Below are 72089 nucleotides of genomic sequence, written 5' to 3'. Positions count from 1 at the left end.
AATAGTTCCTGCTGGTGGTTGGAGGAGGTCAGTGGTCCTTAGCAGGGAAGAGAGAACAACATTATTTTTGGAAGAAGAGGAGCCAAGCTGTTTAGCAGCTCTCTTCCAGACTCCTCTTTGTATTCCTTGTGCAGCGTGTTTTTTTTTTCCTGAGGGTGGGGGAGGGGGAGCTGTAATGAAGTTTTTCACCCCCAAACACAGCTCCGATCATGTCTCCTACTGCTCAAGAACCTCCAAAAACAGTTTCCCATGACCTCAATCAGTGGTCTTCAAGCTTCTCTAAATATGTAACCCTAATGGTGAAAAAGACTTGCCTGTGCACCTCAGCAGATTGATGGTATGTGTGTGTTCCTGCATGTAAAACCATGCCAATAGGTTATGTACTTTATAATAACAAATTAAAACTAGCAAGTATAACAGAAGAGATGAACATGCAGTAAAGACTATTTTTAAACACGTGCTATTCTTAATGACATCTTACTATCTTTTCTACTATCTCAAGACATAATCCACACTTTAGACAGGACTCATCATTAATAATAGGGAATGTAAATCCATACTTGAAGCATTCGTCCTGAAAATTTGAACTTTTTTTTAGTTTACTCTTTGCTATTTATGATGAGGTCATCATTAGTTTTATCCTCCCCAAAATGTGGCTAAAGGAAAGCTAGGATAAGAGAAAAGCCAGCTCTGCCATTTTCTTGTCATTTGTTTGTGTTTGTTAAAAGTATTGTGCTCAGTCCACAAGTTCTTTACAGAAATCTTTTAAAATTGCTTGTCTATTTTGTGGCTTTTTATTCAGTTACATCTAGATAAAAATCTGCAAACCCATGAAATTAGATTATTGAGAATGGTGGTGTGGGTATCTCGCGGACCCTCTAGGGCATAAAATTTCCACCCATCCCTTAGAAGAGCCTTATTTGGACATATGGTAAGAAACTACGTGACATAGGGATCTAACGAGGATCCCATAGTCAATCTGTGTATGAAATAATAGTCATTTTAAACTTTTCCCTTTTAAAAATAAAAGTAAATATAAATGAAAATTCATTATGATTTGCACGCCCTCCTGGGGGTACACACTGCTCTTTGGAACCCTTTGATCTATGAAGGTTGGATTTCTTAGGCTTCCAATATCAGTGACCTACTTCTTTAGCCATACCGCCAACCATCACCAACCCTGCCCCATTCCATGGTGACCCACACACTCGACTGTACAAACACATAGGGCTAGTCATCTTCTCTGGAAACTTTCTTACCCAAAGACTTGGCTCAGGCAGTTCCCTCTGCTTGAAACACCTTTGCTTTCCTTTGCTGCTTTTAGAAATGTTACTGAAAACAATATCATCTAACATCTATTGACTTCTTACTACATGTTGGAAACTGTTGGCAGTTTTAGGAGATAGGTGTTATCATGAGAAAGCTAAGAGGTAGAGAACAGTCCAAAGCTAATCAGCTGGGAAACGAGGAATCCAGAAAACAAGCCCATGAGAGCTGCAAATGCTCATGCTCTATCACTGTAGGTGTGTTTTAATTTAATTTTAATCTCTGAATAGATGAAGTCCTCACTAAACCCTTCCCCTCTTTCTACTATGAGAGAGATGGAATTAGTTGCTTCCCTCTTAACTTTTTACATCAACTTGTTGGTAAATATCATAGCATTGATTTCACTCTGCCATATACTGGTGTTATTTGTCCAAATGTCTCATGTCCAAAACTATACTGTGAGCTCTTTAGATGAGAAATCACACTAGATCCTTCATGGTACATGGCAGAGACTTAGTAAAGTAAATACGGTCATTGAATGAATTAATTAATGGATAGATGAAATAATAAATGGAACAAAAGTCATAGGTTGGGTATAATGTAACTTGAAATTTCCTTGTGGTCCAAGAAGCACATTACATACCAGTATGGGCCTATAATCGATTACAGATATTTCAAAATTCAATAGGAGACAAGATTTCATTTCTCAAAACTTATGAAAGCACTTGAGAGTTATCTTACTCTTTAATGTGTAATGGCTAATTGATAAAATCTTAAACTTGTATCTATGTAATCTAACATTGCAAAACACTGAGTGTATTAAAGAGCTGTTACTCTATTTTGAACTTACATTTGAAACCTTGAATGACTTGAGAAGGATTTTTGGATATGCCATTTTAATGTTGATGATAATTAAAGTCCTTTACAGTAGAAATTTTAGCTCATTTGATATTGAAAATAACAAACACACACACTACAGTTTAGGAATTTCTCTTCCTTAATTTTACTGATTTGGAAACTGAGACTTACAGAGGTGAAGTGACTCGGCCAATAATCACGTCATCAGGAAGTGACAGAGCTCATACCCAGCCCCAGCCTTTGAGACTTAAGTCCCATGCTATTTCCCCATTCTGCTCCTCAAACACAAAATGAGTGCTAGACTGTCAGACATTTGAACTATTAGAAACTCTACTATGGGCATGGAGTGAATAGCCCCATTTTTGGTATTTTTGAAATCCTGTTCTGTATAAATCTGCAACCTTGAGCATTCTTCATAGCAGGGGAGGGACTAGCAGGATTTAAGCCCTAGATGACTAAACAGAAGCCCAGTCCATCTGTGATAAATATTCCTTCCAAGGGCCACAGGTGTGCACGACAGAGTGAGCGTCCTCCTTTTCCGCCTCAGTGCTGAAACCATCATAAAATCATTTCATCCTCTGCTTGGTCAGTTAATTCTTCCTTCCTTTAAATCTACGAATATTTGACTGTGTTCTTATGCAGAGATACAATAAAAAGTGCTCTGATGATAAGCTGCACAGTAAAACAGGCTGGCTGGCAGGTAGCTACTAGTCAGGGATATGAGGATATACAGAAAGGGTCTTATTTCTAGTTCTCTAGGGCTGGAAGAAAGGCAAAACCCAAAGCCTCTATGCCCCTTCTCTCACCTTCCCTAGACATGGCATCCATACCTGGCCAGATGACAACCATACACTTTCTTGAAAGACGCTCAGTGGCCCATGCCTGTAATCCTAGCACTTTGGGAGGCCAAGGCAGGCAGATCACGAGGTCAAGAGATCGAGACAATTCTGAGCCACATGGTGAAATCCTGTCTCTACTAAAAATACAAAAATTAGCTGGGCGTGGTGGCACATGCCTGTAGCCCCAGCTACTTGGGAGGCTGAGGCAGGAGAATCACTTGAACCCAGTAGGCAGAGGTTGCAGTGAGCCAAGATCACGCCACTGCACTCCAGCCTGGTGACAGAGCGAGACTCTGTCTAAAAACAAAACAAAACAAACAAAAAAAAATGGGATTATTAAAGCTACCTTCACTTCCCATCCTATAAAAATGGTGGAAGTGAGAGTGGAACCTAGAGCACAGAGCTAGAGAAGAGGGGTGCAAACTGAAAGCTACGTATTTCCCGTTGATTACGGGCAGAGCTTCCTGACAGATGTATAACAGAGAAAGGGGCTGCCTTCTGGAATAGTGAGCTTGCTGTCAATGGAAGCACTTCATCTGGACCATCCCTCCTTGAGAGTGGTAATAGGGAGGATATTAAGAGAGTAGATGGTTTGGCTGCATCACTGCTAAAACACCCCTTCCAGCAATAGCATTTTGTGTTTCTCCAAATATTCCACACTTGAATGCCTTGGGAGATGGGTTTAGACAAAGCTCATCTGTTCTGTAAAAATTGGCCACAGTACAACGCCTGCTGCCTGGTCACAAAGCATTTTATAGACAGCTGTTTCCACCCCTATTTCAGAAGTGTGGTGAAAAGGGAATTCAGCGACAGGTGAGGGGCCTTCCATTAAGTGAGCTGGTGGGAAGACGCCCCCACCGTCCAGAGCTGCTGAGCCCACACACTTCTCAATTGGATCTTAGCTCAGTGACTTCTAGCCATATAAAATGATCCTATTCCCCTGGGAAGCCCACTACTCCTGGGAATGCCTTAGAAAAATTTTTTCTAGATTATAAAGTCACACAATCGCAGTGTTTGAACAGTCTTAGAGGTCATGGAGTCACACTCTCTGGAATCCACAGGAAAGCAATGTTTCCCACTGACTCCAGCTGAGAACTCATAAATGGAATGAGCCCAGTGGAATCCTAAGGAATTCTGAGCTGTGGAATAAATAGGGCAAAAGCCACAGCCAAGTCTTCTGCAAACTTATTCCAGTGAAACACAGAGCCAGTCTTTATGGAAAGGGCTGAGTTCCAGGAGTGGGGAAAACATAATATAATGTGTTGAGGTTGCAAGTGTTTGGAGCAACAAGGAACAAAAATGACACAACGATCAGGTGCAGTGGCTCATGCCTGTAATCCCAGCACTCTGGGAGGCCGAGGCAGGTGGATCACTTAAGCCCAGGAGTTCAAGATAAGCCTGGGCAACACGGTGAAACCCTGTCTCTACAAAAAGTACAAAAATTAGCCAGGCATGGTGACATGCCTGTAGTCCCAGCTACTTTGGAGGCTAAAGTGGGAAGATCGCTTGAGCCCAGGGAGATTGTGGCTGCAGTGAGCTGAGATTGCACCACTGCACTCTAGCCTGGGTGACAAAGCGAGACTCTGTTTAAAAAAAAAAAAAGGAAGATGTAACTGGGAGACATCTGTCTCTTGAATGATCTGCATTTCACAGATGAACAGTTAGCAGAATCTAGGGGAAAGCAATGAACTGGGAATTAAGAAACTTAGGCTACCACTGACTTGCTGTGTGACTGTTGGGAGGACTTTTAACCTCTCTGAGTCATAGTTTCCTCACAAGGATGATAATGTGTGACCAGGTTGATTTGGGGATCAGATGAGATAACAAACATGAAGCACTTTTAAATGGTAATATTAGACAAATGGGAAATGCCAATATGCCTTATGGGCTTTTTCAGTGTCCCCAGGCAAAAGAAGTGAGTTGATATTATTATTTCCTATTTTCAGATGCAGAAACCAAGGCACCAAGATGTGAGCATATATGAGTCCTGTTCCATAGTACCTGGAGCAAGAGAAGAGGTCTCCCTATGTTGAGAAAACACCAATGCCTCCCCATAGCATAGTACTTTCTCTCCTTCTGAGAATGACACCGTTACATAACGGTTTTAGGCGGTGCCCCAGACCACGGAGATTTCTTTCTGCCCAGCTGCATGATGCACACATATCCTGGGATGGTTTTAGGAAGAGAGACACTTTCACATCAACTCACGTGCTCTGGCACTGGCCTCTTTTCTCCCTACCCCACCCAACTTCCTACCCACTACTATTGGGATGATCTTTGTGCTTAGATAAGGAATGCATACACAAATGCTACATCAGATCAGGAAGGTAACATCTGACCTCTCAATTCTTTGCCCTTAAAGAATCTCACAGTCAAATTGGATAAAGAGTCGAGACCCATCAGTGTGCTGTATTCAGGAGACCCACCTCATGTGCAAAGACATACCTAGGCTCAACATAAAGGGATGTAGGAATATTTACCAAACAAATAGAAAGCAGAAAAAAAAAAAAGCAGGGGTTGCAATCCTAGTCTCTGATAAAACAGACTTTAAACCAACAAAGATCAAAAAAGATAGAGAAGGGCATTACATAATGGTAACGGGATCAAGATCAATGCAACAAGAAGAGCTAACTATCCTAAATATATATGCACTCAGTACAGGAACACCCAGATTCATAAAGCAAGTTCTTAGAGACCTGCAAAGAGACTTAGACTCCCACACATTAATAGTGGGAGACTTTAACACTCCACTGTCAATATTAGACAGATCAACGAGACAGAAAATCAACAAGGATATTCAAGACTTGAACTCAGTTCTGGACCAAGTGGACCTAATAGACATCTACAAAACTCTCAACCCCAAATCCACAGAATATACAGTCTTCTCAGCACCACATTGCATTTATTCTAAAATTGACCACATAATTGGAAGTAAAACACTCCTCAGTAAAAGCAAAAAAATAGAAATCGTAACAAACAGTGTCTCAGACCACAGTGTAATCAAATTAGAACCCAGGATTAAGAAACTCACTCAAAACTACACAACTACATGGAGACTGAACAATCTGCTCCTGATTGACTCCTGGGTAAATAGCAAAATTAAGACAGAAATAAATAAGTTCTTTGAAATCAATGAGAACAAAGACACAATGTACCAGAATCTCTGGGAAACAGCTAACGCAGTGTTTAGAGGGAAATTTATAATATTAAATGCCCACAAGATGAAATGGGAAACATCTAAAATTCACACCCTAACATCACAATTAAAAGAACTAGAGAAGTAAGAGCAAACAAATTCGAAAGCTAGCAGAAGACAAGAAATAACTAAGATCAGAGCAGAACTGACAGAGAGTACTGACAAACTACCATCAGAGAATACTATAAACAACTCTACACAAATAAACTAGAACATCTAGAAGAAATGGATAAATTCCTGAACACATACACCCTCGCAAGACTAAGCCAGGAAGAAGTTGAATCCCTGAATAGACCAATAACAAGTTCTGAAATTGAGGCAGTAATTAATAGCCTACCAGCCAAAAAAAGCCCAGGACCAGATGGATTCACAGCTGAATTCTACCAGAGGTACAAAGACGAGCTGGTACCATTCCTTCTGAAACTATTCCAAACAATAGAAAAAGAAGGAGTCCTTTTAACTCATTTTATGAGGTCAGCATCATCCTGATACCAAAACCTGGCAGAGACACAGCAAAAAAAGAAAATTTCAGGCCGGTAACCCTGATGAACATCAATGCAAAAATCCTCAAAAAATACTGGCAAACCAAATCCAGCAGCACATCAAAAAGTTTATCCACCACGATCAAGTCGGCTTCATCCCTGGGATGCAAGACTGGTTCAACATATGCAAATCAATAAACCGTCCATCACATAAACAGAACCAATGACAAAAAACACATGATTATCTCAATAGATGCAGAAAAGGCCTTGGATAAAATTCAACACCCCTTCATGCTAAAAGCTCTCAATAAACTGTGTATTGATGGAATGCATCTCCAAATAATAAGAGCAATTCGATTTATGACAAACCCACAGCCAATATCACACTGAATGGCTAAAAGCTGAAAGCATTCCCTTTGAAAATTGGCACAAGACAAGGATACCCTCTCACCACTCCTATTCAACATAGGACTGGAAGTTCTGGCCAGGGCATCAGGCAAGAGAAAGAAATAAAAGGTATTCAAATAGGAAGAGAGGAAGTCAAATAGTTTCTGTTTGCAGATGACATGATTCTATATTTAGAAAACTCCATCATCTCAGCCCAAAATCTCAAGATGATAAGCAGTCTCAGGATACAAAAAAGTCTCAGGATACAAAATTCAATGTGCAAAAATTACAACCATTCTTATATGCCAATAATAGACAAACAGAGAGCCAAATCATGAGTGAACTTCCATTCACAATTGCTACAAAGAGAATAAAATACCTAGGAATACAACTTACAGGAGATGTGAAAGATCTCTTCAAGGAGAACTACAAACCATTGCTCAAGGAAATAAGAGAGGACACCAACAAATGGAAAAACATTCCATGCTCATGGATAGGAAGAATCAATATCCTGAAAATGGTCATACTGCCTAAAGTAATTTGTAGATTCAATGCTATCCCCATCAAGCTACCATTGACGCTCTTCACTGAATTAGAAAAAACTACTTTAAATTTCATATGGAACCAAAGAAAAGCTCATATAGCCAAGGCAATCCTAAGCAAGAAGAACAAAGCTGAAGGTATCATGTTACCTGACTTCAAACTATACTATAAGGCTACAGTAACCAAAATGGCATGATACTGGTAAAATAGACATATAGATGAATGGAACAGAACAGAGGCCTCAGAAATAATGCCACACATCTACAACCATCTGATCTTTGACAAACCTGACAAAAACAAGCAATGGGGAAAGGGTTCTCTATTAAATAAATGATGTTGGTAAAACTGGCTAGCCATATGCAGAAAACAGAAACTGGATCCCTTCCTTACACCTTGTACAAAAATTAACTCAAGATGGTTTAAAGACTTAAATGTAAGACCTAAAACCATAAAAACTTTAGAAGAAAACCTAGGCAATACCACTCAGGACATAGGCACAGGCAAAAACTTAATGACTAAAACACCAAAAGCAATGGCAACAAAAATCAAAATTGACAAATCGGATCTGATTAAAATAAAGAGCCTCTGCACAGCAAAAGAAACTATCATCAGAGTGAACAGGCAACCTACAGAATGGGAGAAAATTTTTGCAATCTATCCATCTGACAAAGGACTAATATCCAGAATCTACATAGAACTTAAACAAATTTACAAGAAAGAAAAAACAACTCCATCAAAAAGTGGATGAAGGATATAAACCAACATTTCTCAAAAGGAGACATTTATGTGACCAACAGACATATGAAAAAAAGCTCATCATCACTGGTCATTAGAGAAATGCAAATCTAAACCACAATGAGATATCATCTCATGCCAGTTAGAAGGACGATCATTAAAAAGTCAGGAGACAACAGATGCTGGAGAGGATGTGGAGAAATAGGAACACTTATACACTGCTTGTGGGAGTGCAAATTAGTTCAACCATTGTGGAAGACAGTGTGGCAATTCCTCCTCAAAAATCTAGAACCAGAAATACCGTTTGACTCAGCAATCCCAGTACTGGGTATATACCCAAAGGATTATAAATCATTCTACTCTAAAGACACATGCACACATATGTTTACTGCAGCACTATTCACAATAGCAAAGACTTGGAACCAACCCAAATGCCCATCAATGATAGACTGAATAAAGAAAATGTGGCAACATATACCATAGAATACTATGCAGCCATCAAAAAGGATGAGTTCATGTCCTTTGCAGGGACATGGATGAAGCTGGAAACCATCATTATCTGCAAACTAACACAGGAACAGAAAGCCAAACACTGCATGTTTTCGCTCAAAAGTAGGAGCTGAACAATGAGAACACATGGACATGGTGGGGGAACATCACACACCAGGGCCTATCAGGAGATGGGGAGATAGGGGAGGCATAGCATTAGGAGAAATACCTAACGCAGATGACGAGTTGATGGGTGCAGCAAACCATCATGGCATGTGTAGACCTATGCCCTATGCAACAAACCTGCATGATCTGTACATGCATCCCAGAACTTAAAGTATAATTAAAAAAAAAAAAAAATCTCGCAGCCATCATCTATTCTACACAACAGACCTCAAATTATTCTCCCTCTGCTTCTCCAACAGTGTGACCTCTTCTATGAAGCTCTCTACCCACGGTTTCCCCAACATCCCATCCCCCATCTCTCAGGTTTCTCCTCCCCATCGTCTTCACTTTAGAAAGAGAAATGAAAAAGAAATTCAAGTGACTCATCGGTCCACACAGGCAGGAGTGGGAGAGGCGGAGAGAGTAAATTTGTGGGTCCAGATGAATATTTCCGCAGGCCTCTTGACTGCTTCACACGATCTGCTGCGCTTCATGAAAAAGGATATAAAAATCTGAGTGGTGCCATATTGTCTCCAAAAGCAGCCAGAGTGAAAATGAAGTGTGACTGCCGCCTCCCCAAAACGCCGGGCAGCTCCTGCCTCACATCCACAAATGTGGTTCAGTGGGCTGCCTTGCCCTGGCTAAGGAGGGCTACATGGTGGGCCCTGCGGAGCCCCAGACACCCTCCTCACACAGGGCTATCCGAGGCCTCAGTGCCAAGCCCCCTGGATACACAACAGAGTCTGCTGGGGGCACTGAACAGGAGGCTAATGCAGGGGTGCTTTCTCGGAGGCTCATCCCACCAGCAGTGCTAGGTTTGATAAGACCCACGTATCTATGCTTTTTGGCTGCCTTGAGACTTTTCCAACGAGGGATTCTTACTGAGCAGAGTGTGCATGGCAAGGAAGAGTCAGATTGGGTGGGGCCTTGCCCCTCCCCCAGCCAGATGGACTCTACTTTAACGTACCTTACATACTGGGCAACTGCCTAAGATTTCACTGGAAAAAATCGGAGCCCACTGCAATTACAAACAAAAACGGAAACAACCTGTAAAGCCCCCGTGGGTCTAGCCCCGTGGTTCTCAAACCTCGGTGTGCCTTAGAATCTTCTGGAGGGCTGGATGAAACACAGATGGCTGGGCCTCTCCCCAGACTTGCTGATTCAGTAATGCTGATATTTTGTGGGTTTTTTTTTTTTTTTGAGATAGAGTCTCACTCTGTTGCTCAGGATGGAGTATAGTGACCCAACGGCTGCTCAGCGTTGACCTGGGCTCAAGCAATCCTCCCACCTCAGCCTCCCAAGAGGCTGCAACTACAGGACGTGCCATCACACCTGGCTAATTTTTCCATCTTGTGGAGACAGGGTCTTGCTATGTTGCCTATGTCTCTAACCGAAACTCAAGCCCACCTCGGCCTCCTAAAGTGCTGGGATTATAAGCATGAGCTACCACACCCAGCCTGATATTCTATATTTTTAACAGGATTACGACGTTGCTTTCTGGGGACCAACATTAAGAACCACTACTCTGGCCCCGTTTCCCTTTTAGATGCCAGGACAGGTGACTCTTCCAAGGTGCCTCAGCGACTCAGAGGCAAACTAGAATAGAGTTCCACTCCCTGACAGCCCCTCCCCCATGCCCACTTTGCTTTCTATCCTATGCCCACTTTGTCCGGGGCTTTTCTATCACACGTCGTACCTGCTCCAGCACAGCAGGACCCTGGATAGAGAAAGCTGCTCCAGCCTGGGCTGTCAGTGGCTTCGTGTCATGACAAAAGGTGCACTCCTAAAGCAGAGCCCTTGCTCAGCCAGCCTGTGTCCCCCATTTTGGGAAGTGGCACCCTACCCCCAGGTTTTCAGGATGCCCCCTCAAACTTGCCTTACCTATGCCTTCATTCCTCATTGAGTCTTCTATGATTTCCTTCCTTTATTCTTTCACGGAACACATCCTCACTGAGACCTTCTAGGTGCTGGGGCTGTCCTGGATCCTGAGAAAGATACAGAGACCTCTGAGAGACAGGTTCCTCCCTACCTTCAATAACTTCACGGTTGGGTAGGAAAATAAGCCGAATCAAGTTAGTACACTGTAGAGGGGAAAGAAGGGAGTGTCTCCAAAGGTGTGTGAAGGATGAGGAATGGGGAGGGGTTCATTAGGCTGGCAGGGAGTGTTAACAGAGGAGAGGCATGGGCATCTTACACTAAGAGGACATAGTGTAAGAAATGAATGATTAAATAATGAGAAATATTTATCAAGTATTGAGTGTTCACCAATTGCTTTACATCTTTTATCTTCACCACCATCCCTATAGGGGGTGCCATTATTAAATTCTTGTTTCCAGATGAGGAAACTGAAGCTCAGAGAAAGTTACGCAACTTGCCCAAAGCCACACAGCTACTCCAACTCAGGTTTTCTGGTCCCAGAACCTGATCTCTGAACTCCTGCTATACCATCTATGACTACTATACCATCTCTTACTCCTGTACTATCTTATTGCTCTCGACAGGGGATAGACAGCTAGCACCTATTTGGAGGGCAGTGAAGAGCAGGTTTCCTGAAGCACTCGACAAGTGTCAGGGGATAGTTGGAATACAGTGAGAAAGATAAGTTGGGGCTTTATTTATGGAGAGGCTTGACTGCCAGGATGAGTGATTTGTACCTAACTCAGGAGCTTTTGGGAAGCCGCTGAAGGATTTTGAACAGGAAAAGGGCATGTGACACAGCTGTGCTTCAGGAAAATTCCTCTAACAGCAGTAGGCAGATTGGGTTGGAGTGAGAAGATACTGGTGACCAGGAGACCACACTGGAGGTTACTTCAGTATTTCAGGAGTGACAAAGCAAAGGTCTGGCTTAGGGCAGGGTGGTCGAAATAGAGCAAGACCCAAGGACAGATGCTCTCCTCACCACTGTTACTGTAAATATTTCTCACCACTGACCACAGGCTTGACCTATCTTAACTCATGCCATTCTCACAGTAGCTGCTACATCAGATTGCTTTCCCTTCGACATTTCTTGCCCTTTCTTCATCTCTACTGATGGCTCCCCATGCCTGACAGTTTTCTTGTCTGCGGATCAGGGTCTCAGACTTTTTCTTTGAATATATAGAATCACGGGCTAAGAAAACTCAGGATCAAGAAATCATGGTCACTCTTAGAACTATTAATTCTCTTCTTTCTGAAGCTGATGAAATGGAGGCCTGGAGAGGATGAGTAGCTTGTATCTAGGAAGTGATGGTGCTTGGAGCAGAGGTGGGAAGGCTTTCCTCCACTTGTTGACACCATGCTCCCGTTCTCCTGCTTCCTGGGTCAGTCTGGAGGCCCTGCAGCTGTGGGGGTGCCAGATGGCATCTCAGTCACCAGGCTGAAGGGTGCCTGAGGACCCTGCGGTCAGCCCCAGCTGGCAGCACCACCTCCCAACTGGCACTGTGGGCACCAGGGTTCAGATGGGCTGAGTGAAGACAGCATGTGCAGCAGAGGGGCAAGAATGCTGGTGACTCATGCCCTTTAGAGTGTGGCCTACAGCTGTCCAGGGGGCATCCCAACCTAAGTGAGGCAGTTGCCATCTTGACCCAGGCAATAAGTGATGTCAAGAGCAGGAGACAGAGTTTGGTTGTAAAATGGGCAAACTGCAGAAGAACCAGTGCCCAGCTATGAGTGAGGAAAGCTCGGCTCCACTCCCAGCTTTGCTCTTGCTCTTTACAACTGTGTGACCCTGTGTGGGATGTCGCTTGACCTGAATGAACCTCACTCTTCTCATCTGTTCATGGGTACAAGAATCTTGGCCCCCACTGTCTTGGAGATGTGAAGAGTGATCTGTGGGCTAGCGCATGAAGGAAAAAAAAAGCCTCTGCAAACCTAGAGAGTTCTAAACGTATCATTACTATTATCATTATTAATGCAAATACTAATATCATTAAACATTCATTCCAAAAAAATGTGATGATAAAATGTTAACATATCTCCATGAAGGGTACATTTGAACTCTACATTTTTGCAACTGTTCTGTAAGTTTGAAACTACTTCAAAATATTTTTTTAAGTCACTTTCTTTTTAATTACCTTCTCTTCCATGCAACCAGGTTCACTAGGCAGCAGCCATACCTCAGTCAACAAGAGAGGACAATCTGCCCTTGCTGAAGTCACATCCTGGCAAACAGGGGCAAATATTAGTTGACACAATAAATACAAAAAGCGTCTGCTGTTTTCGGAAGTGCTAAGTCCTATGGGGAACAAAAGTAGAGCAGCATGGAGGGGTCGGGTGCAGAAGCCCCAGATTTGGAGTGGGGAGCAGGGACTGACTTGCAGGCTGCTATGTCAATAGCGTGATCAAAGTGGGCCAGAGAAAGAAGGTGAGATTTGAGCAGGCTTGAAGAAGAGGAGGCTGTGAACCGAGCAGCTGTCTGTGGGAAGAGTGTGCCAGGGGAGGGCAAGGGACAAAAAAAGGGGCACATCGTAGGAACAACAAGGAGACCAGTGTGGCTGGAGCAGTGCGGTCAGCTATTGGGGTACCTGGGAGAGTGATGGGAGATAAGGTCAGAGAGGCAATACAGGGTCAGTCTTGTAGAACCTGGTAGGCTATTTTGAGGACTTGGGTTTTTTTCCCAAGAGCAATGGGGTACCAAGGCAGGGATTTGAGCAGAGATGTGACATAATTCAACGCACATCTGAAGAGGATTATTTTTACTACGGTGCTGAGAATATACTAAGGGGCACAGGGTTGAAGCAGAGAGAAGCAAGGGTTGAAGCAGGTAGTAGGCGATCGCAATATTCCAGGGGGAAATGCTGGAAGTTTGGATCAGAAGGATAGCTGCAGGTGAGGAAAAGTGATTGGATTCTGGATTCTGTAAAAGTAGAGCTGGCCGGCTGTGGTGGCTCACGCCTGTAATCCTAGCATTTTCGGAGGCTGAGGCATCACCTGAGGTCAGGAGTTTGAGACCAGCTTGGCTAGCATGGTGAAATCCTGTCTCTACTAAATACAAAAAATTAGCCAGGAGTGGTGGTGCACACCTGTAATCCCAGCTATTTGGGAGGCTGAGTCAGGAGAATTGCTTTAACCTGGAAGGTGGAGGTTGCAGTGAGCCTAGATCATGCCACTGCACTCCAGCCTGGGCAAGACTCTGTCTCAAAAAAAAGAGCCAACATAAGTTTTTTTGTTTTTTTTTTTTTAACCTAAAATCCATCTCCACGGCCCTTTCTAGCCCTAAAATTATTTGACTGCACTAGAATATCATCATCAGCTCCTCAAACCCCTCTGCCCAAGTGCGAAGAGAGTGACAGACATTGTGCGCCTTTTATATTTACAGATTCCAATTCTCTCAAGTGGCCTGAGGTTTCTGGGATGATGTTTGCTCAGTCCTATTTTGTGCCTGAGTGTAAATACAGTGTGCAAGTAAAGGTTGTCTTTCCCTCAATCAGAGGAACTCACAAGTGTAAGTCCAACCCACAGAAACTATGGAGAGGCCAGACAAGTCAAAAAAGCGAAGTTTGAACAAGAAATTGTATTCCCTAATGAAATACCTGGCCACTGAGAACAAAGTCCTTCCTGTCACTGTTCTTGATTGACAGGTGTAGGATATGTCACTTAGGCAACACCTCTCACCTGCCGCCTGGTCTCCCCAGCCCAGTGATTCCCCTTCAACCTCCCCTCCCCGCCACATTGCCACTAGACACACGATTCCCAAGAGCAGTGGAGTGGTCTCTGTACTGGCATTCTCAAAAGCCCTGCCCTTGCCCACCAGTACCCATGCTGGATCACACCTTTAAGAAGGATTCTCTCTTTAGAAAACCACCTCTTGCTCCCCTAAATACCCCAGTCCCTGGTAGAGGCCATCCAGGTGGGAAGGAGGCTGAATTCAATTTGGAGGTGTTGCAATCTCTTGACCTCAATTCCGCCTTGACAGTTTCAGTGTGCTGCAGCCTTCTTCACTTCCTGCCCTAATTGCTGTGCAGTGTTACCATGCGCTGTTAAACAGCTGCCACCTTCCACCCCAGACCTGGATGCTACCCAGGGGCAGGTAAAAATATTTCTCCTTTCATAGATAGCTGGAGTCTTCAGCATCCCGGGGGCCCATCCAGTGCTCTTGGCCTGTCCAGCTCCCTTGCCTTGTTCTTTGGGGTTGGTCACCCTGCTGGCTCTCCTTCCCACAACCACTCTTCTGTGCTTCCTTCTTAAAGTGTGTGGGTGGGGCTGAGAGTTTTATTCTAGAATCATGGAGGAAAACAAAACATTTCAGCTGAAGGGAGCTCAGCAGTCACTCCTTGGTTTGACAAACAGTGGAACCTCTTTCTTTCACCTCTCAAGTAAACCACGTCTAGAGTCCCAGTATATAAAGTATATACAAGCAAAGCACCTTTGGGTGAAGACAGGTCAGGAGTCCTATTTTAATTGTCTTCCAACCACCGTCAGAGAATTGGAGGCCAAGATATCAACCCCATAAACTCCTAATTTTTTCAAACCTCTTCATTTTGCACATGATAATCCTTGAGTTAGAAAGTCTTATCCCAACTCACTCAGTCAGTCAAAAAAAAAAAAGAGGCTGGATTAGGACTCCAGTTTCCTGACATTCAACTCAGCTGGTTAAAAGAGCTCAGGCAATTACTTCCTGTTGACGAGGTCTGACAAAAGAAAAAAACAAAATAAAACAAATAAGTAAACTGCTCAGGTGTAAGCCCATCAGATGCAAAGATCTCAGGGCTTGGCTATAGACAGCTGGGACTGTTAGTGCATGTAGCACCAGAATTGCTCCTCCCAGCTCACCACAGCCAATGGCATTCCTCTCCTCCCATCCACTTTCGGTGAGGTCAGGTTGGCAGCTTGACATGTTGGCTGTTGTGGGAAGTTAACAAATACCACAAAAGGAGACATCTCCATCCTTTCAAGAGCTGGTCATTAAACATTTCCCAGCACACCACTGGCTTGGGGGTATGCAGTCTTGTCTACCAGGTCCTGAAATAGACCTTCGTGTGGAATCTGAGATATTCAGGGGCCAGGAGTGGTGGCTTGAACCTGTAATCCCAGCACTTTGGGAGGCTGAGGTGAGCAGATCATTTGAGGCCAGAAGTTTGAGACCAGCCTGGCCAACATGGTGAAACCCCATCTCTACTAAAAATAGAAAAATTACCTAGATGTGGTGGCATATGCCTGTAGTCTCAGCTATTTGGGTGACTGAGGTACGAGAATCACTTGAACATGGGAGGCAGAGGTTACAGTGAGCTGAGATTGCGCCACTGCACTCCCGCCTGGGCAACAGAGAAAGACTGTCATAAATAAAATAAAATAATAAAATAAAAGACATTTAGGCAGCAGTCATGAGAAATCACTCAAGGAGACCTTTAGAATGGTCTCATCCAGAAATGACAGATTTTAATGCCTGAAAACCTCGCTGATATGGTAAATAGGCCAGGCAGCTGGGTGGAAGAAAATAATGGTGAGGAATGTGGTAAAACATGACTGTGTATTAATTTGCTAGGGCCACCATAACAAAGTATCATAGACTGGGTGGCTTAATTTAGTGTCTTACAGATGCGGACACTAGAAGATCAAGATGTTGGCAGGAATCCTGCTGAGGGCTGGGAAGAACGAAGCTGCTGTACATCTCTCTCCTCGGCTTGTAGATGAGGATCGTCGTGTTCACATGGTATTCTCCCTGTGAGCTTGCTCTTTTCTGTGGCCCAATTTCCCCTTTTTATAAGGACACCAGTCAGATTAGATTAGCTCCCACCCTAATGACCTCATTTTAACTTGATCAGCTGTGTATACTCCCCGTCTCCAAGTGAGGTCATATTCTTAGGTACAAAAGATTTGGACTTCCACATATGGATTTCGCAGGGACACAGTTTAATCCATAACATATGGCAGGATGAAAAGAAATCTGAGGGTCAGATCCGGCCTGCTGGCCGCCCTGATGTCATCTACTTGCAAATTTTATCGGTACAGAAACTAAAACTCTCAAAGAGAAGCAAGTGGTTCTCCAAAGGTGATGGGCAGAGAAAGGCGAATGCAGCCCTTCCGATTCCCAGGCCAAGGCCTCTCTCTGTCACTTTTGGTCTCCTCTGACTTGGGGGATGATTTCACCAGTTCATGCATCACCTCAACACCCTGGAAGAGTCTATAAACTGCCAGAGGGCTAGGATGTGTCTGCCTGTCTACAAACTCCTCCGAGCTGGTGGCATGGATGAAACACACAGAAGACGTTCAGAAAGCCTGTGTTGAACTTCATCCAACTCAATGATTTGTCCTTAGCAGAGGTTCTGGGTGCTCCTGGGCTTAAGGTTAGTTTCTATTCGGCGCACCATAGGTTGCGTGGATGGATCACATGAGGTTGGGAGTTCAAGACCAGCCTGGCCAACATGGTGAAACCCCATCTCTACTAAAATACAAAAATTACATGAGTATGGCGGCGGGCACCTGTAATCCCAGCTGTTCGGGAGGCTGAGGCAGGAGAATTGCTTGAACCTGGAAGACAGAGGTTGCAGTGAGCAGAGATTGTGCCACTGCACTCCAGTCTGGGTGAGAGAGCAAGATTTCATCACACACATACACAAAAAAATTGTGTAGATTCTAAGTGACAAAGTCAATCATCACTCCAAAGAATTATTGGCTTTAGCAAATCTCTTCCAGATCTCTTCCAGCTCTGAATTTTGGTGGCATAAAAGCTCCACGAGGGCAGAGACCTTGCCTATTTGTTTCAGCATTGTATCCCCACTGTTCAGTATAATGCCTGGAAAGTCTAAAGAACTTGATCAACAGTCGTTTGGGTTCAACTGAAGTCTGTAAACTATGTTTTCTTGTAACCTCAAGAGTTGATGCTGAAGAGATTATATGTTAAGGAATGCTAAGCAGCTGGTGCCCAAGAAGGTGACAAACTAAACCCTATATAGGACCCACTAATATATGGCATGTTTCTGTGCCAAAGCAGCAAAAAATAGCACCCATAAGAGTGTAGAGATTCATGTCACAGACAAGCATCACCACTGCTGGTGACTGGAGGTAGGGTGAAGAGGCTGGTGGAATAGCCCCTGGTTCCATTCTTGCTTTTTCCTTTCCCTAAAGATATCTCTACAGGGTGCTAGAACTTCAAGGGTCTCCTATAATTTGGTCTGAACAATTCACTGGGTTTTTCCAATCTGTTAATACTTCCTTCTTAAAGCTTTAGCTTCTCAAATTGGTAAGCATTTAATTTCAGTTGCAAAATTAGTTGCTTACTAGTATGACATGTTAAACTAACAATTTTCCCATAAATAGCCTGCAATAATTTACACAGGATTTTCCCAAAACAATCATTTTATAGATAAGGAAGGAAGATCAGGGAAATTAAGTGTTTTTCCCTGGATCATACAGCGAGTAATTTGCTGTACCAAATTTAGGTCTTTTAACTCAAGATCTCCAAGTCATTCCAGTATGACACTTCCAATGTGACATTGAAACTGCCTAACAAACAATCCATGGAAATAATGGACTGTAAGAAAAGCAGGAAAGCCTACTTGCTCCGCTCAAAACCTTTTTTTTTTTTTTGAGACAGAGCGAGACTCTGCCTCTCAGGCTGGGGTGCAGCGGTGCAATCTCAGCTCTCCAACCTCCAACTCCCAGGTTCAAGTGCTTCTCCTGCCTCAGCCTCCCGAGTAGCTGGCATTACAGGTGTTCACCACGATGCCTGGTTGATTTTTGTATTTTTAGTAGAGACGGGGGTTTCACAGTGTTGGTCAGGCTGGTCTTGAACTCCTGACCTCGTGATCTGCCTGCCTCAGCCTCCCAAAGTGCTGGGATTATAGTCATGAGCCACCATGCTCAGCCAAAAACCTTCTTTTATTCGCTATGAATTCTGTAAGCACAGCCCACTCTTCCCCATTCCCAATTCCTAAATCTGTCCTGATTAGGCCTGCAGTGCCTAATGGTGCTTGTAGCAATGTCTGGGAATTTTTAGAATGAAGTTGGAGGACCTCATTTCTGATCACCTTTCCCTGGAGTCACCTTCACAAGAATGTGGTCTGGACGTGCTCTCTCAATATATTAAAAATTAAGCTTATTGTATTTTCCCCAACTTTCTCTTTGTCTGTAGTCCTTAGCTTCATCCATAATACGCTCACCCACCGAGATGCCTCAGTGAGCAAGCCAGAGGCCATCCTCAGCTTCTCTCCTCCACTTTCCTTTTCTCCATCATCCAATCTGTACAACTGGTTGAGTCTTCCTCTGGAGCGCTTCTTCAGTATATGTCTATGTCCTGACCCTAATGCCACTTTCAAGTCCCCACGGGATCTCATTTGGGTTTCTGCAATATAGTCGCCTAACTGGTCTCCCTGTCTTTAATTTCCCACCGGTCTCTAAAATGAGGAATGTAAGGTGAGACCCTGCTCTGTACATAGTGAAAGGGGCAAGGCTGGGATCCATGTAAAAGACCATATCACTTTTTTCAAGAACAAACAACAGGCAATGCCAGTGCATGCTTGTTTATGTCTTTTACCAACCTCCTCCCCGCTTTGTTCTCATCACCTTTCCTTCAAAGAAACCACAATGTTGAACAACTGTTGGGCATTCTAAAGCAGGACTCCGTGCTTGGTCACCAAAAAATGGCATCCTGGCCTAGACCAGAAGGAAGGTGATAGACAGCAACACCTAACAGGAAATTGACATGACCTCAAAACACACATTACACTTGCATGCTAGGCAGAAGCTGGGACTCCCTACGGTGTTTCTAAGCAGAGGTACCCAAAGAGTTTGTCTGCAGCCCTCTTAGGCACACACATTCTGCTTTCAATCTTTGTTACTCTTGCTTTGTTCACAATCCCCTGCTCTCTGAGGAGCTATTCCACAGCAGGGACCTAGTGATGAGAAAGGACCACCAGGTTTTGAATCCAGAGGACCCTGGCGATCATGGTTAATTCTCTTCATCTCTTAGATCAGTTTTCTTACTTGTTAAGTGACCCTCATCAAACTCTCCTCATGGGTCACACTGAGAACCAAGAATCACATAACATATTGAGGTCGATATTTGAGAGGGTAGGGACATAGGTTTTGGAGTCAGAAAAACTAGAGTTTAGGTCCAAGGTGTAATATTCACTATCTAATGTAGGTCCAGTCATTGAGCCTCTCTGAACCTCTGCATCTTCCTCTGTTAAATGTGATTAAGAATATGTCTCTCATGCAGGGCTGTTATCAGGGTCAGGTGAGACAATGACTATGAATCATAAGGTACAAGGCATATCTAATGTTATAATATTATTCTAGTTGTTATGGAGTGCTTTCTGGAAGGTAGATACTATATCATTACAGAGTTTTCTTCACAGCCTAGCTCAGCATCTTGCTTGCTAGAGGTGCTCACTGGGTATTTGTTATCTGGGATTCATCACACCGAGCCTCTTGACCCTGCCTGCTTGAGGAAAGCATGCCCCTGGGGCATATGTGATGCAGGGTTGGGAATTCCCAGTGAAAGAGATCCTGGCTTGTCTGGAGATGACCTCTTGCTGTGGGTGGTCAAAACACCAAACAGTGGTGCAAGAACTACAAGATAAGACAGATCCTTCCAGGTGGGGAGCACTTAACAGAATGCCTGGCAGCATTTTGGTTGGATTATCTGTTTACATTTGAGGGTATTCACATGTGTGTTTCTGGTGTGTGTGTATGTGTGTGTGCATGTGAAGAGCAGAGAGCACTGGTATCTTTGATCCATTCACCTTCTGCAGGCAAGTCAGCCATGCCTTCCCTGGAGCTGGGGAAGAGTGGAAAAAGTGCTGTACTGGCATCAAAAAGCCTGTGCTTCATTCCGGCTCTGCTGAGCCTCTTCTAGGCAGGGCTAAGTCACATACTTCGTTTCCCTAAGTCTAACCTGCCTGTTCTGTAGAACCCAAATTGCCTCACAGATGTCTGCACAGATTATAGCACGTGTTAAGGAGCCGAAAGTTCTCTGGGAAATGGAAGAGTCTGCTTCTTGCTACAGGAACACTGAGGCACAAGGAAGACCATTGTCCCCCAAAGCCAGGATCCATTTCTACTTGTAGCACCCCTGGCAGCACCTGCTGTTGGAAAGATTTTCTTCCATAATTCTGAGAACTGTGCTCTACCATGCCATACAGGGACTCACTGAATAGTAAAAACTCTGAATTGTTTATGGATCAAAAGTAAATGAATAGGACACTGTAACCTAAAGGAAAGTATAAGAAAACTGGGATTTAAATTTGCTGGGACTGTAAAAACAAAAATGCTAAGGAGTCAAGCTTTACTAGTAATGGAAATAAACCAGAAGAAAGAGCACCATGCCAGAGCTTAGAACGCTTCTGTTCTTTCCTGCTCTCCCCAGTTGATCCCTGAGGACCAGGCCATATCTTGCTCATAATTGCATATTACTGTGCCTGCCACATACTAGAACGCTGTTTAAAATTATGTACTTGTTAGCACATTGGCATGATAATATGTTTACAATCTATCATAGTGAGTTATAAAAGCAGTATGGGCAGTGTGTATACATTTCTGTAAAGAAAAGACTGCAAAGATATTAATATCATTCAATAAATAGCATTATCTCTGTGTGATATAATTGCAAGTTATTTTAATTTTCTTGTTTTTAATTTCTAATCTGTAATTTTCTACTTGCAACATATATTAGTTATATATTCAAAGTTTAAAATGTACATGTAAATATGTAACTAAGCAGTTGATCCTTGAACAATGTGGGGATTGGGGTGCTGATATCCTTCAGTCAAAATCCACGTATAACTTTTGACTCCCTCAAAATTTAACTATTAGGAGTCTATGGTTGACAGAAAAGTCTTGGTTGACAGAAAAGTCTTACTGATAACATATACAGTCAATTAACACACATTTGTATGTTGTATGTATTACATACTATATTCTTAAAATAAGCTAGATGCAAGAAAATGTTAGTAAGAAAATCATAAGAAAAAGAAAATATGTTATTAATTGGATCACCATAAAGGTCTTCATCCTGCTCATCCTCATGTGGGTAGGTTGAGAAGGAGGAGGAAGAGGAGGGACTGGTCTTGTGTCAGGAGTGGCAGAGGTGGAAGAAGTAGAGGCAGAGGCAGGAGAAACAGGCACACTGGGTGTAACTCTTATTGAAAAAAATCTGCATGTAAGTGGACCCACACAGTTCAAACCTGGATCAATTCCATTTTTTAATACCTCCTTTAGTTTTTCATTTCCTTTTAGACTTTCATAGTAAGTTATAAAAACAGAGATTTGGGAGTTTGAGAAAATACAAGATATATAAATACAAGATTGAGAAAATACAAGAAAATACAATATATTCCTATAAAAATTAAAGTGTTTGTAAAAATTGTCATCAGAAGCAACAATGGAGGCTGTTTTTGCTCCCAATGACACACAAAGCACCACAAAATGTGAGACACTGGCCTGTAGTAGGAACTCTGAAAGAGTTCATACTGTCTAGCTTATTAATTCCAATCACATTGAAAACAACTCAAATTCTCAAGTATAGATACCTGGCTCACCAAACTCAAGATATCTACATCCTGGATCACTAAATTGATTTAAAGATATTTCTGAATTTTAAAATGTCAAGTGTACACATTATGCCATTTTATAGAAATGTTTATATAAAATAATGCTGTGTCCTGTATATACCTACTTATAATTCTGTGAAAACTCATGTTTATTAAGAAAGATAAAAATTCAAACAATGTAAAATAGAACTATGTAAGTTACTTATTTTGCAGTATCACTTAGTTTTATAATTTTTATTGAAAGCAAGTAGAAAATAATGAATGCCTGCACATCAATAATTAAAATAATTTCCAAGAGCTTTTTTTTAAACTTCAGACAGTTGTAGCAAAAGGTGATAACAAAGCAAACATTCATAGACTACATTATTGCTGGGAGTGTAAATAGATCCACATTCTCTATGCACGCCTTGGCAATATATAGATGTCAAATTTTAAAAGTGACATTCTCTTAGTTCCATCAGTTCTGTGTTACAAATCTTATTCATGAAGTTGAACTATCTCTCATTGCTGACTGTCTGATTCTCTACCTAGAAAACCCTAAAGACTCTGCCAAAGTTTCAAAGAATTGATAAATGACTTCAGTAAAGTTTCAGGATACACAAGCAATGTACAAAAATCAGTAACATTTCTATACACCAATAATATTCATGCTAAGAGCCAAATCAAGAATGCAATCCCATTTACAATAGCCACAACACATGCACACAAACAAACAAAAACAAAACAAAACGAAAACCTAGAAATACATCTAACCAAGGAGGTGGAAGAGCTCTACAAGGAGAACTATAAAACACTGCTGGAGGAAGCCACGGATGACACAAACAAATGGAAAAACATTCCATGCTCATAGACCGAAAGAATCAATATTGTTACAATGACCATAATGTCTAAAACAACCTGCAGATTCAATGCTATTCCTTTCAAGCTACTAATGTCATTTGTCATGGAACTAGGAAAAACTATTCTTTAATTCTTATAGAACCAAAAAAGAGCCTGAATAGCCAAACAATCCTAAGCAAAAAGAACAAAGCCATAGGAATAACATTACCCAACTTCAAACTATACTATGCAGGTGAAATATTTGGATCATTAAGAAAAAAAAGAAGAAAAAGAAGAACAAACGATACTATAAGTCTAGAATAACTAAAACAACATGGTACTGGTACAAAATAGACACACAGACCAATGGAACAGCATAGAGAACCAAGAAATAAAGCCGCACACCTACAGCCATCTGCTCTTCAACAAAGTTGACCAAAACAAACAATGGGTAAGTAATTTTCTATTCAATAAATAAAACAGGGATAACTTGCTAGTTTTATGCAGGAGTATAAAACTGAACCCCTTTTGGGAAGCTGAGGTGGGTGGATCATGAGGTCAATAGATCGAGACCATGGTGAAACCCCGTCTCTACTGAAAAATACAAAACTTAGCTGGGTGTGGTGGTGCGCACCTGTGGTCCCAGCTACTCAGGAGGCTGAGGTAGGAGAATTGCTTCAACCCAGGAGGCGGAGGCCACTTCACTCCAGCCTGGTGCCTGCTGACAGAGCGAGACTGTTTCAAAAAAATAATAATAATAACAAAAAACTGAACCCCTAGCTTTCACCATAAACAAAAATTAACTCAAGATGAATTAAAGACTTAATGTAAGACATCAAACTATAGGAATCCTAGAAAAAAACCTAGAAAACACCATTCTGGACATTGCCTTTGGGAAAAAATTTATGACTAAGTATCCAAAAGCAACTGCAACAAAAACAAAAATACACAACTGGGACCCAATTAAACTAAAAAAACTTCTGCACAGCAAAAGAGACTATCAACAGAGTAAACAGACAACCTACAGAATGGGAGAAAATATTAGCAAACCATGCATCCAACAAAGGTCTAATATCTAAAATCTATAAGGAACTTAAACAATTCAACAAGCAAAAAACAACCTCAGTAAAATAATGGACAAAAGCTATGAACAGACATTTCTCAAAAGAAGACACACAAATGGTCAACAAACACGAAAAAAATGCTGAAGATCACCAATCATCACAGAAATGCAAATCAAAACCACAATGAAATACCATTTCACACCAGTCAGAATGGCTATCATTAAAGTCAAAAAACAACAGACGCTCTCAAGACTGTGGAGAAAAGAGAGTGCTTAAACACTGTGAGTGTTTATATAACTGAATGTAGTGGCTGAATGTAAATAGTTCAGCCAGTGTGAAAAGGAGATTGGAGAATTCTCAAAGAACTTAAAACAGAACTACCATTTGACCCAGCAATTCCATTACTAGGTATATATCCAAAAGAAAAAAAATTATTCTACCACAAAGACACATGAACCTGTATGTTCATCATGCACTATTCACAATAGCAAAGATAAAGTATTAACCTAGGTGCCCATCAGTGGTGGATTGGATAAAGAAAATGTGATACATATATGACATGGAATACTATGCAGCCATGAAAAAAATGAAATAACGTCCTTTGCAGCAACATAGATGCAACTGGAGGCCATTATCCTAAGTGAATTAACACCGGAACAGAAAATCAATTGCACATGTTTTCATTTATAAGTGGGAGCAAAACAGTGGATACTTATGGACATAAATATGGCAACAGAAGACACCAGGGACTACTAGAGGGGGAGGGACAGGGCAAGGGTTGAAAAACTGTTGGGTATTATTGCTTAGTACCTGGGTGAAAGGAACAATCATACTCCAAACCTCAGCATCACACAGTGTATCCAGGTAACAAACCTGCACATTTACCCCAGAATCTAAAATAAAAGTTGAAATTAAAAAAAAAAATCACTTAGGAATAACCAGAGACCTAAAGACATTTATCTCATTTTTATTTGTGATGGGAAATAAGAGAAGTTACCAAAGTGTCCAGTAGTAAGAAACACATTGAATCACTATAGTCACAGCGTGAAATAACTGGGCAGTCACTAAGAACATTTCATAGTGGAAGAGAATAATATTATGAAAAAAAGTTTTGTTAAAACATACAAATGGCTGGGCGTGGCATCTCATGCCTGTAATCCCAGCATTTTGGGAGGTTGAGACAGGCAGATCACTTGAGGTCAGGAGTTCAAAACCAGCCTATTTTATTGGCCAACACAATAAAACCCCATCTCTACTAAAATACAAAAAAAAATTAGCTGGGCATGGTGGCGGGTGCCTGTAGTCCCCAGCTACTTGGGAGGCTGAGGCAGGAGAATTGCTGGAACCTGGGAGGCGGAGGTTGCGGTGAGCTGAGATAGCGCCATTACACTCCAGCCTGGGGGACAAAACGAGATTCCTTCTCGAAACAAAAACCAAAAAACATACAAATATTAGATTACCAAAAGATCATGCCATGTAATTACACTTTTTTTAAAAAGCAGAAATCAAAATATTGACAAAGGCTTTTTTCTAGGTGGTAGAATTATGCACAATTTAATTTTTTTAATTTCCAAATTTTCTATAATAAATATATGCTATTCTTCAGTTAATGAGCATTCAAAATAGGTAGCAGCCAAAAGTTCTGAGGTAGACTATTTTTTTTTAAGTTGAAGACAGAAATTTCATCCTCCTTATCCAAATCCTTTAACTCTACCTGCCAAACATACCTTCTCCTCGCTAACCCTTCCCATGTCCCCATAAGTTATGGAAAAATCCCCCAGCCTGATCCTGCTGCTTCCTGGATGGGAGGCCTTTCCTCTGGGCCTCCTTTCTAGTCTGCTAGTATCAGTCTGGAATTGGAGGATCTATCTTCACAGGCCCTCAGTTTCCTCATCTTGAAATGAAAGCTTGAACTTGATAAATTCAGAAGTCCAATCCAAGTCTGGTCATGAATAAAAGACATGAACCTATTTTTACGTGCCTTTCTCATAGTTGGCTTTTATGGAACATCTACATACTACTGATAGTAGCCATCAGTGATGCACTGAATGTCCCATGGGTTTTCTCCTCTCGTGTGTAGCACACTTTAAGTGGCACAAAGCCTCTAGATCTTCCAGACCTGCCTCCCTTCTGTGTCCTAGAAGAGCAAGACAGGCATTTGACGTTGCTGTTGTAGCACTGATTTTTATTTCTAACCATTTTTTCTATATATTTTATTCTTTATATTTTATCTTTTATTTATTCTTTTTTATTTGTGTGTGGTGTGTGTGTGTGTGTGTGTGTGTCTTTTGATGTATTACACATAAGATGGAGGCTTTGGCCAGGCGCGGTGGCTCATGCCTGTAATCCCAGCACTTTGGGAGGCCGAGTCAGGAGAATCACGAGGTCAAGAAATTGAGACCATCCTGGCCAACACGGCGAAACCCTGTCACTACTAAAAATACAAAAAAATTAGCTGGGCGTGGTGGCATGCGCCTGTGGTCCCAGCTACTTGGAAGGCTGGGGCGGAAGAATCGCTTGAACCCAGGAGGCGGAGATTGCAGTGAGCCGAGACTGCGTCACTGCACTCCAGCCTGGTGACAGAGCAAGACTCCGTCTCAAAAAAAAAAAAAAAAAAAATGGAGGCCTTAAATTTCCCTGTACGTAGAAGGGAGTAAGGAAAGCCCGATTTCATGTTGAACAACATGATACTCTGATTGAAATCCAAAGTTGAATTTTTATTCTAGTCTGATATTTAGAAGTTGATGGACACATTAAAAGTTATGAGTCCCACCCCACACTTACTGTACATGAACTATTGTTTTGAAGTCATGTTTCATCATTCACATAAAAATGAGGTGTTAAACACTAATTGCATACCTGGCACCTGTGTGGGAACTCTTCCCTCCAGCCAGGCTCAGCCTTCCACTCAGGGAGACCCACAGGAGAGAGCTCCACCCAGGGTGGGGCATCTGTGGGCTAGGGAGAAAAGCAGGCTCATCCAGTGACATGAGGCGGTGTTAGTATTTTCAGCTCCCAGAGAGCCTACTCATGGCTTTCAGGTGATACGTAACTGATATGTAAGTGGGTCTCTTGTCCACTAACAAGGCATTGACTATGGAGCATTTGCAATCTCAACTTCCAGTCTGGGAAGCACATCATTCAGGGTGCAATAGGACCCTAGGCCCGAAAGCTTCCATTTCCATCAACCGTCTTCAACTTTGTAGAAAAGTCATTTTCTCTTCAATTTTAGTAGATAGATATTTCCTTCACGGATAAGACTTGCTCTTTCAAGAGCTCACCTAGGGAGGGTGAGAGTGCTAGCTCTGGGGCCAGCCTGTCTGTTTCTGGATCCTGGATTCTCTCCTTCCTAGTTGTGAAAGCATGGGCAAGTCTTTTAACTTTTCTGGTCCTCAGTTGAGTTTCCTTGTCTATAAAATGGGAAGAAAAATAACAACTCTGACCTCATTAGGTTGTTGTAAGGATTAAATGGTGCTCAGAATAGTGCCTGACACAAAGTGAGCATGCAGTACACATCAGCTATCCCCATCAGTGGGAGAGAAACTTGTCAATCATAAAAGAACAGCACAGTGTGTTATATGCTTTAATAGAGGTGTGTGGCAGGGAAATGATTAATTCTGAGGGAACCACAGAAGACTCCTGATCAGTTAGGGTTCAATCAGATAAGCAGAACTACTTTGTGTGGTATAGGACCAGAGATTTATTCTCAGACTTACTGAGTACAATTTTAGGAACTGTCTAATCAGTATACGTGAGGCTATTGCTTCTGAATTTGGTGCTGGACTTTAAGGGTAGGCAGTGGAGAAAGAGAAATGGTAGTGAAACAGGGGAGAGCAATTATGGTCTGGACCTTGCAAGGCACACAAGAGTCCGTTCCTGTCTCTCACTGCCTCTAGCTGAGGATGTTGGTGACCTGCAGAAAAATCTGGTGACCTTCCTCATGGAGCTATTCATGCTGGCTCAGGACTCGGAGGGCCTGAAGAGGAGAGGGAGGAACTGGAGGAACTGAGGGCCCAGCTGCAGCCCCACCCAAACCAGGTGAGCCAGCAGATCAGAGACGTGGTGCCCTGCACCAACCTTCCAAATACTAAAATAGTACCTTCACTTCTCTATTTCAAATGCCATGCAAAATATCTCTTGTTGCCAATGTTAATATGGAACTCTACAGGGAAGAGAAGTCTGAGAAATGTAGCTCCAGCTTTTCTAAGTTGATTCAGCATAAATTCGCCACATCTCCACAAAGGCAGTAATGGAATGGGTTCCAAAGGAGTAATCGTTTGCTATGAGGACAGATGAGCGAGAGAAGGTAGTGTGCAAAGCATGAAAACATCTGCTGTATTCAGGACATCCACAGTGGCTACAGCATAGGCATGTTGCTACTAGGCCATGGAATTAGACCCACATGACGAGGAGGCACAGATCTATCGAATCACTCGTTTTCATTAACGAAAACTGGCTTCTTTTTCTTCTAGGCTAATGTCTTTGCCACTACCAAGGCAATTAAACAATAGCAGTGGAAGGACATTGAGCCTGGAGCCAGGAGACCTAGGTTTTAGTCCCAGGCTTGCCCCATTCTCTGTTGGTGACCTTGGACCATCTTTTCACTCTCTGAACCTCAGTAATCTCATCTCTAAAAGGAGAGATTTGAACTGAAGCGATAGCTAAATGTCTAGTGTCACTTCCAACTTTAACATTATCTAGTTTTTGGCAATTGCCAAAACTAGATGACATAAGGGGCAATTTTCATTCTGGTGGAAGCCAGAACAGAAAATGCAGGGATTTTCACCACATCACTTCACTTTTATTTCTAGACCTTGGAAGACGGTAAAATGGAGCTGCCCATGGTCTTTCCTGGAGTCTAGGCCTAACCTAGACTAAGTGTCCAAGGTCAGTTCAAGGCTAAATCTTATTTGTCGTGGAAGCATTAGTCTTTCACTGTGCTGGAATCATCCAAGGCTGTCCAGAAATGCTGGATGAATGAACCTATGGGATCTGGTCCTGGCTTGTCCTATAGGCTTAAGAATTGTTTGTGTGGATTTCTTTGAGGGGACCCTATACACACTTTTCCTCTTAGGGGAGACTCTGAATCAGAAACAGGTTCTGCAAGTCCCCTCGAATGTTGCTCTATATCCCTAGGAGGATGACAGGATTCAATAAGTAGTCAAGACAACAACCTAGTGCATAGTGAAATTATGCAAATTCCAAACAAGAATTGGCCACCTGACCTTAAATCCCATGGACATACTAGTGAATATTTCTGAATGGAATAATTCTAGACATAGGCATTTATCCCTCCCAAACTATTGGGGGAAAGTCAGACTAATGCCTCAAATTCCTTGGCCTGTTTTCAAAGCTGTTCAAATGTTGCAGCCCAGGGAAGCATGGTGTTCTTTGTCACATCTAATAAAATGTCCATGTATTTAACTTTCTTTCCTTATGGAAAAACAATTTTGCTAACAAACAAGGCAGTATTATTTTACGTATGCAACCTGGAATTGTGGGAAACATCAGCTTTGGAGTCAGGGAAGCTGATTTCAGCTCTGGGCTTTACTGCTTAATAGTTGTGTAGGTACTGGATGAATTATTTCATCATCGAATCTCAGTTTCTTCTGTACAAGGGGCATGATAATATTGTTTATATATCTTAAAAGAGATGGTACATATAAACTGCATGGTATATGGTAAGTTTTCAATAAATACCATTTATTTATCTTATTTTTCAAACAGTTAAAAAATGATAAAGATATCATATTTCTGAGTTCTCTAGTTGTCTGTTATTCGTTTGTTGTGTATATGATTGCCCTTGCAAGCAGACAAGTGACTGAAATCACCAAGCGCTTGAAAAAAATTTAAGAAAAAAAAAGTATTGTTGCTACCATAGTTATTCACATACAAATTGTTAAGAGACACTTCCAGTTTTGGAGGCAAAACCCACTTATCCTTTCCAGTTTAAGAATTCTGAGGGTGTATCATTGTGGCAGTCAATTTCTGGCTTTGCATAATCATGTTTTACACATGACATAGTTTGAACCTTGTATTCTAGGTCCATAGGCCACAGCAGAGCTGAAAGGTTCTTAGAGACCATCCTGAAAAGCCCTTCTGTGAGTGAAGAAACTGAGACTCAGAGACAGAAGTGGCTTGCCCAAGATCTCCCACATGCTTAGAGACAGAGTGAGGACTGGAATTTATGTCTTCTGATTCCTCATCCAGTAACAGCGTGTTGCCTCAGAGCCTTTGCTGACTCATCATGTAATCTTGGAAAATTCCCCTGACTTCTGTTTACTGGTCTTTCCATGAAACAAAAGATGGTGAGGATAACTCATGATCCATACCTCATGTAGATGTCTGTGGATTCGTTAGGACTAGGCTGCAATACACATTCGGTTCTGTAGAACTAGGCACAATCCATTAATAACTCATAAAAGACACCTGAGTATTACAAAGGGAAGTGGTCTGCCATTGTCAGATGGAAGGAACCTTCTTTCACATGGTGGGATGATTCAATGTTTTGCAGTCCATCGTGTGCCCAGTGACCCTGCCTTAAGTCACTTAACCTCTCTCAGACCCACTCTACTCAACTGTAAACCAAAGAATATGGCACAGAGCATCGTTAACTTTTCCTCTAGCCCTAATATTCTCACATTCTATCAGTTACTTCGATTTAGGACTCCATCATGGACCACCTGCGTTTCCCAGTGATAGAGACCCCATAGCAGCTGAGAGTCACCAGCGAGAAAATCAAAGAAGCTAATGACAATGAAACTGAAAGGAGGAAAGGACTGTGGATTTCTCTTTAAGCATTGCCTGTCTGGTCTAGAAATATTACCATGTAAAGACACACTAAGATCCCTTAATGTTGAACAAGCTTTCCAGTCAATGTTTTGGAAGTATTCCAGGTTTCTTGTCTCTCTTCTGTCCTGGGGTGAGCATCTTTCTATGGACTCAATCTATGGACATGTATTGACAAGCCGTAATGAAAAGCCAGGATACGTGGATCCAGGACAGGATTTATGGCCAGTTTTTTTTTTTTTGGTCTTTATTTAATCTCACTTTTTCTGGGTATGGAAGCATGGAAGAGAGCAATAATCCCTGGTCGGGGAGTTGCAGAGGCTTGTTGCTGGCTGGCTATTTTAGCCTCGGCCTTGCTGGTTCCACTGAGCCTTCATGTTTCCTTCTCTGTAAGACGAAGGGGTTGGTTAGATGCTCTTCACAGTTCATTTAAAGCCAGCATCCCACTCTTTGGCTCCCCTGAGTTTTCAGAGCAGAGTCTCTGAAGGAAGCATCCTTGACCAAGCTCACAGCCCAGAGATTCCCATTCCTTTTCCCTCAGGGGCTCTGGCACAGGAATTGTGTGGAATCCATTTGCAACTGGAATCTGTTCATTGCAGTAAGTATATGTGTTCCAATAATCTTCTAACAGCTTGTAATAAATAAAGCCGAAGGCATTCCTCAAGGAACTGCAATTAAAGATGCATCCGTGATAGGGGTTAGAGGTAGAAGGGGACCTGGAGGAGGCAGACGAGGCTTTCTCTTGAAATCCTGCTAAGCGCAAGCAGCTACAACTCTGGTACCCTGGAACTGCTGAGCTGACAATACTTTAATGCCATCACCTCTGGCTAGTCTCAGTTTAATATGTTCCCTGAAGGAATCCTGTGTCTGTGGAGACAGACATAAGCTGACACATTCACAGAGAGTTCTCTTTAAAATGAGCCTAATGAGTTGACTGTCACTTCAGAAGGGTTGGAAATTACTCTGTGGATGAAAGAGTTAAATTTCACCAGCTTGAGCTGTGCAGTGGGCAAGCCCCAGCTGAACATTTGAGGAGTGAACACGCAGAGATAGGCAAAGTTCTTCAGGTTCAAAGGCTTGTTTTGGAAAAGAATCCAAAAAGTTCAGATGCTGTTGCTGAAGCTTATCTGATTTATTCAAGCCTGGGATGGGAGAGTACAGAGGCGTTTGTGGAGCTAACCAGACGTAAGATGTGTTCTTGCTTTGCTCTTGCTACCTTTGCCTTTCAGCTTATGTGTGTTTTGAAAGGAAATCTAATTCATGTGTTTCAGATCCTTGGCATTGGAATGCATGAAGGTGCTGGCTGGTCGTCGGGCAGCTCAATGGCCAGGTGGCGGGTAAGTATGGAAATCATCTGGGCAGAAATGTACCAAAGAATGGAGAAGATTAGTCATTTCCCCAAGTACAGACAGAGAACAAGGCAGGAAAACGTGGGTCTTCAGGAAAGAGTAGCAAAGTGACAGGATACCACATAGTCTGTGATCCTGTGTACAGCTTGGAAGATGTGCATAAAAACCAAATCTGAAATTAGAATACGCAAGCTGGAATTACTAGAGCAGCCATAGTCTCAGTTTCCTCACCTGTGAAATGGATATTTTGATCAAGAGTCTCTACTTCATGCAGTTGAGAAGACTAAATGAAATAATGTTGATAAAAGTTCTTGGTTCTGTGCTTGGTGCAAAAAAAGACACTGAATAAATATTTATTTTTTAATGTTTAATTTAAGTAAGACTTAATGCAAATCCTGGTTCCTTTGTGTGTTCCCCAAACTGGTTTACCCTGTCTCCAACCCACAAATTCTCATTGTCACTCTGAGAGCAGCAAGGAGTACATTATCTCTGGAAAACAATATAAATTGGCTCACATATTTTTTTCCACGCTAAACAGCACGATTTCAAAATGATGGAAAAAGCCAGAGCCAAAGTAAATTCCCCCAACCTTTCTCTCTCTCTCTCTCTCTCTCTCTCTCTCTCTCTCTCACACACACACACACACACACACACACATGAACTTTTAAACCTTGCAAATCAGACAAGTGAAAAAAAAAGAAAGAAAAAGCCCAGCCTCCCATTGCTTCACATCGTATATAGATCGAGTTCACTTCACAAACACAAGGTGCACTGTCAGAAGTGCCTTCGGCAAAGTTTGTACTTTGCTTGAATTCTAACTTTTGTTTACCAAGGTAATAAACCAGTCCCCTGCTGCACCAGGTGTAAAGCTATTATGAAAAGGCATATTTGTATTTCACCCCACCTCAGATGTACGGTATGTGGGACATCCTGCACTGTAAGAGCAGCCTGAGTTTATTTACAGAGAGAGGCACCCAAGCACAGAGAGGAGTGTCTCCAGGGTGGAAAAGGCTGAGCCCCTGTGAAGAACTGTTCATCTCATCTTCCTCTTTCCCTTCAGCCATCTGCCCCTTCAGACAACAGCGCCTGCCCTCTTTGCAGTGGCAAATCATCCAGCCTGCCAGCAACCCTCCAGGGGCCTTTGCAGTCTCTGCGCAGGCGAGTTACGTCTTCCTGAGTTTTTTTGTCCTGAATTTTTCTACCAACCTGTTATTGACAAGCCTCATACAGCTAGATTAGAGTGGGTAAATGCAGCAGCTGAGGAAACTATCCCTACCCTGTGCCTGAAAATCTCCACAAGCTTTTCTTCCCCTTTCTTACAGGAACTGGTCATACGCTGATGGGTTATCTGAGGCCTGAGATGGGTGGGAGGAAACTTTCACCCAAATCTCGGCCTGAGCGAAATGGCCTGGAACTCACTCTAAATCATCTACTGAAATCCTGGCACAGAAAGAATGTATGGAAAAGGGCAGAATTCGAATGCCAGGGCCATTAGCCTGGGCAAGTAGGAGAGCTGCGAAGGGGGTCCCTGCACCGTTGTGGACTCCAGGCGAGTCTGGCAGACCACCCAGAAACTTGCATAAGGCACACAGCAGCAGCAGCAGCAGCAGCGGCATCCCAGCTCTACACGTCGGCTGCACGACCAGGCAATTTTCTCAGTCCTCAGCTGGAGCCTGGAGCCTCGCATTTGTCTCCTGGGAGGTAATGCCAATTTCTTTAGAACTTTGGGTTCTCATAGTTCCTAAGCCCCTACTAGGTGCAGAAGTTTCAGCCAGGAGACTAGCCCATCTTAGGCACTCAATAAGTATTCTGAAACAATGAATTAGGCCAGGTGTGGTGGCTCACACCTGTAATCCCAGCACTTTGGGAGGCTGAGGTGGGTGGATCACTTGAGGTTAGGAGTTCAAGACCAGCCTGGCCAACATGGTGAAACCCTGTTTCTACTAAAAATACAAAAATTAGCTGGGCATGGTGGCAGGCACCTGTAATCCCAGCTACCTGGGAGACTGAGGCAGGAAAATCGCTTGAATCTGGTAGGCAGAGGTTGCAGTGAGCTGAGATCGTGCCACTGCACTCCAGCCTGGGTGACAGAGGGAGACACTGTCTCAAGAAAACAAAACAGTGAATTAATTCTAGCATTATCACTTAAAAAAGTAAAATTTTGAGCAAGATACCTCTGTGAGCTCATATTTATTATGTGTAAAATGGGAATTATAAAAGTAATTACCTTTCAGAGTTGTTACAAATAAAAACCAGGCGAAGGGTCCTTGGTAAACTTGCAGGAGTGGCACCAACATTGGTGGCTGCAGTCATGTGGAACACCTCCTCATACTCCTGCCTCGTGACCACGCTTTGCCAGCCACCGTCTCCCTTATATCGCCTAGAAACTCAATGCAGCACACATCCATTGAAAAATTGCTGAGGTTTAGGTACAGTGGAAAGCACAGAGTACAGAGATTGGTAAAACATCTTTGTCCTCAGGGAGCTTACTAAATGAAGAGCGAGTGTTGGGAAAAGCCATTTCATCACTGAACACGTCATTATTAAGTGTGTAATAGTCGATCATTCAATCACTATTCATTGCGGAATAATGATGGACCAGGTACTGCTCTTGGCATTGGGAATTGTTTTCCTTAGGGTAGCCTCATGTAATGAGTCAACACAGAACTTATTTCTTGCTCACATAACAGTCCTGGATGAGGATGTAGGTTGCTGGGGCAACTCTCCTTCACTTAGTCATTCAAGAGGCCAGGTTTTTTCATCGTGAGCCTCTACCATTCCCTGGGGCCTTGTCATCATCTAGTCGGAGGGGGAATCATGCCGGAGTGTGCATGGGAGGTTTTCACAGCCAGGCCTGGAAGTGGCACATGTATTTCTACACATGTTCCATTAGCTGGAACTCAGTCACGCCCAACTACAAAGGAATCTGAAATGAGCCCTGCTCTATTTTCAAGAAAAAGAAAAAATTTGCTGAACATTTAACTGACTGATACAAGGATATAGCAAATAATAAGATTGTGCTCCTATCCTCAAAGCGCTTGCAGGTTGGGAAGGTTATGCTACATAAATAAACACATAATCAAGATGATCTCGGGTACTATGAAGAAAATGAAATAAGGAAATGTGATTGTCATTAGGTAAAGGGGGCCTTTCTCAGATGGAGAAAGTGGTCATCTGACTAAATAGCAGTCAGGCTGACACCCAAATGATGAACAGTTATCAGTTAAGAGAGAGAGGAGAGGAGAGGAGTCCAGCAGAACCTACAAGTGCAGGGCCCTGAGATGGGACTTGCCTGGCACGTTGAGAGCAAAGCAAAGGCCAGTGTGGTATGTGAATGAGGGCCGAACACACAGAATCAGAGCGGGAAGCTCCGGAAGGGCCACATGGTGGAGGACCTTAGAAACCATGGCAAAAACTTGGGTTTTAAACAATAAATTATATTTCAAGATTCATGGCTACCAATGCAGAAAAGGAGTATACGCGTCTGGCAGGAGGGGGATCCATGCTGAAGTGTGCATGGGAGGTTTTCACAGCCAGGCCTGGAAGTGGCACATGTATTTCCACTCATGTTCCTTTAGCTGGAACTCAGTCACACCTAACTAAAAAAGGAATGAATGAATCTATTCTCAGATACATTAATCCATTCATTGCTCTTCCCTGGCTCTGCTTGCAACCACAGAGGGATGACCCTTGTGTATCCCAACTACCCGTATCAGCTGGCTTCCCGCTGGGCATAGCCGGTGGGAGACGTAGTCAGGAGACAGGAGGGCAGGAGGCAGGAAGAAGCTGGGTTTATTTACCTTCCTTTCTACCTCTGCCAGCGCCTCTGGCTGGTTCTATTCCCACCCATAGCTCCAGCTCCTACTGGACAGGCTCACCACGGTTCAGCTTCTACCAGGTGACCCTGGCTTCTGGATTCCAGTAACACGACCTCCTTTCTTTATCTCTCTGGCCTAGTCTAGCAGAACCAGCATAATAATGTCTGCTATTGCTAATGTCTGAGTTAGCTTCTCAGCTTCTTCCACCGCCTGTGTAGCCAGTGACCTACATTAAACTCCCTCTGCTTAGACACTTAGAGTAGCTTCAGTTTCCCTAGTGGGACCCTGATGACTGATACAAAGTACAGAGCTCTTGCTGTGAGAATGCCCTCTCAGCACCAGGTATCGGCCCTGGCACATAGGAGGTCTACAGTGAATGCACTGCTGATGTAACAACACAGATTTATTCTCTTACAGTTCTGGAGGTCAGAAATCTAAAATGGGTTTCATTAGGCTAAAATCAAGAAATCTGTAGGGAAGAATCTTTTTTCTTGCCTTTTCCAGATTGTAAAGGCTGCCTGTACTCCTTGGTTTCTGGCCCCTTCCTCCATCTTCCAAACCAGCAATGGCAGGTTGAGTCTTTCTCAAGATACCACCACTCGAGTTCTGACTCTTCTGCTTCCCTCTTTCCCACTTATGGGTCTTTGTGATTACACTGGGGGCACATGAATAACCCTAGATAATTTTTCCATTTTACAGTCAGCTGCAGCAAGCTTAATTTCACCTGCAGCCTAAATTCTCCCTTGCCATGCAATGTAACATATTCACAGTTTTGGGGCATTAGGATGTGGACAGGACACAGACATTTTTGTAGGGTCATTATTCTGCCTGTAGAATGGTGACTGAGTAAATAAGTCCGAATGGGAGAGAGGAGGCTATGAGTGTTTGCTAAGGAGACAACAGCAGAATGCCTTACACTGCACATAGTAAGAACTCAATTCCTGTGAGTTGAAATGAACGTAGAGGCATAGAGGTACTTTGAAGAGGGCATGTGGGTCCCGTGGCTTAGAGGTTCTTTCTAGGATGCTTGAAGCGCAGCTTGCAGTAGCACACCCCTGAGAGTGTACTCTTGTCTGCTTCGCCTGGAAGGCAATGCTGGGACACAGCTCCTCTTAGTCTCTCACCCAGGATGGCACGTAGGTTTCTTGTTTTCCCAAAGAAAGGTTCCCTTCGGAGAGGGGAGTGGGTGAAGGCAAACTGTTGGCTGCAGCACGTGAGGCCCATCAGTTCCAATTCAGGGACAACTGGAGTTGATGCAGGCGTTCCATCCAAATGTAATCAAACGCCTCCTGTTGCCAGACGATGTGCTATTCAGTGGGGGGCTGGTGAGGGTTGTTGTGAATCCGAGATGCCTTCTGTAACTTTATCAGATGGGTACTGGGAGGAGAGGAAGGAGAGCAGACAGGGAAATTCACTTCACTGGTAAATAAACTTCCAAACTAGCAGATTCCTGAAAAACTCTTGAAACTGCCTACTGGGGAGAAGATCCACAATGAGACCGTGGGTGGTGAACACTCAGGTGGGAGGATCTGGGGCGGTGTAAGCCCGTGGGGCAGCACACACGCACGGCACGAGATCTCGAGGAAAATCCTAGATCCCACTCCTCCTCTTCTTCACGTGTTGGGGGTGGGCTGGGAGTGAGTTTGAAGAGGACTGAGTTTCAGTAACTATAGAATGGCTTTCTCTATTTTAAGCAAGATTTTATGGAAATGACTTTCTTTAAACTGCTTCATTTGAACTGGAATTCCCCCACCCACCCCTCCCACACTTCCTGCCCACCCCCGGCACCCTAGGGCAGAACAAGATAAGGAAGTCCTTGCCAGGCGTGATCTTGGAAGAAGGTGAGCCCTGCCTTTAGGAGCCTGGGACGGGGGTTAAAGTCTTAGACGCTACACCACCGATACCTGCAGACTCTGATTTCTATGTTTCTGAGCTTTTCGAATCATGTTGGATACTGAGGACATCTCTGGGAAATCTTTGGGATGGAGGCCTGTTAAGGGAGCGTGTCTCAGTGGAGTACCTCCAACTCCTGTTGTCAATTTGAGAACATTCTTTAGAAAGAGTTGTACGATATTATAATTTTGCTTACGTAACTGGCCTGAGGTAGTATAACTGTATCTTTTATCAGCACAGATACATTGAATTAAGGATGCATTTCCTTCTCACAGCAATTTTTGGCTCCTGAGAACCTTGTAGGATTAAGGACTATTAACGCACTCCAATTCATGATGGTAGGCATAGGACTCCCCTGGAAGGATTTATGAGACGTTTAAGAGAACGTCTGGTTGTGGGGGGAGGGGCAAGAGAGAAACTGGCTTTTTTTTGCCTACCCTTTTGTGCCTTTTGAATTTCGTACCTTATGTGTGTTGTCTATATAAAAATAAACAAAATATGTTTTGTAACATACAGAATCATTATGATTTCAGCTACGTAAAATCAGACAAATACAACCAAGAAGCAACGAAATTTAAATAGCACTCAACTCGTGTAACGAGATTGTTTCTCTTATCTTTCCTTTTAGATATTTTTTACATCTTCCTCAATGAACAATAATAATAATAAATAGAGCTTTTTCAATGATTTTATAAACTGCATTTTAAATTTTATTTTACTTTAAGTTCTGGGGCACATGTGCAGAACGTGCAGGTTTGTTACATAGGTATACATGTGCATGCTGGTTTGCTGCACCCATCAACCCTTCATCTACATTAGGTATTTGTCCTAATGCTATCCTTCCCCTTGTCCCCCACCTCCCGACAGGTCCCAGTATGTGATGTTCCCCTCCCTGTGTCCATGCGTTCTCATTGTTCAACTACCGCTTATGAGTGAGAGCATGTGGTGTTTGGTTTTCTGTTCCTGTGTTAATAAACTGTATTTTTTAAACAATCAGGAAGAACAGTGTTTTCATATGCCAGTGCTACATTAATTTATAGATCAGAGCCCAAGCTGATACGGCAGTCCCCACCCATATGCCTTTTTCCTTCTCCAGTTTCTTTTCAGTTTGCCAGTGAGTGGGCTGTTTCTAGGTCTAATTCATGGATCTCTTGTTGTTCACTCAGTCATAGCGAAACATCGTGAGTACATCACCCTTCGTGATACTTAGGTTTCAGCGGCTAGGTTTCGGTTCAGATAATCTCCTTGTTATCATAATCATATCTGCCGTCATCCATCACCATCACCCACCATCAGAAAGCTCTTCTCAGTTCAGTGCCATATGCATTTTTTAAGCACCTGCAAACCTTGGGCCCCTCATTGAGCCATGTGCTATGAGGCATGCGGAGGTGAATCCAAACTGTTCCACCCACCAAGATGCTCAGTCTTGGATAGGGGACAGCATATATTGAGTTAGCTTTGACTGGAGCCAGAGAGTGGTGAGCACTTTCAAAGAGATCATGATGTATTATGACTATCAGGTGGGAGAAACAGGAAATACCTTTAAAAGGCAGCATGGGGTATAATGACTGATGGGAGGAAACTTCCCTCTTTTTACGCTTTCTGAACTCTTCACCTTGCTCCTCTCTATGTCCTTTATCACACTCTGCAATGTGTTATGTCCTTGTCTTGGGCCTTTCTTACCTACTACGGCCCAAGTGAGCATGCAGTGTGATAGAGATACCAGCAAAATGCTATGGGGCTTAGAGGAAGTGGAGATTAATTCCACTCCGGAGGCAGAATTCTTTGGGGAGGTAGCATTTGAACAGACTTCGAGGGACAGATGGCATTTAGTAGCAGAAAGTGAAGGAAGACTGAGCTAAAAGAAAGGCGGGGGCAAAGGGAAGTGGGTTGCTGTGCAGTGATGCACTTTTGGAACTTCAGACTTTTTGGAACTTCTATAGCTGCAGTGTGAAGATGATAATAGCACTGGCCACAGAGGTTGCGACGAGGATCAAGCAGTGCACCCAACAGCACAGCTAATATTTACAACACACCCACCGGGTGCCCATAGTCACATAGCTAGCAGGAGCAGAGCCAAGAGACACATCCAGGGCTGGAAAGGGAAGCCCCTGACTGCTATTCTGTAGCACCCTCAAAGGATGAAAAAGTCGTCCATAAACCGCTTTTACAAGTGTAAGTCATACTATTCCTTCTAACCTAAGACTGATGCTTGGACCCTGGAGATTTCTGATCTAAAATTCCAGTTTGTTTCTGAGCTTACTGGATAGTCACTAGCCTGCTGACCTGGTGTCTAGTCTGATTTCCAGGCTGTTACTCTAGATGTGAACACCCTCAGAACTCAAGAGTGAGATTCAAACCCAAGGACCCAGCCTGATTTGGCCTGGCTTGAGGAGTGGGGAGAGCCACTCACCCTTGGTCTGACTATGACCAGACCTCCTTGACTTCCTCTCTGAGGAAACCATCAGCATTCGGAAGCCTATCTTAGTTCTAAAGTTCTCAGCTGCTGGAGACATAAGCCACTTAGACACCTTCCAGGTTGATGGCCTTGTTGAAGAGAAGTAAGCAGAGGGCCAATTTACTTCCAGGTATGTGAACAGCCAAATAAAACATTCTTGCCTTTGTTTAATACCATGATGCCTTCTGTGTAGGAGACTCATTTTTACTGGAGAAATGCAAGTTAACTCATAGCCCAGTAGAATCAAGTTTTGCAGCTGCTGTCGTGGTAGTATTCCCTGAGAATGTTCTCCATTGTTTGTTTTGAATACCGCCATGGTGGCACCTGCGATGTTACCATTACCACGACTGACAGAAAAGTTGTCCTGGAATAAAAGTTCCTTTTCTTTGGTCTCTCAGGGAAAAGAAAAATCTTTAGAGTGATACCATGTTTGTCCTGTGCCTTTTAGCTTATAGCCTCTTTCACATAAATTACTTTTGTTCTCCTAACAACCTTGTGGTGATATGTGTGTGCGAGAGGGAGGATGACATGAAGAAGCCTCGTGGAGGAGAGGAATTGTATCCTCTAGATTCATAGGGTCCCTGAGGCTCAGAGAGGTCAAGCAATATGATGAAAGTCACACAGCCCATCAAGGATAACGCAGGAACTCAGATGCCGGTTTCCTGCCTCCAGATTTCATGCACTTCTAACTTTCTTGAGCTCCCGGGGAGCTCATATCCTTAGGTCAACAGAAATGGAGGGGGCCTCTATGTTTGGTTTCTATACCTTTCCAAGTCCACGCTCAGCTACAGTCTTCCAAGGAATCCATCAATTTTGGTTGGAAATGCAACGGAAGCACTGTTTCCCAACTGGGGGCAATTTTGCCCCTGGAGGACATTTAGCAATGTCTGGGGACATTTGGGGTTGTCACAACTGGGCAGAGGGGAGTGAATATCCCTAGGATTTAGTGGGTAAAGGTTAGAGATTTTACAAAACATCCTACAATGTGCAGGACAGCCACCACCCCCACCCCCACTAACAAAGAATTATTCAGGCCAAAATGTCTAGAGTGCCAAGGTAGGGAAACTGTGTTGAAGGGGAGAAATAAAAAACGAAAAAACAAAAACAAAAAACCCCACTTCTAACCCCACCTCGACTTCCCAGATTGCCATGCCCTTAGAAAGCTTTTCATAACGTCTCATTTCTAAAACCAACTATAGACGTTTTCTGAGCACATTTTCCTCCTATCATAATGAGGATCTGTTAAACATGTCAGAGCTGGAAGGGGAAACTGAGGCCCAGAGAAAAGAGGTGACAGCTCAGGGTCACCCAGCGAATAAGTGATGGAGAAAGAACAGGCCCATTCTCCTGCTGTAAGGAGAATGCATTTTCTACTTCATCATGCTAAACTCCCTGCTCACTAGCTCTGCGTCGAGCCATTTTCTGACTCACTGATTCAATACATGTTGTGATCTGAATATGCTCACTGACACAGACTTGCTATAGCTTATTCTCATATGAAAATAAGATGTGAAAAAAAACAACAACAATACTAAGAGAGGTGAAGAAACCCAACACAATGTGAGAAGAACTTCGTTGATTCTGCCTCAGTTCCCTTGATGCCTTTAGACCCCCACCCACGGCACAGCGGCTGGACGGAGGGGTTTTAGTCTCTTTTTGAAGAGATGAAAGGTAAAAGCTCTCAACTGGAAATGAAACTGACGTCATTGAAGCCCTCAAGTTTCCTTGCAGGAGGCACATTACTGAAAATACCCGTTTCTTGGAACTTCGATTTTTTTCTTATTTGATTTTCATAGCTTGTTCTGTTGGTTTAATGTTTGTTTTTCACTCAGCCAGTCAGTGAAACTGGGTTGGTCAGTGAACTTTCTAGGGACTGAAGGTTTCACTTTCAGGGTCTAAAAGTTTTGGTTTGGGCTTTTAAAGCCTTCATTAAGACAATTAGGGTTTAGCATTCTAGGCCAAGAGTGAATTTAAAATTACATGCATGCAAGAATTGCTTAGAGAGTATTTACTGAATAGGTTAATTTCTACAAAATATTTTTCCAACATATGCTCTGTATTAGACTCTGCCACAGGCAACAGAGAAACAGCCCTGAGCAAGACCAAGATGCTTTCTTTCCTCAATCCTGACAGTCTAGCTGGGGAAGTTAATCAGTAAATAGTTCTCATCTACCCCTCCAAAAAAAAAAAAAAATCCCTTAACTCACTCTACGGACGACTGAGCTCCAATTTTATTCTCATACTAGAATACCCTTACCTTTTTTTCTATATCAAATTCCTATTCAGTTTTCAGGGATAAGAGCAAATGTCAACTCTCAAAAACACTTTAGAAATCTCTCTAGGTAATCAGGAAATGCTCGTTCAGTACATCTTCAACCTCTTCTCCAAATGGTTACAAAACCATTCGGCATGCATTGTGGCCCCTTGTGGGAAAGCGGTGTAGGCTGGTCTTGAAGAGACACCCTTGTTTAAACCTAAACTGAATCACCTGCCGGTGCCTTGAGTAGCTTGCTTAGACTCTCTGAGCCCAGTTTCATCACCCACTGTGAGGATAAAGTATCGCACAGCCTGCGCAGTACCTGGCATATGGCAAGTGCTCAGTACAGAGTTGGCCTAAGTGTCAGGCACTAAGCTCTCTGTGCTGCAGAGGATCCAAAAATCCAAAAATCCAAGTGACACGGGCACTTCTCCCACAGAGCTCAAAATACAGCAAATAGAAAGGTTCACGAAACGTCGGCAAAAGATAGACCACAGCATGTTAGAACATTTATTAGAAGAAGTATTGGGGAGCAGATGAACATTAATTCTGCATGGTGGAGCTGATTATATGCAAAGGTTCTTAGAAAGGATAGAATTTAAGCTACAGCACGAAAAGAGGATAGGATCTTTGAGGCAAGCCCTGCAGGCAGAGGAGGGGAAAAAGTGTACTGGGCATGCCCAGAGGAGGAAGTGGCTTACCCCACAAAAGGCAGTGAATGTGAGAGTACTGCATGTGGCTAGGCCTTTCTGTGTCGCTGAAAGGTGAGATTTTAGAGGTAAAATAGGTGTGAGAGAAGAGGGTTTGAGATACAGGTGGAGTGGGATTATTAGCAGAGTTAATTAGGAAACAGCATCAAATTCCTTTTTTTTTTAGACAAAGTTTTGCTCTTGTTGCCCAGGCTGGAATGCAATGGCATGATCTCGGCTCACTGCAACCTCCGCCTCCTGGGTTCAAGCGATTTTTCTGTCTCAGCCTCCTGAGTAGCTGGGATTACAAGGATGCATCACCACACCCTGCTAATTTTTGTGTTTTTAGTAGAGATGGGGTTTCTCCATGTTGGTCACGCTGGTCTCAAACTCCTGACCTCAGGTGATCCACCCGCCTCGGCTTCCCAAAGTGCTGGGATTACAGGTGTGAGCCACCGCTCCTAGCAACAGCATCAAATTCCTAAGTGTTGTAAATGCCCACTGCAAATATTTGGACTTTCCCCTGAGTGCAAAAAAGAGTCACTCAATGTTTCTGAGTAGAAGGATGGCTTGAATTGATGAGATTCCTGCTATCAAGTTGCTCCATCTAGTCAAGAGTAAGGTAGAGAACAAACTGTAAGAGGATGTGATGAGTGAGATGCTAAAAGCCTGAAAGAGGAAACCATTCAGGAGGAAGTCTTTAAGGGAGGAAGATAAGAAACCTAACATCCTGATCGTTCCTCTACTGTCTTGTGTTCATCTATGAATGCCTGTCTTCCTCTCTTGACTCTGAGCTCCTGAAGAGCCCAGCACAGTGCCTGTCATTCAACAAAACCTCAGAAAATGTGGATAAAAATAAGAAATTGTAGATAACTTTAGATGTAGCAAGTACAGTGGATTGGAAACAAAGAGTGTTAAGGCTAGGAGGCCTCTTAGGAATGTTTTGCCATAGCTCAAGTGAGAACTGTTAAGTCTGGAAGAAGTGCAGTGGAGTGGGCATGGGAGGGAGAGGTTCCACAGAGATAAAGAGTAGTTATCTCACTGGGTGCGGTGGCTCACACCTGTAATCCCAGCACTTTGGGAGACTGAGGCAGGTGGATGACTTGAGATCAGAAGTTTGAGACCAGCCTGGCCAACATGTACTAAAAATACAAAAAGCTAGGCTAATGCTTGTAATCCCAACTACTTGAAGGCTGAGGCAGGATAATCACTTGAACCCGAGAGTTGGAGGCCACAGTGAGCTGAGATCATGCCACTGCACTCCAGCCTGGGCGACAGAGCGAGACTCCATCTCAAAAAAAAAAAAAAAAAAAAAAAAGAGCAGGTATCAGGGGGACTGGTTGAAGGTGAGGAGGATAAGCGAAGAGGCAGAGAGCAGAGATGCTGAGTCTGGGTGCTTGGAAGTGCAATGATGCCAGCAACCTATCAACTCAGAGCAGAAGGCCTCAGATAACAAGGACACTGCCCAAGTAGGAATTCAATATATATTTGTGGAGAGGATGGATGGATTGATGGATGGATGGGTCTTCAACATAAGCAGGGAATTATAGACTCGTTTATAATTAGGGCTGCAGGGGAGCTTACATATCATCAACCTTATTATTCTACATATGAGTGAAACGAGGTAAGATGAGAACTGACTGCTTTTGATCACACAGCTACCAGGTGATAAATTTAGGGCATGAAACTCCTAAGCTAGTGTTCTTTCCAGTATGTTATATAGTTATTTTCTTCAATTCTTAAAAAGAATTTCAGAGGAAATGGTATGCATGAATATCATATACCACTTGTAATTTTTTTTTTTTAACTAAAAGCTACATTGGGAATTTCATTTCCGTTTCTCTGATTAAAATAGGAATTCTAAAAGTCATGCATATTGATTGAAAAGTCCTCGGCTTTAGGGCCAAATTCTTCCAGTGGCTGTTACCTTCTATAATCCCATTTTTCAAGACATTTTTCTCTTGCCTACCCAGATTCACAACTTGCAGCTGAAGAATATGAAGCATGCCTGATGAACTTGTACAGCAGAGAGGGTGTCATAATTTTAGCCTAGAGGTAGTTGTAAGGGTAGTTCATCACTTTGCAAAGGTGAAATGAACTTTTAGATAAATCACATGACGATTTACATAGAAATCACATGAAAATTTACTTTTAGATGAATCGCATGGCTCTAAAACAAAGGGACTGATTTCCTGAAATCACATCAAAAACCAGTCCCTTGACTTTTTCACACTTTGTGTGTATCGAGTGTCTGCGATGTGCTCCTCAGCACATCATAGTGGAGAGGATGATACAAAACTTTAAGATACAGTTCTTCCTTCAAGCAGTTCTTATCCTAAATAAGGAGAAGAGACTCATATGAGAAAAAAATCACACAGTAATTTCTGATGCAACAATTATTTATTTTCCTTGGTAACTTTCAGGCATTAAACAACGGATGGAGTAAGTGAATCTCAACCTCGGAAGCTTATCACATCGAATTTTGGGGGATATTTATGGGCATCTTAGCCTCTTAGCATCTCAGCATCTCAGCGTCAAGGTCACCGATCTCTGATGTCAGAGAACACCCCTTCTCACTTTCTTGTCCTCCAGGGACAGTATCACGGTGGACAACAAACCAACACCGTCACCAGGAGGCAGGTGCAGAGTTCGAGGAGGACAGGAGAGAAGGTGCAGGAAACGCATCCTGGGAGGACCCATCAGGAATCTCCACCTCTGTTCTCTCTCCTCTCCAATTCATCTTTCACACTAATCAGTTGTTAAGAGCTTCTGAGAGTCCCAATATTGACAGTGTGTTCTAATAATAGCCACAATATTTATTAGGCATGACTTCGTGCCAGGCACTGTCCTGAATACTTCACCTGCTAAACATATGTCTTATTGCGTAGTGACAACAGATCTGGACTGTTGGTCCCAATGTTGCCAATACCCAGGTGGGTGCTATTAGAAAACTAATTCTTGGCTGGGCATGGAGGCTCACGCCTCCGTGTAATCTCAGCACTTTAGCAGGCCAAGGCAGGTGGATCACCTGAGGTCAGGAGTTTGAGACAAGCCTGACCAATGTGGAGAAACCCCATCTCTACTAAAAATACAAAATTAGCCGGACATGGTGGTGCATGCCTGTAATCCCAGCTACTCAGGAGGCTGAGTCAGGAGACTTGCTTGAACCTGGGAGGCAGAGCTGGTGGTGAGCCGAGATCACCCATTGCACTGCAGCCTGGGCAACAGAGTGAAACTCTGTATCAAAAAAAAAAAGAAAAGAAAAGAAAAAAGAAAACGAATTCTCTCTTTGCTGTTTCCTCATCTGTTGAATGATAAGGGAGTTCCAGTGCTGGAGGGCGAGTAGAGTAGAGACACCCTCAATCAATTGCTGGTTGCAGTATAAACTAGTACAACCTGTATAATAGGAAGAACGCAATGCCTAGTAAGATTTAAAATATGCATGTTCTTTGATTAAACAGCCTAACCACTAGAAATCTATCCTATAGAGATAGTAGTAAGAATATGTAAGGATTCACATGCAAGAATGCTTGTGGCAGCATCATTTGTAAAAGCAAACAAGTTGAACCGTCATAAATGTCTATCAGCAGAAAAATGGCTGAAAACACGTCTAGTCGATGGAATGCTAGACTGCAAATGAGATATGGACTTGGGAAAGTTTTTCACCATATATTTTTAAATAAAAGAACAGATCAATATGCATGTCATAATTTACTTTCTATAAATAATGTATATGGATGCAGATGTACACATACATAGTTATAAGTTACATTTACCTTAGGAAAATATCTTGATTAATAAATACTAACAGATTGGAGAAGGAAACTTTCACTTCTTTAAGTCATTTTTTAAAAGGTCTCCATAATGCTAATATTTACTTTTATGTACTTTTAGAGCGTTTTAAATGCAAAAAAACTAACACCTGCCTTCTAAGAAAGATGGATCTGGACAAACAGGAGGCTATTGTTCTTCCATTACCTACCATTATTTAGGTTAGTCTGAAGGGTCTTCGAACAGAGAAAGTTTGCCATGCAGGGGTGAGGAGTGCAGGGGGCGGTCTGAGAGGGATGGATGAGAACTAGTGATGGGAAGGAAACAATAGAAAAAAACTTTGAGAAGCTACGAAGCTGGAGGGCACTACACAAGGTGAAGCGTCTCTGAAAACATTCTGGCAGGATTCACATGGAGAAGAGGAATAACACGTTGAGTGTGAGATGTTTGACTTGCTGCAATGATCCCTTTCTCTGTGCCCAACCCCAGGCACTCTCCAGTAAAGTCTATTTCACACAAATACATGCACAAATGAAAAAAAAATGTTTAACCAAACAATGACAGGGGTGACTTGGATATCTCTAAGCTCCCTTCTAACTAAATTTTGAGTGTCTCTGAGCCTTTCTATTTGCCTGTCCTTAGATGGCTCCATTTCCTTCTCACCCGTATTTCCCAGCAGCCCTGCCAGACCACTACCATTCATCCTCCAAGTGAGCCTAACTGTGCCTTTTATACCTGTTGGCTTTTACCTGTGCCTCTCTTTGGCTAGAATTCTTCCATTTTCTCTGCCTGATGGATCCTACTTAGTCTTAAGGCCATGCTTTAAATGTCCCTTTCCTAGAAACCTCACTTATTCTCAAAACAGAACTAGTTATGTTCCCTCCCAAGCCCCCCACATACTCCGTGCATACCTCCTGTTGAGTTGGGTGGAGGAGGCAGGGCTGCCATTGCTTTCTCCTGAATGTGTTTATGTATCTCTACATCCAGAGCCTCCAGCATGCTGCTCCAAGCATTGGAGATGCTCAAAAACTGTTGGAAAAATAATGAACGTGTGAATTAATAAATCTGCTTTGGCCTAACTTTGATTTCAGAGGCCTTACTGGCGCTGAAAACTTTTCCCCTACAATGTGCATCCAGTGGTCTAAATGATGGGAGCATTCTCCTCCAAATGCCTGTTGTTTGACCCACAAATATGCTCCAAGATCATCCCACCAATTGGTTATTCCAGGCTGTGCTGGCCACAGAGGGTCCTCAAAACCTGCTTAGATTCCAAATGGCCTGTTTTCCAAGGCCAAGTGCGTGGTCTAACTGTGTCCCTAGTTGTGCCTGGCAGAGAGGTGGTGGCTGGGCCAGCGGAGATGTACAAGAAGAGGATTTTTCTCAGGATAAAAGGCTGACTCTGGCCTGCAGCTGACGGCCTTTAATAGCCTAACGATCATGTGAGAGTCCTTGGCTTGATCTGGCCTGGCCAGGCACTGAGCACTGGCAGGAGCCACACCCAGCTTAATTGATCTGTTTCTATCCTCTGACAGGCCCTGGGCAGGAGTCAGCACATTTTCCTCTGTGCACAGATCTTCCCCGTGTCAGGCTCACAAAAGAAAGTTTCCTGAGCTGAGCAGGTCTGGCACATTTTCAGTTGTCCTGAGTCTTGTCCCCTTGGCCTCTCCACTTCTTTTTTTCTTTCCAAACTTTTCTCTCACTCCTGCCCTAGCTGGTTTTTTCCTCTTTTCTCATTTTAACTGACCTCCCTCCTCCTTTCCTTCCTTCCTTCTCTATTCTCTCCCTCCCTTCTTTCCTTCTCTTTTTCTCCTTCCCTCCCTTCCTCCTTCCCTGCCTTGCTCCTTCCCTCCTTTCCTTCTTCTTTTCTTTCTTCTTTCCTGCCTTCCTCCCTTCTTCCTTCCTTCCTCCGTCTTCCTTCCCATGTTTATTTGTTCTGTCTTTTTCATCTCTGTCTTCCTTATTCCGATACCCTCACTCCAGATTCCCCTTCTTTCTCCTCTCATTCCCCATCCTCATGCCAACTTATCTTTCACCAGTATTTCAGAATCCTCTCTTTTGCTTTCCTGCCTGCCATATTGTATAGAAGTCCAATGGCTATTTGTATAATCTTCCCCATCTCTCCTCCTTCAAGTGTCTGAGCAAAGAGGCCACATTGTCTTTCACTCTTTCAAAAATAGTTTCAGGTACCACTCCTGGCGCCTGACCTTTGTCACATTCCACTCCCAGTAACTAAGTTGACCAGTGCTGGTGCCCAGAGAACGGATCCAGGCCCATAGCCAAAGCCAGTTGGGGGTTAGCTCTGGGAGGCCCTCATGCTGAGACTGGCAACCCAAAGTTTGCAAGTTGTTTTTCTGTTCTTTTCCTTCACCTCTTGAGCCTAGGCAGGGTCACTCTGTATGCTCAGGCTACACATGAGTACCCATGGATGAGTGCTGTAAATTCATAGGTATAACAACGTAAGAGATCAGATGCAGCCAGGACAAATCTCTCCACACTTTGACCTTTCCTGATTCTTCATAAAGAATGAAGCGGAGGCCACTGCTGAGTGTGCTGTCATTCTGAGGGGCTTCTAGGGCACAATAGGTTACGGATGAAGTTCTTATTTCTTCTATTCATTCATTCAGTAAGCATAACCTAGTGGCATTTCTGGCACTGGAAACAGGGGCGCTAAGATGTTCCCAGTTCTCAAAGAGCTTACAGCTTAACAGAGGAGACGGACCTCAGAGAAGCTTGAGGCAATTATTAAGAAAAATGCGGATGAGGTGCCATGGAATACAGACTGGCTGTGGAAGACGGTAAAATACTCAGAGAAGGAGATATCTGAGCCAAGTCTTTAGTTATTGCACAAACAAGAAGACCCAACCATGAGCAGGTGTGCAAGACAGCCAGAGGGACTGGCGTTCGTTACAAGGAAAAAAAACCCATAAATAATTTGGAAAAAGGTACGAAAAATAAACCCTAACAAAAACTAAGAGTCAAAGATTTAATCTACTCTGCTCTCCCTTTCCAATGCCACTGATAATTTTACTTGAAGTGGATGTATGCCAATCAATTCCTCAGCCCCAATTCAAGGTTAGACATCCAAAAGCCAGAAGAAGAACGACATGCTAGAAAGATGATTTCGAACCAAGAGGCTTGAATCATGGTTCTGCCTTTAACATGCCGCTCTGAGCAAAGTCCTTCCTCTTCAGTCCTCAGTTATTCTCCGAGTTCCCCTCAGCTTTAAATGTGATGTTTGTTTCTAGGACTGAGAGTGATTTGTTGGATTCTGCCATGACCCCACAAAGAGAATCTTCTGTGTCTTCCATGTCAGTCCTGTGTTCCTAAAGCCACAATCCTTTGGGGAAGGAAGTGTGGGGTATATTTTCACATAATTAAAAGTGTCCAAGTCCTACCCTCCCCACCCCACATCATACTATTCATCACATCTTTCCAGGACAGCAGACGGAAAAAGGCAGATAAAAGACTGAAGTTATGTCTTTAAAAGGGTAGAAATCTGTATGGCTTCCTAGAACAAGAGGATGACCCAGTTTAGCCCCTAAGGAAACTGAGACCCAGGAAAAGCACGTGGGTTGGCCAAGGTTACAGAGCGAGTCCGTGGCATGGCTAGGACTCAGAGGCTTGTTGGGCTGTTGGCCAGTACTCTTTTTATTACCGCAAACGTGCCTGTGTCTTCTCCTTAGCTTCTTAAGAGCTCCGTGGCCAGTTCACCTCCCCATTCTGACACCTAACGCCAACATTGAGGCTCCGTTCTTTAAGAGATGTAACATGTTCTGGAGACGAAGTCAAGGTCCAGGTTGAAGTGTGCACAGGTGATTTAATGAGAGCTGCTGCCTTTTGATGTGGGCTACTGATGCTTTCTCCCACAGGTAGGTGTCTTGTGTGCAAAGACCAATAGTAATTCCTGCAATCCGGAGGCAGATTCTGCTCACAATCTTGAGACACAGCAAACTCTCTCCCCCCCCAAGAAGAGGATGGGATGGGGCAGTGTGAAGTGGTAGGGAGGAGGAGATGGAGCAAAATACTTGTTTGTTTGGTGGAGAACACATGCCTTTCCATTTCAACCAACTTTTGAAATGCACAGAATCACTGATCCTGTAGCTATTGAAAAACAGGATTGTGACCAGGAAGGGCAAGTCATGTGTGTCAGCATTGTGGACTTTTATATAAATAATAATTTTCCAGTGGGAACTGTGATCTCTTCTCGTCTCTTCTATTTTTAAATGCTAATTACTTCTGATTTTGTTTACGTAGGAGGAGCTAATAAGAGCATTTGCTTCGTAACCATTGAACTTAATGTATCTGTTTTTGGACACTGGTGATTTATTTTTGCACACATGCTCCAAATTGGTGCTAATTACTTTAAAGGATCAGAGTTTCTATTCCAAGAGGGATGACGACAGAATGTCAATTTGGAGTCTCTGAGCAGAATGTCCCAATTATCAATGCATTCCAGACCAGAATGGACTTGGCACCTTCTTGAAGGGATTTGGCTTCGCTTTTATCAGCTTGGTGGTAGCTTCATTAAAACTTGCTTTCTAGTAACTTGTGGATGTGCCTATATTTTTCTCTGTCTTGAAGACCCTTCAGTGTCATATCAGAATCCTGAACACCTACCTTTTAATTTCCAGATCAAACACATCTCCCTCTGCGCCTTGTTTTAAACTCTGTTTGACCCAAGATAATTTTAATTCCTATGAAAGTCCCAGAGCACTTTTCTGATCCCTTTCCGAAAGAGGTTAAGCACTTTCTACATTGTATTGGAATCATTTGTTTACATTCTTACCTCCTTTCTGCCGTATAAGCCTCCTAGTGACAATACCTCATCTGAATCATCTTTGTCCTCACAGCACACTGAGACTTCTTCTGGTGCCCTGTACATAGCAAGTGCTTTATACATCGATTTAATTGAGGTTTGTTTAAAATATCCTTCATGCTCCAGGAAGATTTTAAGGTAGGTGTAAATAAATATTTCTGCAACAAAGGAATGTTTCTATATGCACACAAAATCACTAAAGTCTGTAATCAGTGTATAAAGCATTTCTATACAATACAAAATTTAACTATCATACCTAAAAGAAAAATAACCACTATGCTGTGGGGAATGGTTGAGGGGTAGTAACAAAGCTTTAAATCTCAGTGACTACCACCAAGGTAACCCACATTTCTGATACGGTATTTGCTCAACACAAATGTTTAGATGAACACAGTAGATGAAAACCATCTGAAGTGAGGGGAGGGGGTGTCACTGTCTACACAGAATAAATATGGAGCGTACTATGACTAAGAAGATATGGACATGAGGAAAAAGAGCAAACAGGTCCATCCTAATTGTTCATTTACCATTCAATTACTCATCCAGCAAACTTTTATTGAGAAGCCTCTCCATCAAATACTATGCTTGTGCTATGGACGCAAAGGTAAATAAAAACATCCTAGTTTAGCAGTTTAGACCAGTGGTCAGAAAACTATGGCCAATGGGCCATCTCTGGATCACTGTTTGTTTTATAAATAAAGTTTTATTGGAATACCCATGCCAATTCATTTATGTATGATCTCTTAGCTAATGTTCTGCCACAGCTGCAGAATTGAGTAGTTCCGACAGAGGCCCTATGTCCCGTGAAACGAAAATATTGACTGTCTCTCATCTGTCCCTTTACATAACACATTGGTTGACACTGGTTTAAAAGTCATTAAAATACACTGGCGACAGTGCCACACAGGGTAAGGACAGCATTCTGTGGAAGACAACTCCATCTAGAAAGTAAAGGAAGGTCTCAGACTAGGACCGTGGGGGAAGAGACCATTTGTTTCTTGCTCACTGTTGTACTGAAGTGCCTGACACATAGTAGGTACTCAGTAAATATTTGTTGAATGAATAAACAAAGAAGGTTACTTCTAAGATGAGAGTGAAAGAATGATTGGAGTAATCCAGAACAAACGTGGAGGGATGGATACAGTACATGTAATGACCTGAGGCTAGAAAGTTTCAGTTGTTCTGGAAAGCAGATGTTGTCAGCTGCAGGGGGACTGAAGTTAGGAATGAGGTTTGGGATAAGGAGGAGACAAGGCTGGAATGTGAGCAGGAATCAGATCAAGCAGGGCTACTTAAGCCTCACTGTAGAGCTAGGGCTTTATCCTGAGGGCCACAGAGAGCCATCAAAAAGTTTTAAGCAGGACAATATAAGTTCAGAGTGTTGCTTTAGAAAGACCATTTGGACTGCTTTGTGGACAATCAGAAGGAAAGCAAATCCAGGGCTGGGAGCCAGGTTAAGAGCTATGGCAGAAATCCTGGGAACTGCAGTTAGGCAGTGACACTGCGGATAGGGATCAGTAGACAAATTTGAGAGATTTAGGAAATGGAATTGATAGGACTTGGTGACTGAGTGCTCAGGGATGGAGAGTCACAGTGAGGGAGGGTTAAAGATGATGGCAAGGTTTCGGCCTTGAAAGACAGGTGGGAGGAAGGCGTGGCCCTTCCCTGAGATGAAAACACATAAAGGGTTAAGGAGAGGCGGGAAATATTGGCTGCGCTTGGGTCATGCTGAATTCAAGGTGCTTATAAGATACCCAGGAGGAAGTTATACATGTAGGTTTGAAACTCAGGTCGGCAAGCTAGTCTAAAAATCCAAAATTGAAACTCATTAGAATCAAGAAAGTAATTAAAGTCATAAGAGTATATAACATTTTTAGAGAGAACTTGTAGAGTGAGAAAGGGTCAAAGAAAATATTTTTAAAACCAGAGGAACAACATTCAATAGAATAACAGAATGAAGCAGCCCTTAAAACAGACTGAGAAAGAACATCCAAAAGATGAGAGAACCAGTGAAATTCAATGTGGCAGAACCAAGGGACATGATCTAGTCAAGGTCAAGAATTTCAAATAATTAAGAAATGTCTACTGTAGTAAAGATTGAAGCGGAGATAGAGCCAGGACAGATTTACTGTTGCCCTTCCTGACAGCAACTTTGACAGAATGGTGAGGGTAGGAGCAAAACAAACATGAATAGGAGGTGAGGAAGTGGACAGAGTAAGTGCAGAGAATCTATGAAGGGATTTGGTTAGTAGGATAATTGCTGGAGGCCGACAGAGGGAGGTTTTGTTTCATCTTCCTTCCTTCCTTCCTTCCTTCCTTCCTTCCTTCCTTCCTTCCTTCCTCCCTCCCTCCCTCCCTCCCTTCCTTCCTTCCCCCTTCCCTCCCTCCCTCTTTTCCTTCCCTTCTTCCCTCCCTCCCTCCCTCCCTCTTTCCTTCCTTCCTTCCCTTCTTTTTGTCCTCTCTTTCTTTCAAGTTAAGGGAGATATAATCATATTAAATATTAACTGGAAAGAAACAATAGTCTAATTTTAATAAATCATCAGGAATTGACTTCTTCAGATGATTTCCATAAGTTTTATCCCTTTAGAAAAAAACCATTAGTAACTCAACGTGTTCTCTTTTTGTGTTTAGTTTCCAAGAAGCCTAGTATCAAATTCAGTTCCCCCTAGATGACTGGTAGTATTTACTGCCACTTCCTTCACCTGCTTTCTGTTCTGTTTTATATCTCAGTGTCTTATTTAGATATAATAATTATCATGAGCAGTTTACGAGGACTTTCACATGGCTCTCTCACAGCATCCATCCTTCACTCAGTGCATATTTAATAAGTGCCCACTGTTGCCACACACTTTGCTCTGTGCTGCAGAAACAAAGGTGAGTAAACAACACAGTTGCTGGTTTTACGATCTAGTTGAGGAAACTGACGTTAAACCGGACGATTATCCTAACAATTACAAACTGTGATAAGTGGAGCAAAGGAAGGTCCTGGAAGCCATAAGAATCTCAGAAGTCAGGAAAAGCGTCCTTGAGATCTGAAGGATAAACAGAGACTTGGAGATGGCGAGGGTAACCTTCAGTCAAAATGAATCTTCTCTATGGAAACCCCATAAATGATTCAGTTCCTGCGTGGACACCTGCAGTGATGGGAACCAAAGCTGCATTTCTGGACAGTGCTTATAGTCAACAAGGGGCAGAAGCTGGCTCCTGTAACCTCTGTCTAGGGGTATGTACCTTGAGCCCACATAGAATAAGCTTAACTTCTCTCTAGCACAGACGTCACAACTGGATGACAACAGCAATTATCTCCATGTATACATAGGTATAGATATATCATTTCTCTCATGGTAAAAAGCATAGGTTTTCCAATGTTCTCTATATTCAAATAATGTCATGTTTATAGAGGCTTCTAATTGTTTGCAAATATCCATTCTTAGCTTCCTCTATAGAAGTACAACCTGTTGCTCCTAAAAACGGAATTGTTAGTTAGTTATCTAACTACCAGAAAAACAAAACAACAACTGTATGTTTCAACTTATTTTGTAGCTAGGTGCAGTGGATTGCTGATAGATGTTTAACAACCAGCTCTCATGGAAGAAAAATAAGATGTAGCACTTGCCAATTCTACGGTGTTAATTCTCCCAAGGCAGATTTCACGCTATCATGTGACTCACACAATCCACTCTCACACAACCCTAGGACAGGGCTCCAGCACACCACTGGGTAGGTGGGACCATAAGACAAAGTTCTCCATGGGACGTGACTGGAAGCAGTGCATACAACTACCCAGTTGTGCCTTAAGTAGAAATAAGAGGCCTCCACTTCCCCTTGTCCTCCTTCCAATAGACTGGAACACAGACATGATGGAGAGTCCATTTTGTATCATGCAGATCACACAGAGTGACAAGTTAGGAGGAGCCTCACTTCCCCACACCTCAGAGCTACTCTACGAGTGCTTGTCTCCTTGTGGGTTTATTAATGTAAACAGGAAAGAAATATCTAACTCGCTTCAGCCATTTTTATTCTGGGTCTCTGTTAGAACAGCTGAATCTGTTTTCTAATTGATAGAGTAATCCATCATAGAATGGCAACCTGACCACTGCTCTGACATCGTGCAAAAACCTGCTGCTTACAAGGCACAGTCCTAGCAGGTAAAGTAGATACGCTGTCTGCTCTCAGGGAGCCCAGCCCAGGGCAAAAGATGGCAGATACATAAATTGTTATTGCAAGGAAAGAGGTGATGAGTGCTGAGCCAGGGCAGATGGTCCACCACACAGACTTAAAGGAGAGGCTCATTTTTATTATTATGAGTGCAGTAATATTAGAATTCGGCCATCAAAGATGGTTAGAATTTTGACACGTAGAAAGAAACAACAAAGCATTTCACTGGAGGGATTCTACTTTTCATTCAGATTTTGGATTCCAATCATTCTGAAAAGGAGATTCTTCAGAAAGTTTCTAGGCTTTTAAAAAATTTTTCTTCTATAATAGGACAAATTAATATTGTGAACTATGACAAAAATGTTTCAAACATTTAAGAGAATCAATTCTTTTCCAAGTCTCTGATCCCTCCCATTTACAAAGAAGCCCTTGATTTGTTCATTTCAAAGAATTTCAGTGGATTAATTAAAGCATTCCTCTAAGTGCTTTCCTAAGCAGTGCTTTGGGGGCTTATTTTGAATTACTAAAAGTGTATAAAGACACTAAAACTGCATTTTTATAAAAACATATAATGCAAACTTTTCACTAACACAAACAGTTCTCTTTCAATTAGGTTTTTTTTGTTTTTTTTTTGTTTGTTTTTTTGAGACGGAGTTTTTTTTGCCCAGGCTGGAGTACAATGGCACAATCTTGGCTTACCACAACCTCCGCCTCCTGGGTTCAAGCAATTCCCCTGCCTCAGCCTCCCAACTAGCTGGAATTACAGGCACCCGTCACTGTGCCTGGATAATTTTGTATTTTTAGTAGAGATTGGATTTCTCTATGTTGGTCAGGCTGGTCTCGAACTCCTGACCTCCGGTGATCTGCCCACCTTGGCCTCCCAAAGTGCTGGGATTACAGGCATGAGCCACCGCGCCTGGCCCCAATTAGTTTTTCTTAAAGGAAGAAATGATGTCTTATGTTTTTTTTTTAATTGCTTCACAGTGCCCAGGACAGCATTGAGAAATCCTGGGCACTGTGAAGCAATAAAAAAGAATTATTTATTGGTCAGTAAATATTTATTGATCTGAATGGGAATTGCAGAATTTGAGACTATGAAGGAGAGTGTTGGAATTGCAGGATGAAGAAGAGACTAGAAAAAGGACCTGAGGTCTTGAAAAAAAGATCTGGCCTAGGAATGAGCTTTGAGATTCCCAATCAGATCCTAGCGGTAGGGCCTCCATCTCCTCTTTCCTTCATTTCACAGATGAGAAAGTGGAGGCTCTGAAGGAAAATGGCCTTGATGGAGGTGACAAGGCCACTGAGCTTTAGAGCTGGGTCTAGTTGCTGGTGCCTTTCCAAGGTAGCTGATCCTCGTTTTCATTGTTTCTTTCAGAGTTGTGCTATCATAGACATAAGAAAGAATCCTAGGCACTTTTGACATTTGAATATATACTGTGTTCCTGCCTCAGAAAATAAGTGCATGAGAAAATACAAAGTGACAGGAATAAAGTCACATTTGAAAATTCCAAGATTTGAAAATGTAAATCATTTTTTTGATGGAAATAAAACATTACAATGGGGGTCCTCCTGACCCATCAACATCTAGGAATTATTTGCTTAGCTTCTCCATTTCTGGGAAGTGAGGGGATAAAACTATTAGGCAGAGTCCCAAAGAAAGAGCAGACAGAGGCCAGGCGCGCTGGCTCACGCTTGGAATCCCAGCACTTTGGGAGGCTGAGGCAGGCAGATCATGAGGTCAGGAGATGGAGACTATCCTGGCCAACATGGTGAAATCCCGTCTCTACTAAAAATACAAAAAAAAAACCAAACCAAAACAAACAAAAAAAAAACTGGGCCTTGTGGCACGCACCTGTAGTCTCAGCTATTCTGGAGACTGAGGCAGGAGAATTGCTTGAACCAGGCAGGCAGAGGTTGCAGTGAGCCAAGACCGTGCCACTGCACTCCAGCCTGGCAACAGAGGGAGACTCTGTCTCAAATAAAAGAAGAAGGAGAAGGAGAAGGAGAAGGAGAAGGGGAAGGGGATGGGGAAAAAGAGGAGGAAGAAGAAGAAGAAAAAGAAGAACAAGAGGAGGAGGAGGAGAAGGAAGAGGAGGAGGAAAGAGCAGACACAGCAGAAGAGCTTCCACTCCCATGGGACTGTGTGAGGCAAAGTACGAGACAGAGAAAGGAGTGCAAGGGGCACGGGGAGTCCTTGCTATGTGCTAAACAAATGGAGAGGACTGTGATTCTTAATGCCAGCAGCTCTAAATGATATACTGGAAACCCACTAACATACCAGAAACAAAGTATATGTTGAGCATTTCTTATCCAAAATGCTTGAGACCAGAAGTGTTTTGGTTTTCAATTTTTTTCTTCTTCAGGTTTTGGAATGGTTGCACATACATAATGAGCTATCTTGGGGATGGGACCCAAGTCTAAACGCAAAATTCATTTATGTTTATACATAGAGCCTGAAGGTAATTTATACAGTATATTTAATAATTTTCCACATGAAATAAAGTTTGTGTTCAGCACTTACGTGATGGATTTTCCACACATGGCATCATGTCAGTGCTCAAAAACTTTTGGATTTTGGAGCATTTCGGATTTCAGATTTTCAGATTAGGGCTGTTCAACTTGTGTGTTTATGAAGAAAACCTCTAATGGAGAAGGCGAGTGTGGAACTGAGATCAGATTCTGGTCCAAACTCAATACTTTCATGTAACTTGGACAGCTTATCTCCCTTGCGTGTCTTAGTTCCTTCACCTACAAAGTGGGATCTCTTCCAAGTTTAACAATCTCTGCTTCTTTGATATGTTAAGATAATAATATTTATGTGGCTGAGAGAATTTCAGCTTTTCTGATTGTAGAGTACTCTAACATTAACTTCTGTGAAGTCCTAAGGACTTTTTTCTTTTGCTTCTTTTAACATTTAAGAATTGGCTACATTATTAGCTCACATCTCATTTAATGATTCAAGTAGCTAATGTCTCGTTTAATGATTCAAGTCATTAAGAACTAAGAGAAGCTGGCCGGGTGCAGTGACTCCTGCCTGTAATCCCAGCACTTTAGAAGGCCAAGGAGGGAAGATTGCTTGAGCCCAGGAATTCAAGACCAGCTTGGACAACAAAACAAGATCCTTTACATAAAGTAAAGAAAAAGTTAGCCGAGTGTGGTGGCACACACTGGCTGAGGTAGGAGGACCCTCGAGCTCAGAAGCTGTGATGGCGCACTGCACTCCAGCCTCAGCAACAGAGTGAGACCCTGCTCAAAAACAGAAACAAAAAAACTAAGAGAACTTACGTGAAACATACAGGACATTAATTTCCACAGCTGGAAGGAAAAAAATGCCTATACACTTATCAAAGGTAGTATTATTTGCATTACTCTAGAGAGGCAGAAACAATCACATAACTAAATTGAGTTTAAACTTCCTTAAACTCTCTCTCTCTCATGATTCAAGCCTTTAACTATAAGTTATCCTCAAACTTAGCCCAGTGATTTCTCTTTATTTGGCGCCAACAGTAGAGACTATTATGGTCCAATTCACAGTCATTTTCAGCTTTGAACTAGCCTGTTAATCCATCTCCCTTCTCACCCCATCCCACCCTCCTTGTCTGATCACTCCTCCAAGTCTGTTCTCCACAGAGCAGCCAGGGTGATCAGATCGAAACCCTCCAGGGCTCCCCTCTCCCTCCAGGTCACAGTCAACATGGCATATTTCTGGGCACTGCCGAGGGGTCAACAGAGCAGTCAACTGGAAAAAGTACAGCAGACTTTGACTCCCCCAGAGTCAAAGCCACAGTCCCATCTAGACCCGCAAGGCACGATAGGCTCTTCTGCTACCTCCAGCCCCTCACCTCCCACTCTCTGCTTCAGTCACCCTGACCTCCTTTCTGTTCTAAAGACATCCAACCTACTTCAGCCACAACAGCTTTTCAAATCATGTCCCCTCTGTCAGGGGCACTTTCTTCAAGACAGCCACAGGTGTGCCCCATCCTTCAGATCTCAGCTCAAATACCACATATACTAAATAGCACCCCCTCTGTCCCATAGCTCTTTACCTCCTTTTCCGAAACTATTCCGCACAGCATTTAGTGGATCCTGTTTTATTTCCTATTCACGTCTTTCGTTTCCTCTCGCTAGAATTAAGCTTTATGAGTTCAAAGATTTTGTCCCCTTTTTGTGCTTAAAAGTAAGTTTGGTGTATTGTAAGCATTCAATAAATATTTATTGAACGAATATTTAGAGTGAGCTTCTTTTCTCACATGATGACTCTATTTTTGGAATGTATCTTTTGTCCATTATTTTATTCTGGTGGGTAATGTGTGTGCTCTCTGATGGAATAACTCAAATTAGGAAACATTGTTTTCTCAGTGTTTGAATGTCTGAATCATTTTTATTACCTTTTGTCCAAATTATTTTATTCTGGGGGCAACGTGTGTGCTCTCTGATGGAATAACGCAAATTAGGAAGCATTGTTTTCTCAGATATAAAAATAATAACCTTAAAAAATCAACTATCCCTTTGAGGTCATAGTCAACGTGGCATATTTCTGGGCACTGCTGAGGGGTCAACAGAGCAGTCAACTGGAAAAAGTACAGCAGACTTGAGGAGTCCTATCCTGTCACCTGCTTCCTGGGGCCATTTCTACAAAGTTGTAGAGTCCAAATGACTTATGTTTTCTTTTTCTCCTGAGAAACTTACACAATTTTACAGACAGAGGTGCTATGTAACTATGTCATCCAACAGCAACTATACTGATGTAGGGCATTTTCTTTAGATTGTAAGGCTGTTATATTATCCTGATTCTGTGAGTGTTAACAGTACCAGATGGCTTGGGCTCAGGCAGGCAGCATTTCTGTTTAGCTGGCTGAGATATCAGGAGGAGAGATGTACACAGAGTAAGAACTCCGGGAACAGGGCCCAGAGCCTCGGTGGAAGATTTCAAATCCAGGCTCAACCACTCCACACTGGGTGAGCTCAAGCAAGCCACTTAATTTCCTGAGACCACAGTCTTCTGTAAAATATGAGTCACAAACAATTCCTGCTCAACCACCTCATGGCGCAAAATAACCAGTTTGAAAGTTTCTCAAAGTATATACAACTCCATGAAATTGTTCAATAAATGACTAAAAGACTTTATCTGAGTTCTTAGACTGATTCCTGAAAAGATCAGTGGTCATGTCTGAGTAGACAGTCCCAGCTACGTCTTGCCAATTACTAAAGAATGAAATCAGGGGAGAAAGAATTCCAGCTCTATAACTAGTCTGACTTTAAGATCTATTCCAGGGCCAGGCATGGTGGCTCATGCCTGTAATCCCAGCACTTTGGGAGGCCAAGGCAGGTGGATTACCTGAGGTCAGGAGTTTGAGAGCCGCCTAGCCAACATGGTGAGACCTGTTCTCTACCAAAAATACAAAATAATAGCCAGGCATAGTGGTGCATGCCTGTAATCCTAGCTACTCGGGAGACTGAGGCAGGAGAATCGATTGAACCCAGGAGGTAGAGATTGCAGTGAGCCCAGATCACGCCATTGCACTCCAACCTAGGCAATAGGAGGGAAACTTTGTCAAAAAAAAAAAAAAGAAGAAGAAGATCTATTCCTCTCCACAGTTTTTTCCTTCACCTCCTCCTCACTTTTCCTTCTTGCTACTTCTTCTCCTTTTCGCTCTTTGTTTTGATAAGAGACCCGCTGCCTATCACTGAGACATTCTCATAATTAGCTGATCTAGTCTGATCATTAAAGTGACAGCACAGCTGGAAATCTTTTGATCCAACTTGTTCCCTTATTATGGCACATGAAGGCTGAGAGTTTCTGGTAGATCCAACTCTTGCCTGATTTAGATGACATTTTTTTCCAGTTTGTTGTTATACCTAAGATATAGAATTGAATCAAGGTGAATAATGACCTTTATTTTCTTAGGGTTTGAATATAACTGTGGGAAAAAGTTGTGTAGACACAAAATGTAAAGTATGTAATATTTCAAATCAATTAACATTTATGAACCAAAATAAAGACACCCACAACTTCTGGGTTCAGTCCTTGTATGTTTCTAGTTAAACCTTGGTTTTCTGGAACTTGTGATAGAATATAAACACGGAAAGAAACCTTAGAGATCAGATTCTCTGATGGCCCCCACCATTTTTTTGGATGATAAACTGAGGCTCAGAAAACAGAGGAATCTGATGTCACATGATTGAATTAGCAACACTCTGCCTAGAACTCATAGCTCCTAATTTCCATCTACTGTTCTTCCATACTCTGTGGTTTGCCTTCCAGGTCCAATGGGCTGGGCAGCCACAGACTCCGATTCTTTCCATAGGCTCGCACCCTTTCTGTTGATTTTTCTCCTTTCTGACACCCCTCTCTCCCAACACACATATCTTGTTCTGCATCGCACCTTCTGACAGTCAAGACTCTCCAGCCCCAGGGCCATCAAAGTCAAAGTTGAACCTGTAAATAGCCCAACATCATACACAAGTGCCCAGTGCTCTACGTGTCTGTCTTATTTAAACTTCACAATAATCAGTGACATGTTGTTGTTGTTCTATCTTATAGACTAGTCAATGAAAGCTCAGAGAACTGTGTGACTTGCCTCAGGTCAGACAGCTAGGCAGCAGTGGGGCTAGGATTTAAATCGGACCTATCTAGTGCCAGAGTTAGTTATTGCCTTATTCCCTCTTCAGCATAGCCTTGACCTTAGAAAAGAGAGACTTTAGAAAAGAGAACCAAGTGATTTAACTGAACACCAAGGGATAATTGAGTCCTAGCTCTTTTGTTTGAGAGAGATAACACTATGACTCTGGGTTCCTGAACACTTTTGCATTCCTTAACCACATATAAGCAGTGAGAAGTAGGACAAGTCACTTCACTCTCTCTCAGATAGGATAAATGATAATACTTCCCTAATGCAGTTGTTGTGAAAATTAAGAATTAAAATAGAAAATGTTAGGAAATACATCAGGTAGTCTGTAAAGGACTATATAAATACTAAGTTTCAATAATGGACTTATGTTTTTACTAATGCAAATGTTGACCATAATATTGTTTATACTATTTTATTGTAAGCCTTCTCAAATACTTCAGTTAAATGAATAATCTACATATGATAAATGCATGAATAATTAAAACATTTTATTGGATTTTTATATCTGATCGCTAACCACAAGAGAGGAAGTTAATTTACAGCTTATGATATTATCATATCATTTCTTTCATCTAGACAAAAAAGAATCACTACTGTCATCTTAACAAACATTTACTGAGCACATATCAGAGACTTAATAAGAATTTTACTTCTCATGATCTCATTTATTATATTTATTTTTTGAGATGGAGTTTCGCTCTTGTTGCCCAAGCTGGAGTGCAATGGCACGATCTCAGCTCACTGCAACCTCTGCCTCCTGGGTTCAAGTGATTCTCTTGCCTCAGTCTCCCGAGTAGCTGGAATTACAGGTACATGCCACCACACCTAGCTATTTGTTTTGTATTTTTAGTAGAGAAGGGGTTTCACCACATTAGCGAGGCTGGTCTCGAACTCCTGATCTCAGGTGCCATGATCTCATTTAATTCTTCATTGTTATCTCCATTTTAGAGACCAGGAAACTAAAGCCCAAAGCATCTGAGTAACTTGACTAAGATCACATAACTGTTAAGTGAAAAAGACAAGTTTTTGGAAGTATGTGTGATGTTCTTGGTATTATTTTATAGCACTTCTGTAAAAATAAAACTTTCAAAACTCTTGAATGGCCTTCAGTCAAGGTATTCAGCACAATAGAACACAGGCAAAATGTTAAAGCTAACAAGTAGATGTGTGAGTGTCTGCGCATCTGTGTGTGTGTAGCAGGCAGAAGGTGGGGAAGAACAGGCAGGAATGTATAAGAAAACTTAAGCTAAAGAAAACCACTGTAATGGATCACAACTGGTAGCTCTGCACTTCATACAGAGAAACACTTGTACAATTATTAACTGATTCATTTACCAAAAATGACTGATAGCTTACTATGTGCAAAGACTACTGTTCACACTTTAGACAATGCAGAACACATAGTCACAGAGCCTCGTTTTTAGACCTCACAAACTTCTGGATAAATTGTTAGATAATTACCTATATACTTAAATTATTTTATGTAAATAATTTACACTTGAATATCTTGCCTATGGGGGTATGCTTAAAAATTGGTTCTTATCCAAACTGTTTTTTTTTTATATAACTGCTTAAGGAAAGGAATAAGGAAGAATGCCCAGCTTCAGGGAATATGACAATAGGATTTGGAGCAGAGGAAGTTGAGTTACTTAAATTGGTTTAGATATTGGGACATGGGATACTTTTATCTTCAGTAGAACTTTGAGCTCTTCACACACACACAAATACAGTGTCCTGAAATCTAAATAAAGCCAACTGGGCCTCTGATTGCTCCAGGTTCACATTAAGAGCCCAACTCTTCCATGAAGGACAAAGGAAATGAGAGAGTGGATTTTCATCATAGATAACTCCAAAGTTTAGTCAATAACAAGTTATTTCGAAGCCCTTTAACAGAGGAAAGATACCTAGTAGGCCAATCAGGAGAGGAAGGAAAAATCTATAGCTGATTTCATTTTGCATAGCACTTGTGCTGCAAATCACAGCAAAAGAGGGTAGCCAGTGGTGGCAGAAGCAACCCCAAGCTGGAGGACCCTGTTGTCAAAACTTCTTTTCTTTGCCACTAAGGAAACGTGGCCTCAGCTTCCCTCTCAGAGTGGGCTTGTGTAGTTCTATCTCAGAAATCAGAAAGGGTCGTAGAATCAGGAGCCATGAAATTCACACCCCAACCCATCCAAGTAGCAGCTGTTGCCACAGATGGGTTATGTCACCTCTCCATGTGAGTTTCATCATTGGTAAAATGGGTTCATCTCTACCATGAACCTTCTTCACAGGGCGACTAATTACTCAAGTGACGTGAGGGATGGTTAAACACATTGAGAGGTGATCACATTCTCCAAAAATGAAGGAATAGATTACTTAAAATCTAAAGGTGAGAATACAGATGTCCACGCTCATCTACAGTTGAAAACAGAAAAGAAACTCGTGAATGATGCATGTAAATGTACAGATACACGCCTGGCCCATTTTGTATGGAACCCAAACTGCTCGACTAGTTTTCACGGTACTCACCAAGATATTTCCAACTCTTTTCTTTAAGATTGGCTGTCTATCCCCTTTATGTCTCCTATACTTCTGTCAAATTAATCACCCAGTGACCCCTGAGTTCAGAACATGAACTTACGCTTTAATACCTCCACTTGCTTGTTGGGCCATTTCGACCTCATGGAATGCGTGTCCTCTGCATATCTGTGTGTGCAGATCTTCTGAAATGCAGCCTCCTTTTAAAATGAAGTCTTCCTTGATTTTCTCTGTTGTAAGTCATCTCAACCTTAATCTGAGCAACACTTGTCATTCTAAGAAAATTTATTATTTATTTATTTATTTTAGAGAGAGAGTCTCACCCTGTCACCCAGGCTGGAGTGCAGTGTCATGATCATTGTTCACTGCAGCCTCAAACTCCTGGTCTCAAGTGATCTTCCCATTTCAGACTCCCAAGCAGGTGGAATTATAGGCATATGCCATCACACTTGGCTATTTTTTTTTTTTTTTTTTTTTTTTTTTTTTAGAGATAGGGTCTCACTATGTTTCTCAGGCTGGTTTTGAACTCTTGGTCTCAAGCAATCCTCCCACCTCAGCCTCCCAAAGTTGAGATTTCAGGTGTGAGTCACTGTGCCCATCTCCTTATCATTGTTATTTGTACCTCATGTTCTAATAATTTGTCTTCTCCTGGGCTTGTTGGTTCCTTGAGAACAAAGATTATGGCTGATAGCTAATGGATGACATTCATCAAACACTTAACATGTGTGATCTCCTTTAACAATCAGCTAACTGAGGGTGTTGATGCTGGCATTTTTCATTTTGTAAATGAGATAACGGGGGCCCAGAGAGGTTAAGAATGTTGCCTGAGTTCACAGGTATTAGGTGATGAAGTCAAATTGGAAACCAGGGATTTTCAGTATAAACCATTAATTATTAACATCCATGCCTTTACTTATGGTAGTTGTTTGGCACAGGAAGTGCTTAATAAATGCTTATTAATTGAGTGAATGAACAAATAGATGAACGAAGAAAGTGTGAATCTTCTAATACTAATGTTCTCGCTCCATCTGCAGGACCTCATATACCCTATCGATAGTGACTGCACAATGAACGCTTGCTGAGTTAAATGACTGAAAGGATCTATACTAGATCAGATGTCTAGGGGATGGCTGAGACAAGAGAGGCCGCAAAGGTGAGTCATTCACTCATTTTTCAGCAGACGTGAGTCCTGTTCTTTGGGGTCTTACATTTTGGGAAGATGAGAATTGACTGGTGTTTTTCAAATTTAGGGAAGAGTAGATGTTCACAGAGAAAAGATTATTCAACCTCAGGGAGTAATCAGCAGACTATTCAGAGGTAACCAGTAAGACAAGTCTAATTCTGAGCATGAATAAGCTTCTCCTTAAAGAGGAAATTGAACTGAAGATCACGAAGAATAACTAGATGACTCACCGATCAAAATAGGAAGTTCTCTCTGGTAAGGAAGATGGTGGCATTGAGGTGGCAAAAACCACAAAGATCCTCCTCAAACACTTACTACATAGTAGACTTCACTCGTGCTACTTGGGCTACTGTCTCCAGAGTGGAAGACCTACCCACTGACCAGGATAGAGTTATGAAGCATTGTATTAAAAAGACCCTGGGCCCTGGAGCCAACACCTTGCCCTGAACAAAGACTCCCTCAAGTATCAGCCCTACAAACTTGGGCATTTGTAAAAGCAGAGATAATAACAGTTCCTTATGCACTTAGTTATTATGAAGACTGAGAGATCATAGCTGTAAGTGCATAGAACAGTGCCTGGCTTGTAATAAGCACTCACTGTAGGTGAGCTATTTTTATTGTGCTTCTATTGCTGACTCTAATTGTTTGCATATTTCCACTGAAGAATCCTCAGTGAGTTTTAGAAAGAAGATAAGATGCTTACATTTCGCTTGAGTATGAAATAAGAGTATAAATCATACATCTTACATCTCATAACAACTTTATTCACAAGATGACAGTTCTTTCATCAGCCCAAGGACTGGTTTCTCTAAACTGCCACATAATTGTCTTCTGCAGTGTAACTCCACATGGACCATTATGTTTTATGTTTATGGACTTTCACCCAAGACTTTAATAGCAGCGATAGAATGAATCTGCTAAAATCACACGTTTCATTTTCTTTTACTTTCGGACCACTGGAACCATCAGAACCCATGATCTACTCTAATATGGAAAGTAGCTGTTTCTTTATTAAGGCCAATGCTTATTTAACCTATGTTTTCTATTTAAAACATCAGTATATGTATTTTTAAAATGTATACACTAAAGAAAAAAAATGTGTGCAAAGAATTTATAACCAAATGCTGGACTTAGCATTACTGCAAAAAACCCCACAAGTTCTGACTTTGAATTTTGCAGATAGTCTTTACTATAAATATGTTTTAGTATAAACAATTTTTTAAATTATGACTGACAAATATTTCAGAACGTTGTTATTTATTTATTTAAGCTTATGTATCAAACATTGCTGCTTAACACCAGATGCTGCAGTTTTAATGTGCATTAATATTATTAATTTAATATATTAATAATATGCATTAAATATGAAGAATACACCAATAAACGCAGGAGTTACTTCCTAAATTGACGGATGAGCTAATTAAAGTAATAGCCATGGAATTTTTTAAAAGTCTCAAGTTTTTTCCATACCAGCACGAGCGATATAAAACGTTTGGGCTTTGTTAGTGGATGAGTCACAGAATGGGTTTGAGAAGTATAGAGAAGATGGTAGATATGGTGAAAAACAGCACAGATTTTGAGGCCAGAGACTGGGCTCTAAATCTTATCTCTGCTATATTGGCTATCAGTCTTCTGGGCCTCAGTTTACTCACCTCGAAAACAAGCATAATAACACCAATCTTACAGAGTCATTGGGAAGATTAGTGCTAATAATGTATGTAAAGTGCCTAGATCACAGCAGATGCTTAATAACTAGCATGGGGGATCATTTTGATTTATTTGCATGCAGATACAATCAGACAGTGTTTGCCAGTGTTTATTTGTTGTGTTTTGATCATTTAAAAGGTCTGTTAGCAATCCTCACTCAACAAGGTTGACACCTGCAGAGACCACAGGGTTGGCTCACTTTTTTATTCCACAAAACTTTCTATAGTTCTTGCTACAAGGTACGACAGAGAAACCATCACACCCTGTACATACATAATGTATTATTGATAATAAAGAGTAAAGCACTCCCCTAGGAGTTGGGAGATTTATTTTAGTTCTGGCATCATCTCAAAAGAGATCCGTGAACTTGGGTTAGTTGCTTACATTTTCCAGGCCTCAGTTTTCTAGTTTTAAAATGAGAAAATCAGATTTCTTCTGGATAAATTTCAGTTCTAAAACTGTATTAGGAATTTAATTCTATGATTTGCTGACTTAGGGCATAGGTTCAAGACAAAAGAGAGGAGGAAAACCCGTATAAATGACCAAGGACCTTGGACACAGTAACTGTCCATCTCATTTCCAAGTGTGTGATATCAGCCTTGTTTTCGCATGATCCCCTAAAAGACAAAATCAAAGTAGACCAGATCTAGCTCCTCTCTCTATGACCAAGGAAAGAGTCCCATATAGTCCTTTATCACAATTCCTAAATCTGTAATTTATAAATATTTCTCCAGTCCTGTCAATAGATGTGCACTATGTACAGCATATGATTTTCTCTGTTCATTCTGCTGACCAAGGACTTAAATATGAGTTGAGAGTGGGGGCACATTCTGTGGTCATAGATCCTATTTGCATACACTGAGGTCAGCAGACACACGTAGCCCCCAGATATCACTGGTAAGTGCTAGCTTGCTATGGTAAATTTCTTCCTATAATTGAACCAATACATAAGTCCAAATTTAAACTGTTTGACTTCTAAATATAACCAGCCATGAAATGAGCCACCTTGGAAGGTGGAGAGTTCCTTGCCCTGGAGATATCTAAGAAAAATCTGGATAGACACTTTGGTAAGGGTGTTACATATTGGAGATTCAGATATGGAGTCATCTAACAATTTTATGATTCTTTGATTCTATTTGCTCTTACAGAACCAACTCTAGGAACGTGTGTAATGAGTTTTATTTTTGAACATATTAAAAACAACAAAAACAACAAGTTGTCCTGACCTGTGGGCTAAGAGAGAGAAGCCAGGTCTGCACGTGGACTAATTGAGTCTTTTAACACTAAAGACACCAATAGTCCAGGATTCTGAGCCATGCGGTTCTGCATAATGCAATTTGATTAAATATAGATGGCAGCATTGCAAAAAGAAAAAAAAAAAGCTTAGTATAGGTAACTGACATGCCCAAACCTGCACCTGGCAAACAGGAGGGGCCAAGATCCCCTTACTGGTATTCACTGTGGTACCAGACAATTACCTGCTGGTTCTCTTCTCCTTGGATCCTCTGCGAATCTGTGAACCCTGCTTATTTTGTGCCCAGTTCAGTGCTCACAGCTTAACGGATTGTTCTGTAACTAGTCCAGACCTTCTCTTGGCATACTGCCTACTCCATGTCAGAAGTTAAAAGATTGCACTTCCTTAAAATGCAGTATTTTCTAACAGAACCTGCATCAGTCAACCGATTAGTGTAATTACGCATGCACTGCTCAAGGCTCCACACTGGCTAATGATCGCTGGCTTTGTCTTATGCAAGGTTGGTCTTTCCTCGATCCAGCTAAGAAGAAACCACTTGAAAGGAGGTACACGGGTAGATTTCAAATACAACCAGAAGAACATCGCGTCCAATTGTCAGAGTCATACAAAAGGCAGCATTTGCATCATCTGTCCATACCTGGTAAGACCCATGAGTCTCAGTTTGAATGGTGGGGTGTGGAGGGGGATGCAGGAGTTAAAGAATGGCCCAGTGAAGGAGTGACCAAAGAGGTTTTCTGCCCTAACTCTCACTTCTTGGGCTCCTTAAAAAGCCCTGTACTTTCCTTGTTTTCCTGATTTCTATGACTTACCCTGGGTCTGTGCTGTTTTGCTGCCTGGATGAAGGAGTAGCCCAGCCCAACACCGGTAGGCGTGATCGTTGGGTCTGTGTACATAAAGAAGGGTTCAGAATTGGTACAGGACTCACCCTGGCTTCAGGCAGAACCTAAGACGGGGGTGGTGGGAAGAGGCCCATCCCTCGTGTACCTGAAAGGCCAGGTCCATGCTTGTAAATGCAAGGCACAGAGCTAAGCCTGGCTTGTTCCACTGCTGTCTCTCAGGAGCCACAAATGGGTGACGACACCACTAGCTGGAAAGCAGGGCTCACGTTTCTGCTCCTGCCTGCTCCTGTCTGGGGTTGCTATGACCTTCTCTGTTGAAAGAAAACTATTTGGCTCTAAAGTAAAGTAAGTCTCATTAACCATCATCCTTTCAAAGAACATGACTGTATCGCTCTCTTTCTACCTTCTGTTCACTTGCTTCGTCTTCCTTTTGGTTGTTTCTGCTCTGGTTTATGTTTAAGTGGGGGATTTAAATGTTTGGCGTGGTCATCAGAGAAGCCCAGACAGATCTTTGAAGCGGTTGGTGAAAAAAGGGAAGTGATACTACTGGGTGAGGGATGACATCAAAGAGAAGCCCATGTTCTGTTCCCTACAGCGTGGCTGGGAGTTTTTACTCTAAGAAAAGAATTAAACAACAAAGCTTCCCAGGAAAAGAGTGACTGTCAGTTTTTTGCTCCTCCCGTCTTCTTTCCCCAATCCATTCAGATATATAAGCATCTGAAGACCTATTTTGTTTTAAGGGAAAGCCTAATGCAATTGAGTACTAATACTATAATTATAATTAATGAAAATAATAATATTTAAATGTTTTATACCCATTCTGTTGACCTTTGAACAACATAGTAGTAATTACAAACGACAAATATGAATATTATCCCAGTGTTTCATGGAGGAAACCAGGACCAGAAAGTCAAATGCCTTGCTCGGGTCATACACCTGGGCATCAATATATATGTATTTATATACTCACCTGATATTTAGCAACAAAATATAGTCTCTACTTTTTTGACTTTAGGCTTAGCATGTTTTTATCTATACCTTGCTGCCTCTTCCCACACATAATCTTTTAAGATTAAATCTTCAGATTCTAGAGTCGGGGCCATAGAGTGACTAAAAGGCCTAAAAGAAGTGGGGCTTTGAAAAGGTCACATTCTCATCCTTACTCTGCACTGTGTCTGAGTATCAAGGAAAGGATTTTTTTTAAAGGCTGCTTTGAAAATTCACTGGCCCACAATTACTTGACTAATGCCAGTACCAAAATGTGTATATCAAAACTACACACTTTTATTTGATTTTTCTCGGCCCATTACTTGTCTTAGCTGAGTGGCCAGCTATGTGTAAGCCCAAATGGCAGGGAGGTGTTCTGAGAGCAATGACCAGTTACGAAGTTTCTGTTGAGATCCAGGGAGCAACTTTAGGTAAGCACATTTTTGTTAACATGCAGAGGGACAAGAGGTAGAGCTTATATCCAGCTCATCAATGCCAGCAGGGAGCTTTGCTGAGCAGTGTCTCCTCTTTGATCACCACCTGGATCACCTCTGGAATCCTGGGAAGGAAAGTGATTGGTGTTGATCAGAATGCTGCTGTGGGCAGGGTTTTGAAGAAAACTAACCAATTGAGTGTGCCTGCTGGTGGGAGAAATTTTC

This window comes from Aotus nancymaae, unplaced genomic scaffold (assembly GCF_030222135.1).
Source record: "Aotus nancymaae isolate 86718 unplaced genomic scaffold, 86718_ANA_hifiasm-v0.15.2.pri h1tg000067l, whole genome shotgun sequence".
NCBI lineage: Eukaryota > Metazoa > Chordata > Mammalia > Primates > Aotidae > Aotus > Aotus nancymaae.
The sequence above is the reverse complement of the archived record's forward strand: the minus strand, read 5'-3'. Positions refer to the sequence as shown.